General features: G+C 42.4%; 1 protein-coding gene and 2 long non-coding RNA genes across 4 annotated transcripts in view; 1 reads left to right on the top strand and 2 right to left on the bottom strand.

Annotated features, from left to right (window-relative positions):
- LOC146057439 (uncharacterized) overlaps nucleotides 1-1,445 on the bottom strand; it is an 8,757-nt gene extending 7,312 nt beyond the window's left edge. For both annotated transcript variants that reach the window (XR_014469721.1, XR_014469722.1), the window contains exon 1: nucleotides 1-1,445. This exon is cut by the window's left edge and continues 889 nt beyond it. This is a non-coding gene — a long non-coding RNA (uncharacterized LOC146057439).
- Nucleotides 1,446-26,370: 24,925 nt separating this feature from the next.
- LOC146057438 (uncharacterized) lies at nucleotides 26,371-31,622 on the bottom strand. Its single transcript, XR_014469720.1, has 2 exons — nucleotides 29,518-31,622; nucleotides 26,371-26,869 (listed from the first exon to the last, which is right to left on the bottom strand). It is a non-coding gene; the product is annotated as an uncharacterized LOC146057438 (long non-coding RNA).
- Nucleotides 29,829-59,820, top strand: IRS2 (insulin receptor substrate 2). Its single transcript, XM_083168670.1, has 2 exons — nucleotides 29,829-33,635; nucleotides 59,416-59,820. Exons 1-2 carry the CDS (start codon nucleotides 30,596-30,598, stop codon nucleotides 59,418-59,420), a joined length of 3,045 nt encoding a protein of 1,014 aa, XP_083024796.1. The 5' UTR covers nucleotides 29,829-30,595; the 3' UTR covers nucleotides 59,421-59,820.
- Nucleotides 59,821-72,089: the final 12,269 nt, after the last annotated feature.

Here is a 72,089-nt window from a genome sequence, read left to right as displayed (position 1 = left end):
TCTACCTATATATATATATCTTTTATTTTTTTCAGATGTTCTTAGTTTACTTACTTTCATCTTCTTTAACCAATTGAAGCTGAAAATGTCAGCAACTATGTCGTATGTTGTAATCTGAAAACAAATCTGAAATATGCTGATTGATTATTAGTTTCTATGCGTGCTATTTTCTGTCATTGAATTGTCTTTTTGCTGCACAATTAATAGACTTAAAAAAATATATCAAACTGCATGAAACAGACACCTTTTATTCTTAAACACACAGATATACTTGAAAAGTGATACAGTGATGAGTGATCAGGGCCGGTGCAAGGCTTCTCGGCACCCTAGGCAAATGTTAAACCTACCACCCCCCCCCCCCATTCATTGGGTGTGAGGTTTCCATTGGGTCTGTGTTTGCATTTATTTTGATGAAGTTTATCCAGATCCTGTGACACCATGTTAATGTAGATCTTAACTTCTGGACAGATGTTGGCACTTGGGAAGAAAGTGGATTTTTTCTTACAGATCCGTCTGTTCATATCGTTGTCCTGAGTAGAACCTTCCTGGGCTAATTCGTTTAGTGCCCTTAGGGCTTCTATTTCCTGTGTTGACAGATCAGTGATGTCGTCTGTTCCCTCTTTTTTGTGATCTGGTGGCAAAGAATTTCTTCAAGAGGATTTTTCGTCCAAATAGTTGTAAATTGGTTTGTAGTTGGAATCTATCAAAGTTATTGTTACTTGAGAAGGTTAGGCCTCTTGTCAATACTGCTTCCTGTGTCTCAGTGAGGGTGTGGTTTGACAGGTTGATTATTTTTAGGGTTGATGTTTCTCCTCCTAGGTCCGGTTCCCCCGTACTGGGTAGCGGTCCCGAAGTGGGGATCCCCATCTTTCTTTTCCCCTTCTTCTTCTTTGCCCTCCTGATTTTCCTCTTCCTCTTTGGCCGTAGGCCCCACCCACTTGTTCTAAAAAATGGGTGCGGGGTAGTGGGTTCTCGCTTAATAGGGATCCGTTTCTTGAATGTTGTTGGGCAAGTTGTTCTTCCCCACTTGATGATTCTGCTTCCGAGGAGGATGGTGTGGTGTACCGACCTTCTCTCCTATTTCCCTCTTTGTTTGTTGAGTCCAGCGGAAGATGTTGCCTGTGTTGTAGTCTTTTTTATCACTTGAAAATTTGTTTCTCTTGCGTGTTATGATTTCCTGTTCATATTCGTCCAGATCTTTTTTAATTTTTTCAAAGTTGTTTTGGAATACAGAGTTTTGTTCCCACTGTTCCAGATTTTTTCTAGAGAGTTCTATTTTTTGTGCACATTCATCCAGAATGAGGTGGTTATGTTTGATCAGGATGTCCATTAGATCATGCGAACATTTTAGTAGGCATTTTTCCCAATCTTGTTTTAGAGTCTCAGTGCTCAGTTCAAAAGAGGGAAAGAGTTTTTATTACCGTCAAGTAATATTTTCGCTAACTGGATAAACAATCTGGGAACACGAAGGGGAGATTGTACAAAACCCTTTGTCAAATATTGTGTACCAATAATCTAAGTATCCAAACTTGTTATTTGCTTGTGTTTACTCATTATTTTTCTAACACGCTATTTATATGTATTTACTTATCAGTTCTTGAATAACTGAACACTTACTTATTGGTGCACTTAGCTATACAAAAAAGCACAACTCGTTTTAAGGCATACCTATTAAAAGTTACTTTTTCACTAATAACAATTAACAACAATTAAACAATAAAGAGTGCCCCAGAAAAGACATAGTCAGTCTTTTTTTCTTCCCTGCACCCAGGTGCAGGAATCCCCCCAAAATAGAGTTTTCCTGAACTTATTCTGGGAGCACCACCAACCCTGCGATTGACACCATATATGTCCCTAATGAATGTTATGTTGGTTTATATGAAATGATCCGAGACCAATTTCTCTGATTAAGTGCGGACTCACACCCAGTCTTGTATAGCTGCCTAAAGCTGCCTAATGGTAGAGCCGGCCCTGTGAGTGATAAACTACCAACCAGTTCCTGCTATTTTCCAAACACAGCCTGTAACATGCAGGGCTGCCATCAGAAATTGTGGGGCCGGGGACTGACAAAATAGACAGGGCCCCTCTTCCCTTTCTCAAACACCTGGAATGCCTGGTGAGACCTGTGTCTGCAGCACTGGCCGAACTACTCAACCTCTACATTTCTTTAAGGGAAAAGTGAGTTTTGTTTATGACAAATTATACTTTATAAACTCCCGTCCTGGGCCCCCTTTCTGTCTGGGCCCGGGACGGGAGTCCCCGCAGTCAACCTCTGATGGCTGCCTTGGTAACATGGCAGTTATTAGGAGCGGATTGGTTGGTACTTTATTAATGTGGACTTTGATGATTTTGGTGGGCTCGCTAAGCAGCGTATATGGGCATAGTGAGCCAACTAACGCCACGAATGCCGCTCCCCACAGCCACCTTCCTGGAGCATTGTGAATAGATGCTTTGCATAAACATCCATTTGCAAGGGAGTGTACGGGAGCAAAATCATTCAATGGTTGCTGACCATCGAATGACTGTGCCACCCGTTTGCAAATATAAGTTAGCCCAGAGTGACTTATATTTCTGAGCATCCACTCTGAGAATAGGGCAGGCAGCTGACGTCTTATGACAGTGATGGCTAACCTCGGCACTCCAGCTGTTGAGCTACACATCCCAGCATGCCCTGCATCCGTTTTAGCATGGCCAAATGGTAAAACTGTAGCAGGGCATGCTGGGATGTGTAGTTCAACAACTGGAGTGTCAAGGTTAGCCATCACTGTCCTATGATGTCAATCTCCCGCCCCTGGAAGACAGCTGCCCATCTGCATTTGCATGGGGACACCCAGCGGTTTCCTGTTTCTTTGGGACCCCATATAGATTGAGTTGCCTCAAAGATATAGAACCAAAAAGATTGAGTTGCCTCGCTAATATGAAATTATAAATAAAGGCACATGGATAAATTCACTCACACAAATGGTTTTAATAATACCCAAGGGTATATCTAATTTATTTTATAGAATACTATAATAATATAAAAAGTGTATAAATTCTAGGTGGCCACCTATAAAACAAAATATAACAAGGGATACAATAACTCAATAAGCATTAAAAATAAACCATACATAATTTTTAATGCTTATTGAGTTATTGTATCCCTTGTTATATTTTGTTTTTTTAGGTGGCCACCTAGAATTTATACACTTTTTATATTATTATTCTATAAAAAGTGCATTTATCCATGGTGCCTTTATTTATAATTTAATATTAGCGCAGCGACTCAATCTTTTTGGTTCTATATCTTTGTTCTATCTTTTCACCCGGGCATAAACTTTTTATGCTCAGGTGTAAGGTAGTCTTGTGTGCACATACTTATATATATTTTTGATTAATTAATATTAGCGCCTAAATTAACAATAGAATATAGTTGTTCTGTAAAAAAATCTTTGGGACCCCATGCCAATGCCCCCCTGCCCGCCTCCACCCCCCCCCCTTGTGTGAACGCCTCGTGATTCTGCAAATCGCAGAACTCATCTGCACAGCAGCCCTGCACGTACCATATGCACATGCGCAAAGTGCTAACATCGGTTTCCTGTGCAAATACGAATGCAAATCAGATTAGAGTGACCCCCTTTATTACATTTCAAGGCTAAGTACATCTGCCCAATATACGTTGAAAGGCCATTATGGGAACATTTAATTTCAGAAGAACATAGAATATTAGACACTTTGAAGGCCAACTATACTATATTATAAAATACTACTGTATTAGAAAACTTACCTGTGCAAATAATACATCACATGTGTATTATATAAAGAGAGCGTTCAAATGATTTTGTATAAAGTATTTACAGTGTATTTATAACTTCTTACTTATACTCAGTTTACAATAGATTAAACCATTTAAACGCTGTATGGGTATAAATGAGCCTCCCCCTATAATATTTCCTCTGTCATTCAAATGATTTATTGTAAAAATAAATACATTGGGATGGAAGATGACCTGTTAAATATTCTCTTCTAGAATATAGTAGAGACATGTCACATATCAGGCTGCAGAAACTGTTCAAAGGTTTTTATCCCTGGTCAGAAAAGCATAACTCACTCTTATGTATGAAGGCTATGCAAATGTATTGGTCTTTTTCTATCCACTAGTGATCTGTTTGACCAGAAACTTATGAGGAATTCAATATTTCATTGTTTAACTGTTTTCCTTTCAAATGCCTTGAAGATAAGGAGAGAGAGAGAGAGAGAGAGAGAGAGAGATAGAGAGAGAGAGAGAGAGAGAGAGAGAGAGAGAGAGAGAGATCATATGAACTTCAGTGAGCCAATAACACTAACCTTAAAATTCTAGATTCTGTGCTTATACAGTATGTGTGCATTATTTTATGCTTTATTAACTGTCATTACAGAGATAGGATTCTATATAAAAGATGTATTAAGTTTGGGGAGAGATTAAGTGTTGTACTTGCTCAAAGCAACCATTCATTGAAGATTGTGCTAAAGAAATGATAGAAGCTGATTGGCTGCTTTAGGAAACATTTTCACTGTATCTCTCTCCAGGCTTGATAATGGGATCTGGTAAGAATACTGGGTGGTCCAGATGCTGGGAATCTGAAAACCAAGGCCAGAATTCCGACACTGGTCAGAACAACAACGTCAATCACAATGACAATGCCGGAATCCCAAGTGTTGGTAGACAGATATTTGTGATATGCACATTGACACAATACTTATGGAAAATATCCTTTGGGCAGATGAGTTAAAACTGGAAGTTTTTGGCAAGTCATATCAGCTCTATGTACACAAATGAAAAAAAAAAAAAAGCTTTTAAAGAAATGAACACCATACCTACTGTGAAACATGAATGAGGCTTGGTTATGTTATCGGGCTTCTTTGCTGTGTCTAGCACTGGGTTTCTAAAATCTGTTCAGGGTACAATGAAATGTAAAGGCTATCAAAGCATTATGAAGCAAAACATACTGCTCAGTGTCAGAAAGCTCTGACATGGTCCTCCAACCGGCTAATGACACAAAACATGCATCTAAACGCATACAAGAATGGATAAGGGCAAAACACTGGACTATTCTGAAGAGGCTTCTTTGAACACTGATCTAAATCCTATTGAACACCTATGAAAAGAGCTGAAACATGGAGTCTGGTGTCCTGAGACAGCTGGAGCAGTTTGGTCAGGAAGGGTGGACCAAATTGCCTGCTGGCAGGTGCAGAATTCTCAGTGAGACCTAGAGAACTCTAAAGGCACTGTTTAGCTTATCACTTTTGTCAATTCCCTGTTAATGCCATTACAATGTCCACTGTGTGTCCTACGGACTATAACTGTTCTATATGGCAATTACAATGAGTAAAATGCAATGGTAATTGTATAATCAGTTTTAAATAGGCTTATCTGTGCTTAATGAGAACGGAAACTCAGTGATAGATAGGAAGAAGTTTATGGTGAAAAAAAAAACACATTTTTGTGCCAGAGAACTATGCTCCATAGTAGGATCCATAAACTTGATTATCATGCTTGACTTTTAATAACAGCCAACCTTTAAAATTAAAATTAGGGTTGCTGACTATACTCTTCTTGCAATATGACATGCAATGACATGATTTGGTGCAAGACACAAGCACCTACACAGCTACCTCCTATATGGACCATGCTTGTACAGTCTACATTGCATATTTAATTACAATTATTAGGGGTATATTTACTGGCGTTCAAATTTAATTATTTGAAATCCATGTTGTGTTAAACATGCATTTAATAACAATAAATAAAATAAGTGTGTTTTAGCCCCAGAACCACAACATCTATTTAGACTTATTAAAATTGACCTTTAAGAAAATCTAACACTAGGGATGACATTTAATAGGATGCAAGTTTTAGTAACATTTCAAAATTGCACCTTATCGCACCGTATCGCACTTTTTCAAATCACATTTTTTTCTCCAAAACCGATTATTCAATGGGATGTGCTAATGTGCCCAAAAAGTGCGGTGAAGTGCGAGATGCCATGTGGTGCGAATTTATGACACAGTGCGATTTCCAGAGCTGGTCATGTGCGATTTTTCTGACCAACCGGAATGCGAATTACAACACTGCCTCCGCATGCCAAATAACCTATTGGCCCACCTAAGTCCCCTACTATATGCATCACACCCCCTATATAGAGGGGCAAAGGCACCATTTTGACCTTTGAAAGGTAGTAAGGTGAGGAGAATGGAGAGGAGGAGTGTCAGGGAGTGCAGGTGGCAGAGGCAGCAGTGGGCCAGTTACAGGCAGCAGCAGCGCCAGAGGAGCCAGGGGAGCCAGGGGGAGAGGCAGCAGGGGCACACTTAGAGCCAGCAGTGTGAGAGGGAGTGGCAGCAGTGTGCAAGCCAGCATGGCCACATCAAGGCCTGGGCCAGGGCGGACCCTGGAGGAGCAGGCACAGCAGGAGGAGGTGGAGGACCCTCTTGGATCCCCATCTCATCCACTCACACAGGAGTACCTGTTCAGCACACACAGTCCGAGGAGGAGCTGCAGGAGGGCCACATATCTGACGACGACTGGCCTGAGGTGGAGGAAGATGGAGGTGATGAGAAGGAAGAGGGTTATGCTGCCCTGGAGGAGGAGGGGGGCATGGCCGCAGAGGAGGTTGAGGAGGAGCCAGAAAGTGCCCGCACCCAAAGTGTCCATAGGGTGTGTTTCTCTTACGAGGAAAATGCGGCCCTCGTCTACGCCATAGTGCCCATATTTGACAGGCTTCTGGGGAAGCACAACAACAGGAGAACTGCACAGTGGAAGAGGGCCATGTGGGAATCTATCACTGGCGCAGTCAATGCCATTAGCAGCCACAAAAGCGTAAGAAATGTAAAAAAAACGCTTTAATGACATCAAAAGACTACTCAAAGCAAAGATGGCCACCGAAATGAAAGAGGCCAGTCACATGAGGAGGCACCACCCAACTGGTGACATATACGTCATATGACAAGCAATTAAAAAGATAATCCCACCAGAGGCCTTTCTGGGCTCCATGTTGCTGACACAGATAGGCCAGCAACGCCACCCCAAGCTGGTAAGTGTTCACACATTTTCATGTACTTCAACCACTGCAATGTTTTATAACTGTAATGTTCTCTTGTAATGTTTGCAGAACAATAGTGCTGCTGTGGAACCACATATCCCAGCAAGGTTAACTTATGTTAATGTAATGGTCATAGATTGCAATTGTTGGTGATGCTGGGTCATGTAGTTCCACACCAGGTTTGAATTGCTCAGGCCCCAAACATAGTTGTAATTTTGTAATAGCAAAAAAGCCTCCATACAGCATTATTGCAGGCATTTTCTTTAAATTATAATTTTTTTTTATTGTTTTTATCTTTTCCAAAACCATAAGATATTGGCCATAAATAATTGGTCAACATGAACCATGTGTGCCCCACGGGGGGAAAAAAAAAAACATGTTATGATGCATGCTGGAAAGAAATGCTTTCCATGCAATATTTGTAACGGCTGTCCACCATTTTGTTTGCAAATCATCATTCCCGAAGTGCTCACGCACCACACACAGGCCAACGCATATGTCTGGATGCAGAGGCTGCAGGTAAGCAAAATGAATGCAAAACCATTACACATACAGTGCACGCACCCATGTACCATGCACAATGGGCTACACTACAATCCACTCCTGCATCCTACTGTAAACCAAATATAGGTTCAATGTCAACTACATTGTTTAAAGAACTTTATGAAGCATGTTTAAATATTAATACATGCTCATTGAACCAATGTCATATTGGGTAATGGCAAACAAAATAGCACATTAAAGTGCTGCCAGATATGCTGGCCATAAGACACTAGATTTCTCTAGAGGGACAGGCGCTAATATATGGAGAATTATATTTTTATTTTTATTTCAATGTTTTTTCACAAAATATGGAATAATGTTAAACAAGCTGCAGAATTTATACAGAGGTGTAATCACCTCTAATAGGTCTAGGTCTGAACCATGTATATGATTCAGACTCTTAGAACTATACAGCACAATTTTGAAACAGGAGAAATTCTGCGCTGAGTTTTTTTCAATTAACCATTTGGCTGAATTCACAATACACAATACACAGATATCGATATTTTAAAATTATATTAATTTTTTTATTTGTGAATAGCTGTATTATATATATAAAATAAGATTAAGAAAATATACAATTAGGTGGCCACCTTAATTCAATACATTTACAAAAACATAATATAAAAAATACAAAGAAATGTTCAATACGTTAAAAATACTTTAGTGTATATTAATACTGGTAGACTGCTTTAGATTGTGCCATACAACCTGTGCCAGGATAGATCTCGTATACTTTCCAAATAGGGTCCCAATGAAGAGAGTGTTGTGATTTTGATATTCACAATATATTGTATGTGGTGGTCGACCCGGACACCACTAGCCGGTTTTAATTTGTATCCAGAGTCACAGTAATAAAGAATATATGATATGAGAGTATTGAGCAAACACCACGTCTCTCACCCGCGGTGTACTCACTCTCTTTTCTTTCGAAATGACGGTTGTACTGTCCGCCGCTGTAGACGAGCCGGGTCTATGGATGTTTAGACGGCAGATGGATAATGCGGCTCTCACCCGCAGTGCCGTCACACTCGATATCCCCCGATCGAAATACTTCCCACGCAAGGGGTGCTGTAGTCGACAGGCTGATGTGGACACAGTGGTAAATGTTACAGTAGCAAAGTAACAATTTGATTGTCCGTGGCTGTGGATGAGCTGGATCTGAGTAGTGCCGGGCAGCAGTTGGAATGTGCGGCTCTCACCCGCAATGCTGTACCCCGCTCTTACCTCTGACCTTGTACTTCCCACTCGTGGGGTGCTCTAATCGACAACTCTATAATGGACACAATGATGAATAATGCGGCAGCGGATTGAATTTGGCAGATCACGCCCGCAATGCCGTTGTGCTCGGTAGTCTGATGCTTGAGTGTTAGACGCTGTTGTCTCCTGCGTCTCTCACCTCAGTGTTGATAGACAGGTGTGTCTAATCTCCTCGTGGGGACCCGCCAGATGCAATAGCTGTGGATATAGGCAATCTGGTAAAATAGGATGGGTGCCTTGTATTCTTTAGGTATATGGCCGCAGTTTCCCAATATATAAATAAATAGTGCTGAGCAAGACCTCTAACGCGTTTCGCTCATCTGCTGAGCTTTTTCAAAGAGTGATTAAATGCAGGGCTACAAGCCCTATTTGTACCCAGCGTTAAATTCATTCTATTTTTCTATTGGACAAGACATTTCTACTTCATGTGTAATCACTAATTATTTCAATCAAACTGTTCGCATTGGAAACAGTTGGTTTTCCCGGAGAGAATTTCTACAACATAACACCTCCCAGGGATAAGTATATACATGTATATATATGAGAAATCCGTATATATATATATAAAAAGAATAAGTTTAAAGACCACCCTATCTTCATCTATAAAAGGAAACATATATACATATATAGATATATATATATATATATATATATATGTTTCTCTCTAATCACATACATATATAAAAAAAGAGAAAAAGAACCTCCTTCGAAAATATATAGAAAGCAATCATCCATCACTTGTATATAGGGAGTAATCTCTTACTCATATTTCCATATTGATTTATTTTAAACATATAATAGCTCCAGAACATGCACACATAATATTCAAATTCTGATTTATATATGATATATTTATTTTTATTTTTATTTTTATTTTTATTTTAATAGATGTCCATATCATATTAATTAATGTCTCATTTCACATATGTGTATATTATACATATGGAAGTGGACCATATATGGGGTGCTTCCTCCCGGTCTCCCAACCCGGACCGCAATATTCATTGGTCAGGGTCCTGCAGTGCCGGTCTGCAGGACTCCGGACCGCTGAACGGGATGGTCACAATGCCCCCCTATATTGGATTCCCGGTACCTGCGCTACCAAGGCGGTACCCCCCACATATCTCCTCCTCCCCAATTACTGGAAATTACTCTAATAATGGCAAGATTTTCTTCTTTATTCCTCCTAGGCTCTTAATGTTTACCCCTAAAATCTCCTAATTTTTATTTTAATTTTAATTTAATTGTACCACATCTACTATTACCACTACAATTCTATATTCTAATGACAAAATGATTCTAGATCGATATTAGCATTCAATCCCATCGGGGTTAAAGTTTGCATCTGAAAAATCCAGTATGCTTCCTTTTCTGCCAATTCTTTGAATCGGTCCCCTCCTCTTTTTGTTTGCTTCACATGGTGGACCCCATAAACTTTGAGACCCTCTATATTCCCCTGATGTACCTCGGATATATGTCTAGAGACACTGTGGAAGGCATTTTTCTTTATAATATTTAATCTATGTTCTCTGAATCTTTCTTTAAGAGTCCTTATTGTGCGGCCCACATATTGTAGACCGCACACACACTGCAACACATATATACAATATGTGGTACCGCAATTAATAAAATCATTAATTGGGAATGTTTTTTTATTTGTATATGACTGAACTTCCACTGTGCTTCTAGGCATAAATTTACAAGTAATGCAGTTGGTTTTATTGCAACGGTGACTTCCTCTTAGGGTCTTACTTTTAAGCCATGTTCCTTTCTCATTTACCATCTTTTCATTAGACTTGATTGTTTTTAGCATACTCGGGGCCAGAAGGGATTTTAGATTTTTATTTTTCTTAAATACCACTTTTAATTGTGGATTTAATATTTTTTGTAAAATTGGATCTTGTTCGATAATTCTAAAATTATTTTTCATAATTTTCTTTATCTGTTCTGACTGTGAGTTAAATTTGGATACAAAGACCATTGATTTTTTACTTTTCCCATCATTGGGTCTATAAGTTCTTTCCTCATTATGTTCTTTCTTTTTAGGGACTAATAATGTATTTCTGTCCAACCCCAGGCTTTTACTATAGGCTGTATCAATAATCTCCTCGGGATACCCCCTAGATTTGAAATCTTCACACATCGTGTCTGCTTGCATTTTAAATGTCTCAGTATCTGAGCAGTTTCTACGGATCCTGTTCAGTTGACTGAGCGGTATATTTTTCAGCCAAGGCTTATAGTGGCTGCTGGTATAATGCAAAAAGTTGTTAGTGTCAACCTTTTTTTTGTAATTTTTTGTGTAGATGGATGTTGACGGGTCCTCCGCGAGGATAGTCAAGTCAAGGAAATTAACAGTGTTGTGATCAAAACTATGAGTGAAAGTGAGATTATAATTATTAGAATTTAAATGTGAAACAAAATTTAGTGCTTGTTGTGCATCCCCATTCCAAATTATAATCAAATCGTCAATATAACGGCCATAGTATACCAGATTCGCGCTAAAGGGTCCATTCCACACAAACTCCTCCTCAAATTTTCCCATATATAAGTTGGCAAAACTTGGCGCGAATCTGGTACCCATGGCCGTTCCCACCACCTGGAGAAAAAAATGTTCATCAAACAAAAAATAATTATGCGATAGAATAAAGGAAATAGAATCTAGAAGAAAACTCCTCATTGCACATGTTATCAATGTGTCTTTGCTTAAGTATGATGATATTACTTCCACACCTTTTTTGTGTGGGATGTGAGTGTACAATGCACTCACATCTAAGGATATAAATGAATAATTTGAATTCCATTCTACTTCCTGTAACCTATTCAATAGGTGCATTGTGTCTCTTATATACGATTTTAACTCTAAAACATATTTTTGTAAAAAGTGATCAATAAACTGTGAAAGATTAGAAGTAAGGCCCCCTATTCCAGAAATAATAGGTCTCCCAGGGGGTGCATTAAGTGTCTTGTGAATTTTAGGGATGTGATAAAATATAGGGGTGATAGGGAATTTAATAAAAAGAAAATTATATTCGTCCTTGCTTATTATATCCTCACGGAGGGCCCCGTCAAACATCCCTTTAATTTCCTGTTGATATCCTAGGGTTGGATCAGATTTTAACTGTATATAAAATTTTTTATCGTGCAACTGTCTATATGCCTCATTAATGTAGTAGGTTCTATCGAGTAAGACCACTCCCCCCCCCTTATCCGCACTTTTTATAACTATAGAGGTATCTTTTTTCAAATTCATGAGTGCAGCTTGCTCTCTTTTTGTTAAATTACTCCATTTTGATTTCTTAGAACAAAGATTATTTAAATCTTCCAAAGTTTTTTTGTAGAAATATACAATTGTACTCGATTTGTGTTGGTCCGGATAGAAACTTGATTTGTTTTTAAAAATCTTTTGAGGGGAGAGGAGTGGAACTGTTCTTTCCTGTGTGTCAAAAATCTTTTTAAAATGTGCGTTTTCTGTGGTATTATTGTCTAACCACAGGTTTTCTAATATGGTCAGGGTATCCATATCTTTATTATCCAGTAATATTGGTGCCTCATCTGTATTTTTTAGTTTTTTTGTGGCAAAGAATCTTTGTCTACATAAGTTTCTAACAAAATCATTCAGCTCGATAAATAAATCAAACATGTTTGGTTCTTTCGTTGGGACAAAATTCAACCCCTTTTGGAGAATCTTAATTTTGTCTACTTTTAGTTGTTTCTCAGTTAGATTGAATATCCCTAATTTTTCTATCGGTATCGTTGTCTTCTTCCTTGATTTCCTTCCTCCTCTAACTCCTCTTGGTCTCGATATCTTTTTGGTGTCATAGGTCTCAGGGGTGCATATCGATTCGGGTGTACAAATGTGTCGCCCCTGGGTTGGATTTCTAAAAAATCCTTCTTAGGTGACTTTTGTTCTCTTTGGGGTTTCTTGGTATTATTCTCATTATACTCGTATTTATCAGTATGATTATTATAGGGTCTAGTTGGTGCATATTCTATTTGGTCTCTGTTATGCCATCTTTGTTTGGGTCTCACTACTTGAGTTAAATTTCTTTGTTGGTAAAAGGAAGGGGCATTTGTTCTTTTATCAAGTGATGGGGTATTGTGTTCTCTATATATAGAGTTAATTCTTTTCCTATATGTACGGACTCTATTTTCTTTGTAATCCATATTATCTCTATATAGTTTCCTTTTTTTGTTTTCAACTAATTCTTTTTCGAATATCTCTACTCTTTTGTTGGTTAGTGTGTCACGTTCTTTAAATAATGGGGATTCTTTATGTATCAGAAGGGATTTTTTAGTGTCTTCAATTTTAGTAACTATTTCATCTACCTTCTTTTCCCTGTACTTTATTAATAATTCCATCAATTGAAATGAGCAATTATCCAGTATTTTGTGCCAGCTGGCATCTAAATTAGGGTCATCTTGTATGGACAATGCTTTAAAAATCCTAAGACCTCTCGGTATCTGTTTGGTGGCAACATACTTTTTCAAAGTTACGCTGTCCCACCAATGTCGCATTTCATCTTTCAACAGATTTTCTAGTTTATTAAACCCTCTCATCAATTCCTCATCTGTAGGATTAGCATTGATTTCTATATCACTTTCATCAAATTGTACATATTGTTCTCTCCGGGAAAGTCTTTTATTAAAACATGTGAATTCAGCCATGGTTTTCAATGGAAAATAGAGAGATTTCTCAATATCTGTATATATATATATATATCAAAAAGTATATATATAGTGTTACAAGAGCAGCCTGCTCCCACACACTATACAATTTTTCCAAAAGACACTAGATTTCTCTAGAGGGACAGGCGCTAATATATGGAGAATTATATTTTTATTTTTATTTCAATGTTTTTTCACAAAATATGGAATAATGTTAAACAAGCTGCAGAATTTATACAGAGGTGTCAGTGTAATCACCTCTAATAGGTCTAGGTCTGAACCATGTATATGATTCAGACTTTTAGAACTATACAGCACAATTTTGAAACAGGAGAAATTCTGCGCTGAGTTTTTTTCAATTAACCATTTGGCTGAATTCACAATACACAATACACAGATATCGATATTTTAAAATTATATTAATTTTTTTATTTGTGAATAGCTGTATTATATATATAAAATAAGATTAAGAAAATATACAATTAGGTGGCCACCTTAATTCAATACATTTACAAAAACATAATATAAAAAATACAAAGAAATGTTCAATACGTTAAAAATACTTTAGTGTATATTAATACTGGTAGACTGCTTTAGATTGTGCCATACAACCTGTGCCAGGATAGATCTCGTATACTTTCCAAATAGGGTCCCAATGAAGAGAGTGTTGTGATTTTGATATTCACAATATATTGTATGTGGTGGTCGACCCGGACACCACTAGCCGGTTTTAATTTGTATCCAGAGTCACAGTAATAAAGAATATATGATATGAGAGTATTGAGCAAACACCACGTCTCTCACCCGCGGTGTACTCACTCTCTTTTCTGTCGAAATGACGGTTGTACTGTCCGCCGCTGTAGACGAGCCGGGTCTATGGATGTTTAGACGGCAGATGGATAATGCGGCTCTCACCCGCAGTGCCGTCACACTCGATATCCCCCGATCGAAATACTTCCCACGCAAGGGGTGCTGTAGTCGACAGGCTGATGTGGACACAGTGGTAAATGTTACAGTAGCAAAGTAACAATTTGATTGTCCGTGGCTGTGGATGAGCTGGATCTGAGTAGTGCCGGGCAGCAGTTGGAATGTGCGGCTCTCACCCGCAATGCTGTACCCCGCTCTTACCTCTGACCTTGTACTTCCCACTCGTGGGGTGCTCTAATCGACAACTCTATAATGGACACAATGATGAATAATGCGGCAGCGGATTGAATTTGGCAGATCACGCCCGCAATGCCGTTGTGCTCGGTAGTCTGATGCTTGAGTGTTAGACGCTGTTGTCTCCTGCGTCTCTCACCTCAGTGTTGATAGACAGGTGTGTCTAATCTCCTCGTGGGGACCCGCCAGATGCAATAGCTGTGGATATAGGCAATCTGGTAAAATAGGATGGGTGCCTTGTATTCTTTAGGTATATGGCCGCAGTTTCCCAATATATAAATAAATAGTGCTGAGCAAGACCTCTAACGCGTTTCGCTCATCTGCTGAGCTTTTTCAAAGAGTGATTAAATGCAGGGCTACAAGCCCTATTTGTACCCAGCGTTAAATTCATTCTATTTTTCTATTGGACAAGACATTTCTACTTCATGTGTAATCACTAATTATTTCAATCAAACTGTTCGCATTGGAAACAGTTGGTTTTCCCGGAGAGAATTTCTACAACATAACACCTCCCAGGGATAAGTATATACATGTATATATATGAGAAATCCGTATATATATATATATAAAAAGAATAAGTTTAAAGACCACCCTATCTTCATCTATAAAAGGAAACATATATACATATATAGATATATATATATATGTTTCTCTCTAATCACATACATATATAAAAAAAGAGAAAAAGAACCTCCTTCGAAAATATATAGAAAGCAATCATCCATCACTTGTATATAGGGAGTAATCTCTTACTCATATTTCCATATTGATTTATTTTAAACATATAATAGCTCCAGAACATGCACACATAATATTCAAATTCTGATTTATATATGATATATTTATTTTTATTTTTATTTTTATTTTAATAGATGTCCATATCATATTAATTAATGTCTCATTTCACATATGTGTATATTATACATATGGAAATGGACCATATATGGGGTGCTTCCTCCCGGTCTCACAACCCGGACCGCAATATTCATTGGTCAGGGTCCTGCAGTGCCGGTCTGCAGGACTCCGGACCGCTGAACGGGATGGTCACAATGCCCCCCTATATTGGATTCCCGGTACCTGCGCTACCAAGGCGGTACCCCCCACATATCTCCTCCTCCCCAATTACTGGAAATTACTCTAATAATGGCAAGATTTTCTTCTTTATTCCTCCTAGGCTCTTAATGTTTACCCCTAAAATCTCCTAATTTTTATTTTAATTTTAATTTAATTGTACCACATCTACTATTACCACTACAATTCTATATTCTAATGACAAAATGATTCTAGATCGATATTAGCATTCAATCCCATCGGGGTTAAAGTTTGCATCTGAAAAATCCAGTATGCTTCCTTTTCTGCCAATTCTTTGAATCGGTCCCCTCCTCTTTTTGTTTGCTTCACATGGTGGACCCCATAAACTTTGAGACCCTCTATATTCCCCTGATGTACCTCGGATATATGTCTAGAGACACTGTGGAAGGCATTTTTCTTTATAATATTTAAAGATATGCTGGCCATGCCATGGACTCATTGAGACCCACTACATAGCAACAGATATTAATTTAATGTGAAACACCCATCAGACAAATTAAAAATCATAGCATTAATTTTTATGCAGGGGTACATGTGTTACTGAACAGTACCCATTGTTATGTGGTGGAATACTTACCCATTTCTCAATTTCAACAGGATCATCACAAATAGTGGCGCAACCAACAGAAATGATGAAATAATTATTCAACCAGTTGAAGCCTTCTCACCTGAGGAAGAAAACATAGCAACAACTGTCACTCCAAGGCTGTCAACTGTGGTGACAGCCCAGCAAACCACACCCACCCAAGCATCCTACACACCATCTACAGCAGAAGAGGTAGCACGCTCAGTACATACATTTAAACACAAACAAAAAGTTCATGGAGATGCAAAGCCATCAAATGGGCAATATGCAAGGGTACCTAAGAAATATCTTTCAACAACTTTAAAAAAATGGCCACCAGTGTCCGTGTAAGTGTGGGCACACAAGTCAGAATGGCTACCACTCTGGACACACGTCTGGGCGAAATCAGCCAGGCCCTATGGGTCCAAAACAATAATGTAGCCATCCTAAATGAGAGTGTACATGGTCAAACACAAGCTCTATCAGCACAAACCAATGCATTGGTTGCCCTGCAGACACAATTAAATAAGCAAGAGTTACATTTATTAGGTGCAGCTACATCCACAATTAGCAGTGTGTCAAGTACCCCACTGAGTGGCTCACCAACTTCACCCCCATGTAGGAGTGTGCGAACCAGGGGTGGCCTGGGGTCAGGGGCAAAAGGGGGGATGTGTGCGTACACAGTTTTAAAAGGCATAATGTGTTCTTGAAAATTTATGGAGCAGTAATTGTTCAAAAGAAGCATTTTTACAATAGTAAAGATGTTCATTCACAGTAAAATGTGTCTTTGTGTCCATCGTACTGATTTGGGTCATTGATCTTAAATGGTGTAATCCACTATGCTACTGTGCAGTTAGGGTTTTAACATATATTGGTGTTTTAGGACATTTCTTAAATTACCATACACTATTGTATAAATAAAATTTACTACATAGCATTTTTTGGGTTCTTGACAAAACCCTGTGCCAGCTGCTATTAATTGTGCAACACACACCATTTGCTTTTTTTCACTATTGTATAAATGTACTTACCAGCATGTCATCACCAAGGGATACCTCAGGTTAAGCAGCTTCTTGCATTGGGCTCTGACTACTCACCTAAATATTGGTGATAATGTATGGCAAATGGTTTATGGTATGTAAACACACTTACACCAAAGGTACATGGTAGGATAGTTTAGAAATGCAATTACCTGAGAAATACCGCGTTATGATCTCCATACGCATCAGATCCCCCCTCCGCGTACTCCGAACTAATGTAGGTTAGGTAGTTTCAGCTTCCTGCACGACTGCTGCATTGCCATCCTCCACATAACGTGGTTGGGAAAGGGCAATGTTATGTAACATGCAGCAAGCCTGGACAATGATCACTACTTTTGCAGGGTGGTAAAGCAGTATACCTGATAATCTGTCCAAACGCCTGAAACGACTTTAGAAACATAGAAACCTAGAATTTGAAGGCAGATAAGAACCACTTGGCCCATCTAGTCTGCCCCTTTTTTAAACCTGTTGCCTCAAACCATATTTGATCCTTATTTTTTGGTAAGGATATCAATATGCTTATCCCAAGCATGTTTAAATTGTACTACTGTATTTGCTTCAACCACCTCTGATGGGAGGCTATTCCACTTATCTACTACTCTTTCTGTGAAGTAATTCTTCCTCAAATTTCCCCTGAATCTTCCTCCCTCTAGTTTCAGTGCATGTCCTCGTGTTATGTTGTTCCTCTTCCTGTGAAGAATGTCTCCCACCTGTACCTTGTTAAAACCCTTGATATATTTGAAAGTTCCTATCATGTCCTCCCTTTCCCTTCTCTGCTCTAAAGTATACATAATAAGATCTTTTAGTCTTTCCTGGTACGTTTTGTGGTGTAGGCCATGGACCATTTTATTGGGACAGCTGAGTGATGCTCACTTCGCCTGCTGCAGTAAGAATAGTCTCACAACTTGCCAGGCCAGTTAGGTACCACGGAGCGCAGGTGTACTGGAACAAGAAAGTGACTTGTGCTTTAGGTTCCAGAATAAAATATAAACAAGCTAAATTTGTACATTGACAAAAAATATTCATTATCTTAGCTTGTGGAGAATAGGGTTGTAACTGTCCATGATAACAATGCAAAATTTCTACGTTGAAGGCTATATTCTGCAATAGTATTCAGCAGTAGGGTTACATTTGATGAATAGGCAGAAGCATTAAATCCAGTGAAAATGTCACATTTTTGCAGAAAGGTTTTTTTTTTAGCCTATGATAAATATACATCATCGGCAAGATGAAAGTTAGGGAAGGGAGGAGCTGGTTAGAGTAATCAAAACAAAATTATAATATAGTCCACAGTGTGCTAGGAATGGTATACAATAGTAGAAGCTCTCACGTGGTGCTGCTCCCCAGAGAGACAGAAGGTTGCAAGAAAAGGAAAGAAAAGGCACTCAAATGAATCACAAATCATCAAATGGATCACTTATAGATTCAGTCAATATGTGCATCCAATACACCTGAAAGGTTGAAAAAGCCAGCGAAATATACAGTCTGATGGTGAGTACCAAATTAGTGTTGCTGTTGCATTTGTATAGCAGCAAACAATTCTTATAATTAACAGTCTTGAATATTAGAGATCAAATTCTCACTGTGACCTGATAATGCATGACATACTTTTTTTTTTTCCAAATAAATTTTATTGAATTATCAATGCAGACAGACATAGGGCCAGATGTATCAAGCTTCACAAAGTGATAAAGCTGAGAGTGATAAACAACCAGCCAATTAGCTCTTACCTGTTATTTTTCAAACCCAGCCTGTAACATGGCAGGTAGGAGCTGATTGGCTGGTTGTTTATCACTCTCCATTTTATCACTTTGTGAAGATTGATACATCTGTCCCTTAGTCACAAAGCAGATAAAATACTGCATTCACAAGATCAAAAGGATGAGAATGTGACTAATAGAGAAAATACAAATCACAAAGTAAAATCGAGCTAATACAATATAGAGTATGACACTAAGGGAATCCTATAGATATGACTTAAGGTGGCCATACACAAGCTGATTTATCTGCAGATCTGTCTGGTTGGAAGAAAAACATGGTTATGGATGAGAGCAAATGACAGTTGACCATTTGCTTGGAAATGATGGGAAATAGTCAAACTGTCATTAATCCATAACCATGTTTTTGTTCCAACCAGCCAGATCTGAAGATAAATCTTACTAGTGTATTGGCACCTTTACTCAAGTCAGTAGTTACAAGTTAGATGGGTTGAACTCGATGGACTAACGTCTTTTTTCAGCCTTAATTACTATGTTACACCAAGATGAATAAAGACATACAAACAAAGGGGGAAAACACTTGGGCAGGATAAAGGGAAGGGAACAGTAGAGCAAATCAACTAATATTGGACATGGTATACCAAGGAGGGGAGTACATGCAGTACGCATTATAATAATGGAAGTATAGGAGACGGAATAATATGTGGAACCACCATGCCTTAAATGCATGATATACTTTATAGACCCTGGGGGATACTGGAGGACCACTATAATAATTTGTCATAGTTTCAATTAGCACGAGTTCCGGCACTTGCAGAAATTAACATATGGCAGAAAAGTGTGTAGTAGTGTCCAAAGGTACGGTAAATCAGGCCATAACATGGTTTTAAATGATTAAGTGGTGATACACGTCAGGTGTGCCAAACAATGCCATTTTATTATTCCTTCCGGTATACAGTAAGTAAGTTGGTAGGTGGTCTACTATATTGGATATACAAAAGAGGGAAGTGCAAAAGTAACCCTGCCATGGGTATGGCTGCTGCTTCTTCCCCTTGTGCCTAAGTGGAATGCTGTCTATATCCAATATAGTAGCGTAGGCAGGGAAGTGAGCGAGTCAGGAACCACACTACTAGTGAGGGTAGCTATAAAGTGGATATCTGCTGTCCTAGCAATCTTGTGGATAGGTCCTGAGTACTTTATGCACCATAGCAGGATCCCATCTTCATGGTTTTACGGATGAGGTATCCAGAAATAAAACATTGGTGGGCTGTGGTGCCAGTAAAATATACATTGCTGGCCTGTGCCAGCAATGTATATATTACTGGCTTATAAATAAAACATTGGTGGGCAGTGGTGCCAGCAATGTATATATTACTGGCTGTAAACATTGATGGGCAGGAGACTAACTGCTGCTGCTGCTGTGCTGGGCCGGGTGGCATGTGTATGCTCCGTATGAAGCAGGACGGGGGAGCTCTCTGCCATCATCACCAGCGGCCGTACACACTGAGCAATGATGGTTGAATAATGAACCATCATCACACAACATGCTGCTAAAACCAGCAGATGGTCCACCTCACTAGCGATGATGCGGGAGCACGCATTATCGCTAGCAATTCATCGCTGGGGCATACACACTACGTGACTTTCAGCTCAAACTGGCAAAAATTAGAGATTTTGAGCTGAAAATCGCCTAGTGTGTATAGGCCTGATAGACCAATAAGTTTATCTGAAATGTATGCCCAGAGAGGGGAAGATACAATTAGTAAGTAGTGATCTGCACATTTGTAGTCAAATGCACTGTAGGTGTAAGGCAGGGTAAGCTCTGGAATACTCATGGTCAGACTTGCCGGGTCAGGAACTTGTAGACAGATACAGGTACTATAGGAGTAGGCTTGAGCAAGAGCCCAAGTACTAGCCGGGCCATACACTGGGAGTCACAGGATGCAGTACACAGAGAGAATGGTCACAGAACAAGCCAAGGTCATACACAGGATATCACGAATGCAGTACACAGGGAGCAGGCAGGAGAATGGTCACAGAGCAAGCCAAGGTCATACACTGGATGTCACGGATGTAGTACACAGGGAGAAGGCAGGAGAATAGTCAGGAGAATAGCCAGAATCATACACTGGTAACACTGGATATCAGACAAAGGACTGGGAACGCTGGAGCAGGTTAGTGAACCTATACTCTGGCCCCTTCTGTCTGCCAGAGACTGCCTTTTATAGGAAGCACAAGGAACTGGATAACCTGTGCCTCAATCAACGAGAGCTGAGCATGTCTTACTCAGGTGTTTAATCATTAGTAATTGTCAGGTTACACAGAGCTGTCTGGCAGCATGGACTCACCCAGGTGTTGTAATCAATTAGCAAAGCTCAGACCATCCTTGCAGCATGGAGCAGGGCTGAACTGACAGGAGAAGCCACAAACCAGGTAAGAACCAAACAATAACTGAATGTTGTGACAAGGTGCAAGTATTCTAGCTGCTGGACAGATGTCAATACAGCCAAGAAAGGTGCTGTGAGGAAAATAACTTAAGGAGCCCATACACGCTCCGATAGCGGCGGTGTGATGTGTGCTTTGAGGTGCGTTCTCCTGCGGCACCTCATTGCACAGTACAAAAAGTATGTGCTGCACATACTTTTTTGTACTTGCTTTTCGGCACATCGCATCGCATTGCATGAACAAGGCATGCAATGCGATGTGATGGATGCTATTTAAGCCCAGAACGCACGCCGGGATCGGAGTGTGTATGGGCTCCTTTACTGATGATTGAAGACAAAGGGGACAAAAGAAAGGAGAAAACTCTTTGTTTCTAGTCTTCTGCAAATAGCATGAGGTATTGCAACAATAAAGCATTGCAGAAATACTAAGATCAAGGTTACCCAAAACTGATCAAGGAAACACAAAACACAGAAAGACAAATTATGAATTGAATATGGAAAGGGGGAAGGAAGGATGATCTATTACTATGTCACTCTGCGTAGCCAATTCAGAGAATTTAAAACTATAGATATACATATAATGATACATCAATTATATTTATGATCCTATGTAAGTATTTAGCAAAGGTTGATATATTTGAAATGGCTGTTAGGAAGGAGGGATTTAGGCAGTTTACCGGTGGTGAGGGTATGTGTGCACTGAAGGGGTGGGTGTTATAATAGTTATATTGTTGAATAGCAAATAATGTGTGTGTGTGGGGGGGGGGGGGGGGTTAAGAATAAGGGGATGTACTAATATAGAAATACATTTTAGGTGACAAAGTAATGAGTTGGGTGTATCCTAGGTGCCTAAGATATATAAAGTTCTAAGACAAAAATCTGGGAGAAAAGTAAAGAGTAAAGGTGCCCATACATGTACCGATTACCCAGTACTTTTTGTGCTAAAATAGCATCGTTGTGCATGCGATGCAATGCTATTTTAGCACAAAAAGTACCGGGTAACTGGTACGTGTATGGGCACCTTAACAGTGTAATAGGGCCTAATCAGAAAATATATCAAGTGTTGTTGGTGGGAGATTCAGAAAAAAATTATAAACAATATTGTTATGAAAAAAGTGTGTATTGTAGTACATGTAGGAAAGGTGTCTGAAGAGAATTGGTGTTGAGGTACTGTAAGTAAAAATCATAAAATGTGGAGGTGTAGAAATGGATAGGAAATTGCATAGAAATTAACGATTTAAGAGGGACTCTTAATGGCTACAGAAAGGAGCCAAAGCTGTTATTTTGGTTGAGTCCGTGTGGTGTTACTGAGTTTACATCAAAAATCCACTTGCATTCTCTGCATAGTAGTAATTCCTGGGTTAAATTGCCTCCTCTTACACCTAGTCTAACACATTGGAATCCAAAGGCTTTTAAACCTTGAGGTTACCTGCTATGTTCGGCTAAGAAATGACGGGCTATGGAATTCAGTTTACTCATCTTGGTACGGTCATTCTCAGCATTTCTAATGTTCACGGTGTGTTCAAGAAGTCTGTCTTAGCTTGTAAGTGTCATGCCCACATATTTTAATCCACATTGACATACCAGACAGTATACAACTCCGGATGTGTCACAGGTAATGAACTGTTGAACCTAGTTGCCATAGCGATTGATAATCTTTAACAGTAATTAAGGCTGAAATAGGAGGTTGTCCATCAAGTTCAACCTATCTAACTTGTAACTACTGACTTGAGTAAGTCATATCTATAGGGTTCCCTTAGTGGCCAAAAATGCATCCAGTTTGGTTTAAATTCATTAACAGTAGTTGCTGTAACCACCCCCACCAGCAATGGTGAAGAATCCTCTTCTTAAGTCAGTACAGAATTTATTTTCCTTATCTTCTTTCTTAATATATTTGCATGGTTTGCAAGGCAAGGTACCCCGTAATTTGGGTGGGTGTATCGTATTCTTAACAAAATGACTCTGGACGAGTCTGTCTCTGATGCTGAATTGAGGTCCTCTGGTAAGTGTATTGTTCAGATCATCAGGTCTATTAGTATAGGGCAGTGTTTCTTAACAATATCCTGTAGTACTTTCCATTAATCGCAGAAGTCCGTTACAAGATGTATGGAAGGTTTTTTCTGATTTTATTTTTATTTTTTGTGGTAAATATAAGGTCTTCTCTTCTGGTTTTAAGGTAAAGTGTTTGGTAGATTTGAGACATTTTCTGCTATATCCTCTTTCTTGGAGCCTTCTAGTAAGATCTACACTCTAATGGGAAATGCGCACTCTCTTTGTGAAGAATGCTTTTAGTAGAGGTTACCTTTCTAAACAGCAGGATGTAGTGCAGTCCGAGTTCCCTCGAGTATGCGGGCAGATCGTGGCCATTTTTGAACCATGCCCTGTAAATGATTTCTGCTTTAAAAAACGTCCAGAGATTGTCCAGCACCCTGCACCACCTCTGGAGAACTCGGACTGCATTACATTCCACCAATAATATCTATTTGGCATTAATTTGTTATTGTGAGACTGTGCTATAGTAACAGAATATAACAATAGAAAGAATGGTGTATGGGCAACAATACTGATGAGCAATCTACCCCCCCCCCCCCCCCAGATATTTTGTAATGTTGTACAAAATGTACTCTTCCAATTTCCTTAAAATATCATAATAACAATGTTTTACACCTAAAAAATAATGCAGAAATTGATTATAACAATGTTTTACATAGACTTGTGTTTAATTGTTGACATATCACAAAGCATCATAACAATATATCAATGGTAATGTCCCAAAGCTTGGAGAGAAAATTGTGAGAGTGAAAGCAATAGCCAATCGGCGTCTACTTTACATTTTACAGGCTGTTTTTGAACAATTACAGGAATTTATTGGTTGGTTCTTTATTTCTCACAATTTTATGTCTCTCCAAGCTTTTAGAAATACCTCAGATAGATTTTGAACATTGCCCTCTAACAACATTGTCTGCATATTAATATGCTGTCTCATTTTATTAGTTTTGTTCACAATTGAGCAGCATAGCAGAATATATGGACATCAAGGCTGGATTACTGGGGGGGGGGGGCAAAGGGGGTCCTCTAGCTAGCGGTCCCCTGTGGTTGGCATGTATTTAAAAAATACATTTATATATATTTTTTTTTTAGCAAAAGGTTTTGTGCTTGGGAGTGGGGTTCACATTGGTAGCTTCAACTATCTGCCAATGTGACAATGACAAGGCACACTGACTACGCAAGCGTGCAGTGCATTACTGGGCGTTAACTAAGTCCCATGACACTTTGCACAAGAGGGCAGAGGCTGAGAGGTGCCGAGCTCTGATTGGTGTAGCTCATTAGATGCTTCTCAGGCCCATGGAGGACAGCAGCAGCAGCCTAGTCATGGGAGGGTTTTTAATCAGATGCAGCACTGAGCCTGTGAGGTCTTCTACAGTCCTACAGAGTAAGGTGTAGAGGGACAAACACAGGCTTGTCATGTGGTATACGTATATATATATATATATACACACACACACATATATATATATATACACACACACACACACACACACACACACATGCAGTTACCCATTAACCAAGTTTTTACTGCCTTTGCTCTGTGTTTTGACAGTGTAATATTCTCTCATGCAGTTTGTGGCCAGTAATGACAAGTGCAAGGGGGCCCCCTTGTCTAAAGTGCCCAGGGCCCCCCAAAGGCTTCTTCTGGCACTGATGGACATTCTAAAAGTACTTGTTAATAACATAAATTAATCCTATATTTTTTTTCTATTAACAGCATGGTTCCTTCCATACGGTATTTAGAGAGATCATCATTGCTGCCTCCAATTAGCCAATGCTGAGATTATAGAATGGTTGCAAGGACTGCTTTAGATCAGCACTTTAAGAAAATGTACCTCAATCTCCTCAAATACCTTGCCAAATGGAAAATGAGATGCACAAACTGCTTTAAAGATGCTGTAGACATAGAAATGGTTGACCCTGCATGCATCTGCTGTCCACAGGAATATAATCTGTAGGTCACAGCAAAATGCTAGAACATTGGCCCTTATTCTGATCGGTGCGGAAATTCCCGCATGCGGACGGACCGCCGATGTTGATCGTCTGCGCATGTGCAGAGGTCACTCTGCGCATGTGCAGGCGATTTCGCCGCACGGATTCTTTATACGCCGCACAGGGGGCGTAGAGGGGCGTGAGGGGCTACTTAGCCTCATTACCCTATGCATACGCCCCCCGTTTCATGGGCGTTCCCATGCAAACGCGGGGCGTATGCATGGTAATGAGGCCATGACGCGTGGGTACGGGGCGGGCATCTGACATCGCCGGATGTCAGCTGCCCGCCCCCATACATGATTTCACACGGACAAGTGTCCGTGTGGTCTTGTGTTGCGGGACCTGGTGGGGCGTGCGGCCCTGCATTCGATGTTCGGCGACCATCGAATGCAGGGGCTGCTCCCACCATGGAGGAGGCGTATCCCCGTCCAATTTCATGCGGATCGCCACATAACCGCATACGGACGGCAGGTGGCGATCCGTATGGAAGGCGGGGATTCGCCTGCACGGTTGCGGCCGCATATTCTGATCGGGCCGCACCGATCAGAATAAGGGCCATTGTGCTGATCAGCAGTTAAGGTGCCAAAATGAAGTCTCTAATTCCCGAGAAAACTCTCAATAATGGGAACATTGTGGTACCAGCTCACATATCAAATCATACATTAGTCATTACAATATCGAACTTTGGATGAATGTGGACTCTCTAACCCAGTAAAGATGTTTTGTCAAGATGAATTTAACTAATGGAAGGAACCTATAAAAAAACACACCGTTAAAAGAGAATTTACTGAACATTCTTTTATATAATGCTTAACATGAATGTGTTTTTATATTCTGAGTGACATATGCTGCATTCTCTGGTAATAACATTTTACTGTAAGCTCTTATGGATAGTCGTGTCATAGGCTGTAAAGAAAATACATTCATAATGCATAAGAGGGAGACGTGTGACTGTGGCCATATATGGTGTGGTTAGGAATTCTTTCCAGCCCACTGTTTTGTTTGTGGTCTTTTCAAGGGGGTGGAGAGATAGAAACACACACACACACACACACACACACACACACACACACACACACACACACACACGGTGATATTCTATCCTACGCTGAGCATAACACAGGTCTGCTGCTTGTTTGGATGATTAGGGCTGGTGCTTTCCTGAGACATCGCACAGGGAGCGGTGTGATTGTTTGCCTTGTGTGGCTGATGAAAGCAGATCCCGCCCCATGGATGCACTATGGAAACTACGCTCATTCAAAACAGATGACTTCAGGACTCCCTGCAAAACAGAGAACATAAACATGTGTCATAAGAACATACCATAAGCAACGTACTGTTAATGGTCTTGCTTATTGCTAGGTGTAGGAGACGGTGCTAAACATGGAATTGCGGGGGTGCAGTCGTCATTTCCACCTACTACTGGATACGAATGAGAAACAGACAATATGACGTGCTAAAATTAACCAATTTCTTTCTTTTTTGGATTATAGAATATATTTACATAAGTGTGTATATATATATATATATATATATATATATATATATATATATATATATATATTATAGTAAAGGATAGCTTTCTAATCTGTCACAGAGACTGGAGTGCTAGAACCTTACGTAAAGGGTCCATACAAAGGGTTACACTAGAGCCTCTGCAATGTGCAGCGTAGTACTAGAGATCTGCTGGGAGCAGGATGACTCATTTTGATCCTAGTAAACAAGGAGGGAACCTCCCGTCTACATTTGTTTAGAGACTGCAATTTTCAACATATTTATCATGGCACTAACAATTCCTCCAGTTTTAAAAACATCAGAGTTTAGCATAAGCCTGAATACCGGAGTACATGAAAAAGGAAGGGTTTTAGGTCACTGATGGAAATGGTTTAGTAATGCTCAGCTCTGCAATGCTCAAGACGCCAGTGCAGACACAGAATGCCATGGTGGCTACTATAGGGACATGTGCATGCATACATAACACAGCTGAGTGATGAAATATAGCAGCAGCCCTGCTACTCTCTGGGTGGTATTTTTAAGTAAGAGAAGCCACATGAATGATAATACAAAACAAGCGCTGATTAATGAGCAGCTCTAACGCAGCCTCGCTTTACCTCTCCTTATTCTGTGTGATGCTAGTAGTAGGGTGGAGGAGGGGAGTCATCAGTAGCAGCACTACACAGCATTAACCACTCACACTCCCTCAGAGTACTATTTTGCAGTATAAACATGAATCACTGCAGAAAGCCCAGGATGCCTGGAACATTTATATAGGCAAACACATACCTCCATAACATCAGGATGCAGACAGCTCACCCCCTCCTCCCCCATAGATGATACACCTCAGCTTTCTCCAACCCTTTTACAGTCCTGTAGGGACTCCTCCAAAATATACTTAATTTCAACTGCAGTACATTGCTGAGAAGGGTCAGTGCAGGGGTTACATAGTGAAGGGGTTATGCGGGAGGAGTAAAGCAGTGCAGCAGGGCTTAAGTGGGACTAGGGAGACAGAGCAAGGCAACATGGGGTTACGCGAGGAGGGAGTCAGCAATACAGCAGGGGTTACGCTGGAGGATGGAGACAAGCAATACAGCAAAGGTTATGCAGGATGAGTGAGTCAGAGCAATACTGCAGGGGTTACGCGGGAGGAAGGAGTCAGCAATACAGCAGGGTTTTACGCGGGAGGAGGGTGTAAGAGCAATACAGCAGGGGCTACCTGGGAGGAGGGAGCCAGAGCAATAACAGCAAGGGTTACCCGGGAGGAGGGAGTCAGAGCAATACAGCAGGGGTTACACAGGAGTAGGGAGTCAGAATAATACAGCAGGGGTTACGCGAAAGGAGGGAGTCAGAGCAATACAGCAGGGGTTACGCGAAAGGAGGGAGTCAGAGCAATACAGCAGGGGTTATGTGGGAGGAGGGAGTCAGAGCAATACAGCAGTGGTTACGCCGGAGGAGGGAGTCAGAACAATACAGGAGGGGCTACGTGGGAGGGAGACAAAGTAATGTAGGGCTTACCCAGTAGAGGAAAAAAGCAGTGGAGGACTTATGTGGGATAGGGAAGGAGTGGAAATAGATCATAGGGTCATCATATGGGGGAAAAGGTCAACACAACAAAAAGATTGACTTGGAAATTGTCAACACATTAATTTGTAGATTTGAGCACATGGACCCCCAATTATTATACTACTTCGCTAACCATGCTTTGGGCCATGTGCCTCGCTCCGCTACTGCTGTGCTTGCACATTTAACTTTTCCAGTCACAGGCTATGTGGATTGCAAAACATGAAAAAGTTTAGTAAATTTAAACAATTGTGAAAAAGTCACGACTTGAGGGGTGGGAGATAGAGATGCACTTGTTAACAGAGGAGGGAGTCGTGCAGGGGTCACACTTTGGTGTGTGTGTGTGGAGGGGGGTATATAGCAGTGCAGGGAAATACTAGGGGGCAGATAGCAATGAATTTGTCACCAGAGGTGGGAGCAGTGCAGGGCCACACTTCTGGGGTGTATGTAACAGTGCAGGTGATACAAGGCAATACATTTGTCATTAGAGGGAATAGTGCAGGGGTCACACTTATGTGTGTATATAACAATGCAGGTGATACAAGTGGGGGTTGCAATATCTGTTATCAGAGGAGGTAGCAGTACAGGGGTCACACTTGGCGGGCGGGGGGGGGGGGGGGGGTAGGTATATTGCAGTGCATGGAATACTTGGGCGAGATAGTGATACGTCCGTTACCAGAGGAAGAAGCGATGCAGGGGTGGCAGGCAGGGAGGGGAGAGCTTGCTGTCTGCACTATAAGGCGGTGTGACATTCCGGGAGCAGGGGCTGGGGATGCACACTGTCTGGCCGACCTTAGGCGTCACGCTAGAAAAGTGACATGTGTGTGCGCGCACTGTCTCCCACTATACACTGGTGACACATCTTCCACGCACCGTGCTGCTTTCCCAAGGGCAGATGCATCACCCGCGCTTCCCGAGTAAATGACTAGTCGTACACCGAGGGTGCTGATGCAGAGCGTGTGACAGGGCTGGGCAGGACACGACGCTCACATACCCGGCCCGCACCGGTCACTTTCATGCGCAGGAGCTTGACAGCTCTGCCGCTGCCCAGCTCGCCAGGGTGGGGGCAGTGGGAGGTGACGAGGGGCTGAAGGTAGACTGGGGGAGGGCTCCGGCTTTAGAAGATACCGTCTGCAATGGTAGCCCTGCCCCCGCTAGTCATACATGGCACGCAGTGGCCGCCCCTTACTCCTGCCCCGAGCAATGGCTGTGTGAGACGCGGCTGACGGACAGTCTTGCCTCCAGCGTCCCCCCGCCCCCTGTGTGTATGTGTGTGCGTGTGTGTGTGTGTATGTGTGTGTGCGTGTGTTATTACTGTCGGTAACTTGCTACGTCACATGTTGTTGTGCTTCTATAGCCCAGGCGCTGGATGAGATGTGCTATTTACTGTCACACGGCGACCGGCGGCGGCAGCAGCAGCAGCATCAGCCCGCAGCGAGCAGACCCATGCCCGGCCGGCGCAGCTGATGGGCGCAGGAGCATGGCCAGACGCCGAACACAGACTGCCCACCTATTTCTCTCCGTGCTGTGAGGAGGGGGACCCGCAGGAGCTGTCTATGGAGCTGATCCCGCGCCCTGCCTGCACCCTGAGCTCCGCCACCCGTGTATGTGCGTAGCTGCGGCGGCTACTACCGCTACATCCGCAGAGCTCCGCTGTACAGCAGCCCCGGGGCCGCCTACCTGTGCCCGGCACCGTCCTGTCCGGGAGCCTGATACGCGCTGCAGCAGGGGAGATACACCCAGAACTTCTCTACACCGCTGTCACTACTACGCTGCTGACTGGCACTGCTACCACCTGCACAGACGGGGTACCCGGGGAGGACACTCAGGTGCTGCCACCTGCCCCTACTACACCTGCCCCAGCCCTGTTGTGGAAAGCTAACACGTAGAGTACATCTCTGCTAGGATTGCCGGTGTGCCCGGGCAGCAGCAGGGTACCTGCGAGAGGAGGATGGCCAGCCCCCCCACCCCACCGGGGCAGTCACCTCTCCCTGCCGCTGGCTCTAATCTCAACCACAACAACAACAACAACAGCAGCAGTGTGAAGAAATGTGGCTACTTACGCAAGCAGAAGCACGGCCACAAGCGCTTCTTCGTGCTGAAGGAGCCCGGGGAGGGCTGCCCTGCTGCCAGGCTGGAGTACTACGAGAGTGAGAAGAAGTGGAGGAGCAAGTCTGCTGCAGCCAAGAGGGTGATATCTTTGGACAGCTGCCTTAACATTAACAAGCGGGCAGATGCTAAGAACAAGTACCTGATTGCCCTCTACACCCGGGATGAGTATTTTGCAGTGGCAGCAGAGAGTGAGCAGGAGCAGGAGAGCTGGTACCGGGCACTCACAGAGCTGCACAGTACTGGCAAAGGAGAAAGGGAAAAACCTCTGTGTGCAGGTACAGGGGGCTGCTGCTGTGCAGGAACTGCCACCTGCACCACTAACTGCACCAATCACCTGCCTCTGACCGAGGACCCAATTTATGGACTCATAACCCCAGCAAGTGCTGTCTACAGAGAGGTTTGGCAGGTAAACTTGAAACCCAAAGGTTTGGGCCAGATTAAAAGTATGATTGGTGTACACCGCTTGTGCTTGTCTGCACGAAGCATCAGTTTTGTACGTCTAAATAGCGAAACGCCGTCAGTGACCCTCCAGTTAATGAATATCCGACGTTGTGGTCACTCAGACAATTACTTTTTTGTAGAGGTTGGCCGCTCAGCTTCCACTGGACCAGGGGAGATCTGGATGCAGGTGGATGACAATGTTGTAGCCCAGAGCATTCATGAGACTATTCTGGAGGCTATGAAGGCCATGAAGGAGTTGGCTGAATTTAGACCCCGGAGTAAAAGCCAGTCATCTAGTTCTAACCCCATTACTGTCCCAGGCAGAAGACATCACAGCCAGCTGCCACCAAGCCAGACAGGGCTAGCCAGGAAAACCCGTACAGACTGTCCGCCCTCTTCTTCTGCCAGTGTTTCCATGAACCAATCTTCACGACTCCGGACTGCTAGTGAAGGAGATAATTTAAGCAGCAGGATAGTCTTAAATAGTCCCTTAAGTCCTAGTATTCTACGTGCACCACTAAGTCGTTCCCATACTTTGAGTTTGGGGGGTCGCAATGGAAAACTGTTTCCAGCTCCTGGTCCTCTTCAACATAGCAGGTCTATGTCCATGCCAGTTCCCCGATCTCCACCTTCAGCTGCGAGTCCAATTAGCTTATCTTCAGGCAGCAGTAGTCATGGCTCTGCCTCTGACCCTTTGATTCCGCTACATCCTTCTAGTTGCAATGCTTCAGCAACAGGGTCGCCAAGTGACCCAGGTTTTATTTCTTTGGATGAATATAGTTCCAGCCCAGGAGAGCTTGCACGGGCATATTTAAGTTGCCGAAGTGGCACCCCAGATTCTGTTTCTGGCACTCCGCCACATACAGGCGAAATGAATGGGTACATGTCAATGGATAGACCATTTCCAGGTGGCTGTCTATGTCTTGGTCGTCGATTGGAATGTTCGGGAATTGAAAAGTGCCCCAGGAAGAGAACGTACTCTTTAACTACTCCAGGAAGACAGAAAATTACAACTCCTCAACTTTCCTCTGCTTCCCTTGATGAGTCTACTCTGATGCGTGCCACATATAAGGGTAGTCCTGGTCTTCTGTCCTCCTCTCCTAAAGCATGCCATTTCTATCCAGAAGACTATGCGGATGTGGAGATTGGACGTCAGGAGGATGATGGATATATGCCCATGACTCATGGGACAGCTTCCTCTTCCAAAGATTATGTTCCAATGAGTCCAGCAAGTGTATCTGCTCCCCAACAAATTTTACAGCCACGTTCCTGCTGCAGTGAGTCCACTGGAGGTTCACAGGAGGATTCACCAGATGGTTATATGCATATGTGGTGTGGTCCAAAAGCACGCCCAATACCTGTGCATCAGAGACTTTCCCCTGCTGAGCAACAATCCTTTACTCCCCCTGATTATTTCTTCATGCAACCTAAAAATAACTGTTGCTGCCAGAATCATATAATGGCACCCCAGCCTGTTAACCAAGCAGATGCTGAACCCTATGTAATGATGAGGTCCCCTGCTTCCTCTTCTCCACATGGTAGAGCAACTCGACCATCCCGCCTTGCACTGCGGATTCTGCCTAGTATGAGTGAGCATCCTCCAGAACCACCTAGCCCACCTGGTGGGGAATATATTCACATATGTTTTGGAGAGACAAGGTCACAAGATTCCCTTCCTTTGCCTCCTCCACCTGCTCTATCGGTTAATCCACCACTGTTTTCTGATGGCAGTCCAACTTCCTCACTTTCTGGATCTGAGCCACAGCGCTCTCCAATTTCAGACTATATGAACATAGAATTTGAACCTCCTTCTCCAAAAGCAAACATCTCCCCAAACCTATGTCCTAATTCAGATTACACAGAAATGAGTCCAAGAAAGACACTACCACAACAATCTACTCCTGTGTCTTCTCCACCAAGAAGTGAAGCTTTACCTATAGAGAGTACAATTTCTGGTGTGCAGTGCCTCAGTTTGCTCATGGACCAGATGAAAGGGGAATTTAATCTACACAGTCCTCACCCAGACCCAGACAGGGGTGCTAAGGTCATTCGGGCAGACCCACAAGGGGGACGTCGTCGTCACAGTTCTGAGACTTTCTCATCCACTACTCAAGTGACTCCTGTGTCTCCCTCGTTTGCACACAGTCCCAAGAGACATAGCTCAGCCTCAGTGGAGAATGTGTCTCTGAGGCCTGGTGAGACTTTAGAGGGTGGTGAGTGTGGCAGTCCCATGTGCAGGGAAACCTCTGCTGGGTTCCAAAATGGACTTAACTACATTGCCATTGAGTTGTCACCTGAAGATCGAAACCTGTTGCTGCTAACACAAGCCTCTTCCAGGGGTCACTTGCCTGCTCTGGGACTTGCCAGTATGGACATTGGGTCTTATCCAAGCATTGATTTCCTTGGACATCGGATGAAGGGTGCCACCACTGTCAGAGGTGAGAAATTGCCTGTTCTGCACTTATACAAATTAGCAACAACAAATTACCAAGTATAATAATTAAATCTAGTTCAGTCACATTTGAGCTAGAATCAAAACAATATACAATTCAAGCATATTTGCTGAATATTGTGGCACAAGAGCTGGCACACTTTTTAAGTTTACAGTGAGGACATCGTCTTTATAACTTAGGTAAATATAGTCCTATGGCTAGGGAGGAAGGTAATGATTCCTTTATCCTCTTTTATGTGTAATAGTTAACTCTTTTTTTCTTAAATGTATTGATTCATTTGATTGATTCATTTGTGAAATCAATGACGTTTGAAGTTATAGAATTTCACATGTAATGTGATATTATGATGTCACAAGAAACTGACTGCAGCATTTTGTGGGGTTTGTGTGGGACCAGTAATGGTGGGATTTAGGTAGATGTTATCTATTGAGGGATGCATGCAGCTTATACTACAAAAAATGGAAATACACTGTTTACCTAAGAATTTAGTTCTTATATGAGTTTTAAAGAACTTCCTGAAGCACTGGCAGAAAACAGCCTTGAAATTACTTTTTGCATCTGTTCTCATTTCATTTCTGATGGTTTTTTTTCCCTTCAGAATACACATAACTGTTGATTCTCTTTTATTTCCATTGAAACAATAGTCAGCATCCATGTCTGTTTACAAAGGCATCAAAGCAGTGCATTCTTTTAACCTTTGACCTGGAAAGGACACATCATTCCCCCTTATTCTCTGTCTGCCACTGTCAGCGGTATAAAGAGGTCATTCACTTCTTTATCAGTCACCTTGCCATACATCATCAAAATTATTTGAACCTATGGCTTTTTGTGACTGTGTCCCTTGTACTTCAATATGTAAATCATCTAATTAGAAAAAAAAATTATGTTTCGTATGTCTGTTTATATCCGCTAACATTCAATTATTGTTACAATGCAAAAACAAAATGTATTTAGTCTTTTTATACACTGGAAAATACTTTCAATGCCACTTACTGTACACCCACCTTCTAAGACAGCTCAATTGGAAAGTATTTGCTGTTACTTGCAAAGGAAGGTGTATATTTTATTGGTGAAAGATGTAGTGTCATTCATGTATACAGTGTTTATTTATTGCAGTTCCCTTAAGTTCTATAGGGTGATTTTTCTATGAATGCTTCTTGTACATAATGATTTTCATGTGTCTGAAACCAGTTTCATAAACCATTTACATAACCTCCGGAAGTGCCATGTAATCCTCTTTTGTAAGGGGAAGGTTAAATAAGCAAAATATTTCCACTCGGATTGCACACAGCGTCTGCAGCTATTGAGGGGAAAGTGTAAATAGCTCTTAAGTTCAGTCTCCTACAATTACAGTGTAATCCTGGGGTTGTTTATTGTTACCATGTTTAAAAGGTTTATGAATGTGGTCTTTCTGGTGCAGAGAAATCTGTGTCTTATACTAGTGTATAAGCGTCGCTTCTAGTAGTTACGCATACTTTCCTTATTCAGCCATTGAAGAGCATCTTGTCAGAGATTAGCATTGAATGGGGGAGGAGCTCATTATTGTTTTGCTTTGAAGAAGGCTCTTGTAAATTCATACTACTCCTCTTCCAAAGGGACCTGCACAGCTGACGTGTGGTATAGTAATTAAAATCTCTAGCTTGCAATGTCTTGCTTAAGCTTGCAATATTTGAAGTGTCAATAAATTCTTATGTACTTAGACCTGATGGATATTTATGGGCTAGCACTGCTCAGTTAAATTTGTAGAACCATCAACCTAATATAACACCCCCCTCCCCCTAGCCTCCGTTGCCTAAAAGCCTCTCTACTCTTAAGCTGAAAGGTAAACCACACCACAGCTTGTCTATGTAGGGAAACAAGGACACTACTAGCCATTCATAATTCTTCTATTAAAAATCAGTGGATTGATTGAACTTAACACCAAGGGTTAAGGTATGGCCCATCTTTTACTTTTGGAAAATATAAGGGCTGGGCTGCTATATGCTAGATAGGGAGTGCTACAGCCCACATTTTTCCTATTTTCTGCACCGCACTGATCGCGGGTGTGCAGCGATGTGTGCTGTGTGATTCGTTCTTAGGCACATTGCTCAGCACCAGATCCCCCACCGCCCCATGGGCAGTAGGGTTTTTTTTTTTTAAACAGTGGACCAATTAGAAATAGAAAAGTAATAAAGCATAAAATACATAATATATTGTCCATCAACAAAAGAAGGGGGCATTCCATATTTGTTTCTCTCTAAATAATGTGTGGTCAAAACAATCCCATGCATTCATTATTCTCCACACTAAAGAAAGATGGTAACAAACAAGCATTATTCACTAGGTAACTGGTAGCGACATTATAAGTTACAATGCAAATGAAATACATGACAGCCTAATACACTAAAACTGCATTCAATATTTATTTATTTTTTTGCCATAAAATGTCTCGGTTGCATTTAAGTCTAGTATAGTCTAATACAAAATTCCAATGTGATCTTTCACTGTAACATTTTGTACTAGGTCACATAATCCAACATTTCGGCACTCTGATGTGATTGTTATCTTGATAGGATGTTAAACAGGCTAGGACAACAACATTCCCTTATATAGCACCTTTCTATTGAGACTAAATCCAGGCAGTGCATTCTTTATTTGTGGCCACGTCACAGAGGCTCTATCCTTGGAGTTTAGAGAAAGCATCTGTAAGCTAGAAAATGCAGGCACTGTGGAGATTGCATAGTGGAGATCTGCAGATACTACATGGAGTACATGATAAGGATTCGGCATGAAAAGCCGGTGGTCGGGATCCCGGCGTTCAAAATCCCGACGCTGGAATCCCGAACGCCGAAATCCCGACAAGGGGGGGACGTGGATCGCCCCCCCCCCCCTTGCGGGCTTGCTGCGCTTGCCACGCAGCGGGCCTGGTGCCTCGCTACGCTCGGCACACTAATTTATTCTCCCTCCGAGGGTGTCGTGGACACCACCCACGGGGGGAGAAAGTGTTGGGATTTCGGCGTTCGGGATTTCGGCGTTCGGGATTCCAGCGTCGGGATTTAAACTGCATCCCCATGATAATTTGCATATGTAACACAACTCTATCATCCTCCACCACGCATTGCCGGCATTCGCATTGTTAATAATTGCATATGTACGAACATATGAGATTATTAACTCTTGCGATAAGAGCTGTCCTTTGCGTTGTGGCCAGTGATGTGCAGCGGGTCCCTCCTCCCTCCCTGGACCCTTACCCGGCTGCCAGGGCTCCGCTTCCTCCTCCCTGCACCCGGAAGTGGTACAGGGAGGGAGGAGGTCACTGGTCTAGGCAGCACAGCAGGAGGCTGCCCAGACATAGGTGAGGGGGGGCACCGTGGATCGGCGGAGGCGCTCAGGGAGGCAGGGGACGCGAAGAGAAGCCCATAGGCTTCTATGGGGTTATGCATCTAGAACTGTCGCAACCTCTCCTCCCCCCCCCCCCCTCCCCTGGTGGTGGGGCTTTGCTGCATGTGAAAATGCGGTAAAAACCCTGAAAACTGGGATTTTGCAGCATTTTTTTGTTGTTGGAGCATCTCTTCCATTGAGAGCTCCCTCTATATAACCGAGGTGGTTCTCAATTTATCATAGATTTTAGTTCAGGTGAAAACTTTTTATTGATTTTTGCATGTAAAAATATATTAGAAAAATGGAGGTATGTTTTCCATTTGACAGCATTACTTAGGCACATATCCAATGAGTTGCATTGACCTTGCACCCATTTTTCCATATAGTGAATGGCTGTCAGCAATCTGATTGGTTGATAGCTACAGCCTTTCACTAATCAGTATGCTTACAGTGATTCACTCTCTGGCTGCTGGCTGAGAGGCAGGTAAAGAAAGATTATGTGGCACTGACTGCAAAATCATTCATTAGCTAAAGTTTTGAATACATTGCTTTTCATTTGTATTGATATATATATATACAATATTTTGTTATGTAGGTATTGAAAATTACTTGCTACAGATCTATATTGGTGCTTCAAGATAAGGAAAACATGTGACTGTGTAATTTGTACACACTTACACGAGTTAAGCGCATCAGTTATTTATCAGTAATGATAACTTACACATTCTGGTTTAGCTTGTACTCTCCTGTCACAACAGGATGGTTCTGGTGTGCCTGAGCTCCAGCTAGTATCATACACACTCTTCTGTTTCATCTTACACAACATTTTGCTTCCGTTTGTCTACTGACCTTTCTATTGAATATACTTTGGCAGAAATGTTATATAACACATTTTACATTTGCAATTTATTCTATCAAAGTGAAAATAATGGACTAGATCACTAAATCAAAGGCCCATACACATTGTGTAATTTTGTGCAGTTTTTCAGTTTTGAGCTGCTTTTTGCTCAAAAGCCACCCAGTGTGTACGGCCCGGCAATGAGCACTGATGCCCGCTCCCACATCATTGCCGGCCGCCCACCGCCGCTCATCTTTTGGTATAACTAGCAGGTGAGCAATGGGATCAATGGTTTTCTATAGCGTCCTGCTTTGGAAAGCCGTCTTTCCCAGGGAAAATCGTTTAGTTGGGCTAAAATCGCTCCGTGTGTATGCACTGAGCAATTTTCAGCCCAACAATTTTCCACATCATCGCTGTGCATACACATTGCTGTCTGCCAGCTGCCAGCATTTAGGGGGTTATTCAATGCGGCCAGCGAGGGGGAAAACATTATTTATGTAAACAAAATATTTTTTCTAATCAGAATTAAAGGAAATCTATACATTTTTAGTGATCCCACTAGGATCAGGGCACGGTGCAAGGTTAAGGGGGCAGCATTAATGCAGAGCTACATCAGTTATGTGGGCTGGATGGCCCCTACCAGCATCATTATGGGGCATGCCCTGCACCTAAGTACATGCTGAGCTATCTACATGCTCTCTGTATAATGTGAAGAGATGCGATGCACATGTAGTGTTCCCGCTAGGCTGTTTAAGCAGCGCCCCACCTGCCTGTCCCCGACTGTTTGGGGAAGCCCAGCGCTGCCATAGATGGCGATGCCCAGTACTTCCCCGGGAGCGCAGTGACTTCAGCGGGGCCAGGCCTGCCTCCTTTCGTGAAACTGCTGGCCCGCCCCTTTTCATGACGTCGCAGCCCAGGCACGCCCACAACAATGATGTCGACGGGCCCAGTCCCCCCCCTTATGTTGCCCCCATGCAGCAGCACCCCGCCCAATTCCTAGAAGGAACACTACGTATGCACACAGCACCTACTAAAGCAGGGTGGATACGGCACAGGCCAGCTGTGATAACAGGGCGCTGCTAAAGGGGCACATTTTGCCCTTTACAAACTGGGCAGGGTGTAGCTAAAACAGCCTAGCGTGAACACTACATTTTTATTTGTTGACCCAAAGTCAATGAGTATCGTTTGTGAGAAATGTTATTTGTAACTGATTTTCTTTATTTCATTGTGATAAGGTTTGATAGGAATTTTGTGTTCTTAGCATATATTAATAAAATTGGCCAAAATGTGAAAAGCATCAGTTAGTGGCTACCTACGTAGCAGAGTTGGAAATAGATTGTGGCAGAATTTGCTGAATGGAGTATGTGTTCTAAAATAAACCTAGAGCAGTTGTGGCTTCAGGCCGAGGAAGTGCTTAGTTTTGTGATTGCCTCTGATTACTATCAAGATAGCGAGACAGCTTGATCTATATGCATAAACAACATATAAAACGTTGATATATTTGATATGCGTCTACAGTTGTTATCAAAGGATATGCTTACGTCCACTAGTGTGTGATAGGATGTGTCACGCGCCGCCGCGGCGGTACACGGCGGGTCCTGTACTCACCCGTCCGTGTCCGCAGTCGGCTGGCGTGTGTCGGCCTCCATGTCAGGTGAGGCGGCAGGCAAAGGTCCGGCAGTGTTGGAGGGCAGCATGGAAGTCTGCAGCGTGGTCTCACTCTAGGCTATGGGTGCCGTGAGACCAGCGCCGCCATCTTGCTTAAGGGCAAACAGGGGATTGGGCCAGGTCAGAGCTGCACACCTGTTTCACTGTGATAGCCAATGGCAGCCGCCTTCTATGCATATAGAGGATCTGCCCAGGTAACTCAGTGTCAGTGCAAAGAGTCTTCTGTGCCGTGCACTTCCTGGAAGGCTCCTGACTCATTGTGTCCTTGCTATCCCAGCTGTGTCCGTCAGCTCGCTTTGGCTTCAGATCCAGTGCTCCTTTCCAGTCACGCTGGTCGCCAGCTTCTCTCTGGTACCCTTGTGTGCTTCCTCCTGGATTCCCCAAAGACCTCCTCTTCAGCTACCTCCAGCCGCAGTCACCTCCCATCTTCTTCCAGTTCCGGATCCTCTATTTGCCACCATCTTTTCATCTCTTCATCAGGATTTTCTTCATCATTGTCTTCTGGACATTCATCCTCATTGTCTTCTGGACATTCATCCTCATTGTCTTCTGGACATTTATCGTTTGCCATTTACTTTGATTCCTATTACAGTTGTTCTCAAAGAAGTATTTGAGTCCTGTATGACAGCCTTTATTAAACCTGCTCGTTTTAACCCTACTACTGCCTCCTCCTCAGTCCCTGAGCACCACACGACCTCATCAGAATCTTCGGCCGTGACAGTTTGCACTGACCCGATGGAGTCGGGTGAAAATCAGGGATCTCTGGCAAACGTATTGCAAGGCATTATGGGCCGCCTGGAAAAAGTGGAGTCTTCACAGCGGCAAGTGGCGCAATTTTTACAATCACTGACTTCCTCACAAACCACCCCTCCAGCGGCTACAGCAACCTCTTCAGTATCCTCGGGAGGAGTTTCCGCCACGCCACCAGTCGGGTCCATTATTCCCCCTCAGTTACATTTGCCGACCCCCAGCAAGTACGATGGGTCTCCTAAAGGATGTCGCGGGTTTTTGAATCAGTGCGATGTGCACTTCACTCTCCAAGCCTCCAACTTTCCAACTGACAAGGCGCGTGTAGCCTACATTGTCTCCCTCCTCTCGGGATCTGCCCTAGAGTGGGTTTCGCCTCTGTGGGAGAGAGCAGATCCTCTACTAAACAACTACGATGATTTCATTGCCTCCTTCCGACGAATCTTTGACGAACCAGGTCGAGTGTCATCAGCCGCTGCAGAGATTCTGAGAATTCGACAAGGTAGCAGATCGGTGGGCCAATATGTGGTGCAGTTCCAGACACTAGCATCGGAGTTGGAGTGGAATGAAGAGGCTCTCGTCGCCGCGTTCTGGAATGGTCTTTCCAGCCGTCTCAAGGACGAACTAGCTACCCGTGACACCCCTTCCACTCTGACAGCGCTAATCTCCTTGTGCAATAAAGTTGATCTGCGGCTTCACGAGCGACAACTGGAAAGGACTCGTTCTGAACGTTTTCGACCTCGTTCTTCTTCTGTGGTTACTTCTCCTGTAAAGATTGGATCATCTACTCCTTCTGCCACAGAAGAACCAATGCAAATAAATCGGTCCCGTCTCTCTCCCGAGGAAAAGAACCGACGTCGCAGAGATAATCTCTGTATGTACTGCGCTTCATCTTCTCATCTTCTGATCTCTTGTCCTCTTCGTCCGGGAAACGACCGCTCCTAATCTCCACGAGGGAGGCTAGATTAGGAGTGTTATCGCCTGCTCCCTCCACCATAGACTCTACCATCTCAGTCACCCTGAGTACTCCTCGGGGACAAACGTCCATGCAAGCTCTACTGGACTCAGGTGCGGCTGGGAACTTCATCTCGGCCGACATGGCTGCACAACTCTCCATACCTCTCCAACCACTGGAACAACCTCTGGTCCTGACAGCCGTCGATGGCAGCCACATCTCCAGTGGCCATGTCACCTCACAGACGGTACCGATCCATCTTCAAGTTGGAGCCCTGCACCAAGAGAGGTTAGAGTTTTTGGTTCTCCCTCAGTCCTCTCACCCTGTAGTCCTAGGGATGCCGTGGCTTACCAAGCATAACCCCCATGTCGACTGGCTAACTATGGAGATTAAGGCCTGGAGTAAGGACTGCTTTTCTTCTTGCTTATCTCCTGTTATTCCTATTCTTCTGAGCAAACCTCAAGCATTTTCTCCCCAGCTTCCTGCCTCCACCATACCCGCACCATACTCGTCTTTTTCAGATGTCTTTAGTAAAGGAGGTGCCGATACATTGCCGCCCCACCGGCCATGGGATTGTCCCATTGATCTCATTCCAGGCAAGACACCACCACGGGGAAGAACGTACCCTTTATCGTTGCCTGAGACCGAGGCCATGTCGGCATACATCCAGGAGAATCTGGAGAAGGGATTTATCCGGCCATCCACCTCTCCGGCAGGAGCAGGCTTCTTTTTCGTCAAGAAGAAAGATGGCAGCCTGAGACCGTGTATCGATTATCGGGGGTTGAATGACATCACCGTTAAAAATCGCTATCCGCTGCCCCTCATCACTGAATTGTTCGACCGAGTTAAGGGGGCCACGGTCTTCACCAAACTAGACTTGAGGGGAGCATACAACCTGATCCGTATCCGCCAGGGGGACGAATGGAAAACGGCCTTCAATACCCGAGATGGACATTATGAATACCTCGTTATGCCGTTTGGTCTGTGTAATGCTCCAGCCGTTTTCCAGCAATTCGTGAATGACATCTTTCGGGACTTGTTATATATTTCCATTGTTGTCTATTTAGATGACATCCTCATCTTCTCGTCCAATCTCAGCACTCACCGGCACACCGTTCGGGAGGTGTTAAGCCGTCTTCGCCAGAACCAGCTTTTCTGTAAGCTCGAAAAGTGTGCCTTCGAAGTCTCGTCAATTCCCTTCCTGGGTCATATTCTTTCAAGTACTGGGCTGGAGATGGATCCTGAAAAAGTCCGCGCTATTCAAGATTGGACACCCCCAACCACTCTCAAAGGTTTGCAAAGATTCCTCGGCTTTTCCAACTACTACCGCCGCTTCATCCGCAATTTCTCCTCCATAGCAGCACCTCTGACGGCTCTTACCCAAAAAGGGGCCAATCCTGCCCAATGGCCGTCCGCAGCTACCAAGGCTTTCCAACTACTGAAACAGGCGTTTATCACCGCTCCAATTCTTCTTCAACCTGATGTGAACCGACCCTTCATCCTGGAGGTTGACGCCTCTTCTGACGGAGTAGGAGCAGTTCTTTCGCAAAAAGGAGAGGATGCAGAGCTTCACCCTTGCGCATACTTTTCCAAGAAATTTCTCCCGGCAGAAAAGAACTACCCTATTGGAGAACAGGAGCTGCTCGCTGTTAAGTTAGCCTTCGAGGAGTGGCGGTATCTGTTAGAGGGGGCTCGTCACCAGATCACAGTTTTTTCCGACCACAAAAATCTTTCTTTCTTAAGACAAGCACAATGTCTCACTTCACGCCAGGCTCGTTGGGCTATGTTCTTCGAACGCTTCAATTTCCAAATCAAGTATCGTCCAGGTGTTTTAAACAATAAAGCTGATGCCTTGTCTCGGTCCTTCAATCCCAGCTCAGATTCTGAACCACTTAAACAGTCCATCCTGAACCCTGTCGTTTTTGCTCATGTCTCTCCTCACCCTACACCACCTGCAGGCAAGTCCTTTGTGCCGCCCAATTTACGCAAGAAGCTGTTGACGTGGGGCCACGCCTCCCGATTTGCTGGACATTCCGGGGTACAAAAAACTTTACAATTTCTCCTACGATCATATTGGTGGCCAACCATTCGACAGGATGTAAAACACTTTGTATCTTCATGTGTCAAGTGCGCCCAACACAAGACGTCTCGGACTCCCCCAGCTGGGGCTTTGCTACCACTGTCCATCCCAACGGAACCATGGACTCATCTGTCGATGGACTTCATTTCTGAATTACCCTCCTCTAGCGGTTACACTGTTATCTGGGTGATAGTCGACCGATTTTCCAAAATGGCCCACTTCGTGCCCCTAAAATCATTACCTTCGGCTCCAGTACTAGCCCAACTCTTCATATCCACCATCTTCAGGCTTCATGGGTTGCCCAAAGAGATCATATCCGATAGGGGTGTGCAGTTTGTCGCCAAGTTCTGGAGAGCTCTGTGTACTGCTGTTCAGGTGAAATTAAAATTCTCCACCGCCTTCCATCCTCAGACTAACGGGCAAACCGAACGTGTCAACCAAGACCTAGAGACATTTATTCGACTTTTTGTGTCCTCCTCTCAAGATGAATGGAAGGATCTATTACCCTGGGCGGAGTATGCACACAACAACTCTTATCACTCCTCTTCAGGTACTACACCCTTCTTCACAGTCTACGGCAAACATCCACGGTCCCCTGATTTCTCAAGTTTGCCGTCTCCGGAGGTTCCGGCAGCTTCCATGTCTCTTCATCGTTTCAAAAAGATATGGGCTGAAGTTCACAAAGCTCTTCTTCAAGCTTCTGCCAGATATAAGAAAGCAGCTGATAAGCGAAGAAAGGCAGTTCCACCATTTAAAGTAGGGGATCGAGTGTGGCTGTCTACCCGCAATCTTCGACTTCGCGTACCCTCGATGAAACTTGCCCCTCGTTTTATTGGTCCATTCCCCATCACCCAAGTCATCAACCCGGTGTCCTACAGATTGCAGCTTCCATCTTCTATGAAGGTATCTAATTCTTTTCATATATCTCTTCTCAAACCATTGAAATTAAGCATCTTCCAAAAGAAAGTACCCCGACCCTCAAAGGTCAATACCGAGAAGGATGCTGAGTTTGAGGTCAGACGAATCATAGACTCTCGTTATCGCAACTCTCGACATCAATTTCTGGTGGAGTGGGCTGGTTTCGGACCGGAGGAGAACTCCTGGGTGGATCAAGCTGATTTACATGCCCCAAGTCTCGTTAAGCGCTTTTTTCAGAAGAATCCTCACAAGAAGCGCAAATGTCCTGAGGTTACCCGAAAAGGGGGGGGTACTGTCACGCGCCGCCGCGGCGGTACACGGCGGGTCCTGTACTCACCCGTCCGTGTCCGCAGTCGGCTGGCGTGTGTCGGCCTCCATGTCAGGTGAGGCGGCAGGCAAAGGTCCGGCAGTGTTGGAGGGCAGCATGGAAGTCTGCAGCGTGGTCTCACTCTAGGCTATGGGTGCCGTGAGACCAGCGCCGCCATCTTGCTTAAGGGCAAACAGGGGATTGGGCCAGGTCAGAGCTGCACACCTGTTTCACTGTGATAGCCAATGGCAGCCGCCTTCTATGCATATAGAGGATCTGCCCAGGTAACTCAGTGTCAGTGCAAAGAGTCTTCTGTGCCGTGCACTTCCTGGAAGGCTCCTGACTCATTGTGTCCTTGCTATCCCAGCTGTGTCCGTCAGCTCGCTTTGGCTTCAGATCCAGTGCTCCTTTCCAGTCACGCTGGTCGCCAGCTTCTCTCTGGTACCCTTGTGTGCTTCCTCCTGGATTCCCCAAAGACCTCCTCTTCAGCTACCTCCAGCCGCAGTCACCTCCCATCTTCTTCCAGTTCCGGATCCTCTATTTGCCACCATCTTTTCATCTCTTCATCAGGATTTTCTTCATCATTGTCTTCTGGACATTCATCCTCATTGTCTTCTGGACATTCATCCTCATTGTCTTCTGGACATTTATCGTTTGCCATTTACTTTGATTCCTATTACAGTTGTTCTCAAAGAAGTATTTGAGTCCTGTATGACAGCCTTTATTAAACCTGCTCGTTTTAACCCTACTACTGCCTCCTCCTCAGTCCCTGAGCACCACACGACCTCATCAGAATCTTCGGCCGTGACAGGATGCCATTTGAATTACTATTTCAAGCAATACGAGCGCCAAGAAGGAGAAATTTCTTTAATTCGCCACTGTTTATTAAGTTGTTTTATATAGCAAATACATATTATTTAGTGCTTTATAAATATTAATGATTTAAATAATGATTAAATATTTAGTCATTCATATTAGTCCCTTACCCAGTGGAGAGTGGTCTAAATTCTATTGCACACACAAAGTCGGGTGATTTTTGATCAAAGCCAATTAATTTCCAGTATGCTTTTGGAGCTTACAAACTCCCCACATAATCCATTCCAGTTTTATATATTGCTATTATTATTTTTTTTTATGAAAATCTGCCATTTTGTCAAGGGCTAAATTTTTTTTTCTAGGTTTCTTTCTTTCTAGGTTTATTAGATTGCCTCTGTGTTTCTGTATGTGTGAAAGAGAAAGTTATGTAGTTTCACTCGCTGCAAGCAGATGGCAGTGTTTTGGTTACAAACGGACACTAGACACACACATATACAGTTTGTGTGTGTGTGTGTGTGTATATATGTATGTGTGTGTGTGTGTGTGTGTGTGTGTGTATGTGTATATATATATATATATATATATATATATATCTCCTGATGAAATTCTATACAGAATGAAACGTTGATTGGTGATACACACCGTCTCCAGAGTCTTTTTTCTCAAGTCGCCGCGAGTGCCACGTCTTCCGCACCCTATATATATATATATATATATATATATATATATATATATATATAGCGGTATTCAATGTGGATTTTGGCGATGTGCAGCGAATCCTGTTTAGGATTCGCCACTGGTCGCTGCGTTCCAGAGCCTCGCCGGCTCCGGTATTCAACGAGTAAGGGGCTCGCTGCCCCTGACCGGCGAATTTGAGCTCCTCCTATATATTTGCTGCACATAGAGTGCTTTTTTGATTATGTAATGTATATATCAAATATATACTTTTACAGTTTCACAAAATGCAGAGCTGTATTCAAATGAAATTATGCTGATCTTGATTCCAACAAAGAGAACTTGCAGTTGGAATTTATGATTCATAATTTTTCTCTTGAATTTGACAAACATATGCTGTAAATTTGCTTAAGGAATGCAGGCTGGCCCTAACATGAACAACGTTTTAAGCAGAGGTAATATATAAATAGAGGACTTCAAAGAGCAGTTAGAAAGAAGTAATATAACTCAGTTTTGAATATATTAGAAGCAGGTGTTCTAGATCGAATTGGATCTTGCAGCCGGGTGCACACTGAGCGATATGCCATCTGGACGGAGGGGTCAGACTGGCATATCACAAATATCACTCATTGCCCCTCATTATAATCGCCACGCTCCCCTGCACATTCACACAGGGGAGCAATGTTGGGCAACTTTGCATGCGCATAAACTTTTCTGCACATGTGCAGCCACTTTGTGTGAGTGGGCACAGCGAATTGCCTATTCGCCTGCCCGTTCGCACCTAGCAGTGAGGCAGTGGCGAGGGATAGCGCCCATGGGAAAGCCCAGCGTTTTGTGGGCATCCCCATGAAAATGCTTGGTGTTCCCATGCTAATGCACTTGTGACGCAGAGTTGAAATGCCTAGACAAAGTCCTGGGATTTTAATCCCAGGACTCATTCACAGCAGCACTAGACCCGGGTCGACCCAGTAATCTAGGCTGGTGTGAAAAGGGCCAACCCGGGAATGCCTGGCATGATCGCGAGACTGAAGTCCCGTGTATGTCCCTGCATTTTCTGGTGTGAAAGGGGTATTAATGTGTGTGCTTTGACTAATTAGCCATACCGCCATACATATCCCACAGCATACCCCATTAAATATAGTTGGTCACTTATTGTCAAGTGGCAGAGGTGAGATTCTGGGCTTAGTGCCGTTGAAACTGGTGATGCGGTGGGTGGAAGAATGAGTGAGGATGAATCTTCCTAAGAATTACATGTGGTCTTGGGTATAGCTAATATTGTATCAGTAAATTCCAAGAGTAATATTGCATATGGCTGCACGATAGTAACCTTTTTTTCATTGGGGTTTTGGGTTGAATAGAACATAATTTAGTAACGAAGACATTCGCATCTGATTACTACCTCTTCATAATGTAGTCCTTTATGATTATAAATAGCTTTAATAAAGATGAGGAAGGATGCTGCCCTTAACAGACCCCAGGCTTTGCCTGCGAGTTCAGGATTAGAGTGTGTTGAAGCTCAGCATGTGCACAGTGCCAAAATTGTATTCAAGGTCAGTGGATGTCTGAATGAAGTGAGCTAATCTGTTTTATTGGGAGAGCAAAGGTACTTGTTTGCAATGCATGTGATTATACATGAGCAGATGTACCAACTGCAGTTTGCGGGTCATTTATTTTTGGCTGTGTTAAGTATAAAAAACCCGAATAAGGTATCAGGTAGTCTGACAACACTATTTATATAAAATCACTCAAAGTATTTACCCTCAGTCTATTTGCAATAGCAAAATGCACTTGTATATCATTAATTACAGAACGCGATTCTGTTTGGAATGCAATATGTGCATTTTCTGTATTAATGTATACTTTTACCACAGTGCAACTGTACAATGATTCAATAGAAATATTAAATACATTTAGAAGCTCTCTTTTGGAGAATAAACTTTATGTTAACATGATACTTTATGGGGACCCGGGTGATTGGTCATATGGTTAACATGCACAAGGTCGACCGAGACGAAAGGTCAATAAAAGCTAGAGGTCGACAGGAGTTTTTCATGGGGTGTATTTCTATATTTCTTTTTAACTTTTTCATACACAAGGATTACCATTGGACACTAATTGGGGTCTGGGTGCTCAGGTGTCATCATTGCACCAAAAAGCGTGAAAAACTAATGACAGCATTCCATGTTGACCTTTTGGTTTGTGCAAACTTTTTCCAGTGTTGACCTTTTGACTGTCGGCCTAGACAATATGAACCCCATGATCCATATCCCACTGAATGTGAGCCATTCTTATGCAGTGTAAATGTTTACTCGTTAAGGTAAGTAATCATTTCAAGGAAAAAAGAATTGTCAATGAGCTAATTTAAGCAATGTGCACACACACAGCAAACTGACTGCGTGGAAGGAGCAATTAAAAAAGAATATCCGTGAGAATTATAGTTCCATGTGTGGCCAACATGCACTGCTTTCCTAGATATTGTGTACAAGAGTCGGATCATGGTACGAAGCCAACCTATCTGTTTCTGGCTGCAGTACCGTGTTAAACACTGACTCCGGGCAATTTTCTATGGATGTTCTCATTTAACCTGTTATTTTTTTATCCCACGCTAAATCCGGTAAGAACTAATTTTGACCTGAAGTGGGAAACCCACACAGCGTACAGTATTGTGTCAAACAGACCAATATCGTTCTAAGGCTTTCACATGACCTTGCTACTGCACCAGTGGGTGCAGATTTTTGTGAATGACTGGAATTCATTTGGAAACCATTCTTCTCCCAAATTGTGTTAGCCATCATATTACTATGACTATATTTAAAAGTTGTACTTAAAGGTATGTTTAAGAATGACGATAAGAATGTGTATGTCTTTATCTGCTCTCATCGGGTCCTTACTTGTAAACAGGATCAATGACTATCAGTGATTATTAGACTGTTGTGTTGGCATGACAGGGCAAAGAGCAACATACTGCCAATTACTATGTATACATTGGAAGGGAAGCTACGTTCAGCTGTACAGATATCCACAATTAACTAGTCTGTAATGTCGCTTAAATACTTGAGAGGTTGATAATTAGCCGCATTTTTTAATCACTTATTGAATTATGAATTCATGTTGATTATTTGCATGGTCCGCAATTCCTGTCGTATTTATGCGTAAATGACTAAAGGGGGAAATTATGCAGATATTGAAACCGCAATCAATCCAACGTGCAACCGCACATTGACGCTCGCTATGTCTACATATTATATTTGGTGAGGTGCTTTGCAGTGTTTAAGAGACACCTCTATGCAAATTACGCAGCGCAATAGAGCATTGTTTTGCTTCATACGGATAACAGATTTCTACCAATCAGTAGAGATTCATTGTTGTTGTTTACATTTGTCTGTAAGACCCATCCATATCTTGCAGGAGAACACTTCCTTCCTCAGCAGATGGCAGCCTCCGGGCCTTGCACCTGCCACTACAAGCAAGACACACTAGTAATCTACCCCAGCACTGCTGTTGACAATAGGCTAATGATTGCATGCCATCTGCCTTCCAGGCCTAGTACAAAATAGAGGAAAAGATTTCTTCAACAAGGGAACTGCAGATTTTTATAGAGTCAGTAGTGACAATGCAAGTGAGATTAGAGGATAGAGGGGACAGTACAGGACGTGTGTTGAAAGAGCTTAGTCCGATTTAAGAATTGAGAGCTGTCGCTTTCATCAGGCTACTATAAACCCATGGGAATTTGCTGGGAGTATAAACATATGATGCACAGGTACGTTTCGTGAACAGTTGTACCTGTTAGTTATGAATATGCACAAGTGCTTGGGTGCTATAGTTATGTGTACTATGATCTTTTGTAATCAACATGCGGCAAATTAAAAGGAGTACACAACCTTGCGTTATGTCTTCCTGACTGTTGCTGGACAAAGTGCAGTTCCAGAATATCTCTAGTAATGTGCTTGCAAACTGGAATGTGTGATCTTGTTGAGCAGGTTCAAAAGGTTTAGAAAAACAAGAAGGAATTCATTATCAGATCACAACCACACTCCTTGTAGTAAACAATTTTATAAGCAGTACACAGGGATCTATTTATCAAGATGCAGCAATATCAAAGTAATACTTGGCTCCCCTGTGATTCCAGTTAAGCAGAAGTAATTTGGGACTGGTTTTGCCCATTAACACATGCACAATGGACTGGAAATCAGTCCCAAACTCTGCTTCCAGTTCCACTTTGAAAAAAAACTAAAATAAAAATGTGTGTGAGATCGATACATACATACACATATATATATATATATATATATATATAATTAGGGTTCTAAGCAAACAGTGGCACGCCACCCTTCTTTAAGGTGTACAGACCGTTTATGCCCCCAAAACTTCTTTTTTTTTAAATAAATATTTTGCACGTTTGATAAATCCTGTGGAGTGCCGCTGTTTGCTTAGAACCCTATCCTGCATTACCGCTCCAGGAGGGCACCCAGGTTCTCATTTCCAATCAGGACGAGTGCCGGTCTGACTACCAGATATATATATATATATATATATATATATATATATATATATATATATATATATATATATATATATATATATATATATATATATATATATATATATATATATATATATATATATATTACACATATATATATATATATATATATTACACATATATATATATATATATATATTACACATATATTTATTTATTTGTTAACAGTTTCTTATATAGAGCATACATATTCCGCAGTGCTTTACAGAGAATATTTGAACACTCACATCAGTCCCTGCCCATTGGAGCTTACAATCTATATTGTACACGCACACACATTCATACTAGGGTTAACTTTGTTAGGAGCCAAATAACCTACCAGTATATTTTTGGAATGTGGGAGAAAACCGGAGTACCCAGAGGAAACCCACGCAAGTACGGGGAGCAAATACAAACTCTGCACAGTTAGAGCCATGGTGGGAATCAAACCCATGACCTCAATGCTGTGAGGCAGTAATGCTAACCATTACACCATCCGTACTGCCCCAATATATAATATAATATACACGGCAGTTGACATCCTGAGATACTTGTCCAATTTTGAAGCTCGGCTATCATCATACAAACCCAGAAAGTAGTTTCTCCCATGTATACAGCAGTAATGCCTTTGTAGGTAGTGAGAAGCCTAACATCAGCAAAACAACACAGTTATGGGGCTTATCTTAATGTAGTAAATTAACACCCCAATCTGAAAGGTACTTTATATGAAGTTGACCTTTTTGGCACTGACCCACATTTATTATGGAACATTAGTACATTTAGCCTCTAGGGCTGTAACAGAAAAGTTTGGTACAAGTGTTTTGCTCACATTGGGGGTAATGCAGACCTGTTCGCTAGGACCTATGCGAATAGGTCTGAATTGGGCCCCATTGTTTCACTTTCATGTTCTTTTTAGTTTAGAGTTTGTGTTGTACTACTACAAATAGGCCAAGATGTTCTTGCTAAATTAAATAATAAAAAAATGTCCAAACATCACCCAGAGTTTATACAGTATTAAAGGGGATTAATATGACGCATGGATTAGGCATTGTTGAGCAGCTTGGTTTAATGGAAAGGGTCAGAGATGGTGGCATTAGTGTAATGCCGAACTGGCTGATACCAGTATCAACAGGGAAAGTTAACGGCAAATCACAAGATACTGCACATATACAAGCAATATAGCACATTTTTGTAGGACTTCACAGTGCCTCTGATTACTTTCTTTGTAGTCACAATAGTAATTGTTGTTGGCACAATAGTTTAACATATAATACATGGATTGTTCCTTTTCATGTATATTGTTGATTTTTTGGAATGTTTTATGAGGGGGTGTTGAGGCTACAACCCATTATTTAAAAATAATATTACTCTCTTGTATTAGCAATGTTCTATATTGAACTGAATACGTTGTAAGTTTTGTTGAACTGCAAGTGACACGTAGCTTCAAGGTTACTATAGGGTAAGTGTCACATCCCTTCTGCGTATGTTTGCTGAGTAAATGAAATGCTGCCGTTTGAACTTCTCATGGTTCATGTTCTATGTGTGCCAAACGCAAACAACAATGAGCACTATGCTATTATTCTAGTTTCATTCATATTTTTTACAAAAGATATGCAGTCCAGACAACACCCACTGTTTAAATAATATTGCCCTTGCTTAGTGCTTCAGTGGGCACCCACCTCCTCGTTGGGACAGGGCCATCCTAACAGCATTGTAGGTCCTGGGAAAAGTAATGCACTAGTGCCCCTACCCACCCATTCATGGGAACTTACTCCTCCTGAGGTCCAACACTATCTTTCCTAATGCTTCCATACTATGAATGGCTGCTAGCGCTCTGATTGGTGTATATCTTCAACTATCTACCAATCAGCATGCTGATAGCCACTCAGTGTCTGGCTGCAGGCTCTAAGAAAGAAAGAGAATGATGCCCCACAGCCCCTGCTCACTTGTATCTGTATACCCACTCCTGTTTGAAGGCCAATAGATTTGTGGGGCCCTGGGCATCTTACCAGGTTAGCATTGTTACCGAATGATTGTAAACACAGGGGTAGATGTATGAAGCAGTTATAAGGGAGGAGAAGTGAGCCAGAGGAGAAGTGGCCCATGCCAACCAATCAGCACTGAAGTAACATCTAGAAATTGCATAATATAAAATTATACTGAGTAGCTGATGCCATGGGCCACTTCTCCTCCCTTATCACTGCTTCATACATCTGGGGGGGGGGGGGGGTAATCACGAGAAGAGGAACCCTCATAGCAGTTCATAGCAATGCATATGTGGTATTTTGCTGATGTGAGTAGACACAACTCCTGCTCAATTGCGTGACCGCACTAACACCTCCTTCTGTGAAGGTTTCAAATAGAGCCCAGATTAGTTCTGTAAAAAAAAGATTATTTTTCCTATATAAGGTAAACATTACAGGTCCTTATTATGAATAAAAATGTTTGCTTGGCAATTTTCACACCGATTTTGACAAATTCACTTGGCACTCAAAGGGTTAAAACATGGACCACATTAGTATTAAAGGGGCCACTAAACAAAAATTGGATATACAAATCATAAACTTCCATTGTCTGACCTATTCATATTCAAGTGCTCATTTTTCGACTGTTGAAAAATCTGTCAAAAACACTTGGATCGTCAAATTACTTGAAATTGCGGTGGTCCTAACTGTTTTTCTGTTTTTTTAGTCCTGTTTAGTCAATGCTGCTTCGATATAAAAAAAAAAAAGGGAAACTGTAGTGTTCATTCTAGCACCCGCCATCTTTGAAATCCCATGAAGTTCCTGTCCCCCATTTTCCATAAATCACATGAATTAAAGTTTTTACTACGGTTGTCGGACAAAAAAACTAAAATATAAATGGGTTTTAAGAAGATAAAGACTCAAGACATTGTTTTCCAACAGCTATTAATGAATTTTGTTATTGTATAATGTGTGATGTCTGTGAAAGCTCGAAATGAACACCTAATAAATATTAGTAACGAGATGTTTCAACAATCAATGGAAAATAATACATTTTAAAATGAATTATGTAAAATTTGATATACTGCACACAAGTGAGGCTTTTTCAGAATTAACGAGTACTAGTTAAAAAAATAGCCACACATCACAGACTAAAGTACAGTAACCATAAAAACATATTTACTATGCATTTTATTCACTGATTTGAATTGCTGAGTAAGAAAACGGATTGAATAACATTTTACCTCACTGTAGCAGGATTTGTGAATGGGAAACCTCTTTAAGCAGTTGCCTCAGCTAACAATTACATCAATAATCCCAATAGATTTATTTATTGTGTGTACAGTTGCAGCTTGACATATACATGAATACTCTTCTAAGTTGCTCACAGGTTCAAATGTTTTCACTAGAATGAGAAATGATTAGCATTTTTCCTACAAAAATGAAAAAAATGTATGTTTTCCTTGCTCCCGCTGATGTGCCTCTTCAGTCGGAGCCTTGAGGCTGACACAAAGCTAGACTGTCAAACCGAGATTGTGTTTGCATAGTAATGTAACCGGAGGCTAATTGCTAAACTCGCAGTGAAGGGCTTGGATATTGTAGTAGCCAACCCAGGACAGCCTTCCTTTTATACTTGGCTGAAATGTCTGTTATTTTAAGGAGTTTGAAGCATTTTATTTAACTTTTTTAACAAAACGGACATTATATAGCTAAAATGTCAATTTTGCCGTCTCTGTAATTGTAACTATTTCTACTCTAAAGAGGTGTTTCTTAAAGGCAACTCAGGTTTTCAGGATTTCTTCTATCATGCCACTTACTCTACTTGGCTGTTTCAATTATTATTCTCTGTGTTTAAAAAAAAAAAAAAACAGAAATTTCTAAAACGTGAGCTTTTGGGGAATGTGAGGACCGGAAACACTGTTATGGATTTATTAGATTACTTTTTTTATCTTGTACAGTCCCAAAACTCACCTCTGCATTGTCACCCAGACCTGGAACTACACTCTGGAATGAGGTGAACTACAGGGCCAAGAGTGGTGCCTTTGGTAGAGTGTGTCATTTAAATTGAACCATGTTCTTCCCCACATTACCCTTGACATCACAGGCTTCCAGTGAATTTTAGCGGTCTTTAAATTATACTCAGACCATGTTCTTTAAAAAAAATATTTAATTGCCTGATTTACTTGGATTAGCATAATTTTTGGGAATAGATTTCTATAAATTACTGTACAAACTTCATGGAACAGAACACTGTGGCTGGCAAATAAAAGATTCCTGTAAATATGCCAAAAAGCAGCCAATACATTTTTCCGTAAAGTTTTTTTTTTTTTTTGGCACCATCCCAAGTCCATGTTTATAATGTCGATAGTAATGCTAGGTGGAATGGTAGCACCATTGGTTTGCCGGAGTCACAGATATCCACTAACTGGCAAAATGGAGAACTTCTATCTTTGCATGCATTTATAATGTATCCTGTGTGTAAAGTACATACATTATGTAGCGGCACTTAATTGTCTTGCTTTTTTCTGCAGACCAAGGGTTTGTAGTTTCCTGTCCACACACATTGGCACACCATGCTCTCTGTTGTGATTAAACGCAAAAACAAAGAAGAAATTGTGCAAAAAAATCGGGCGCTTCGTCTGGTTGTATGCTACCCAAAGGGGGTCCTTTCCTTTGTGTCCCAAAAAAGGAAATTAGTTACAAAAATGTTAGGTAGAGAAGATGGCACTCAACCAGTGTGATCATAGACACTGTGGGAGTGATAACATACTAAAATATTGGAGGAAGAAACACCGAAAAAGATAAGTAAAGAAATATCTATGATCACACTGGTTGAGCACCACTTTCTCTACCTAATATTTTTTTAACACACTGCTGTGATTGGCCAGATGAAGAGGGAATGGTGTGGGGTCTGGCATAGGCACATGACTACATGCATTATTAAAGCTGCTACTACCTATTTTACTATACCAGCTCCATATCAACAGTAGGACAATAGTGCTAATGAATTAGGTAAATACTCATTTATACAGTATATGTTTTACAAATGTATTTATTTATTACCAGTTATTTATATAGCTCACACAAATTCCGCAGCGCTTTACAGAGAATATTTGAGCATTCAGTGGAGTGGATCTATATTCCCTACCACATGTACATGCACACACATTCATTCTCGGGTTCATTTTTGTTGGGAGACAGTTAGCCAGTATATATTTGGATTGTGGGAGGAAACAAGAGCACCCAGAGAAAACCCACGCAAGTACGGGAGAATAGAATATACAAACTCTGCACAGTTAGAGCCATGGTGGGAATAGAACCCATGCCGTCAATGCTGCGAGGTAGTAATGCTAACCATTATACCGTCCATGCTGCCCCAAATTGATGCTAGAGGTTCTCAAAGTACTTTGCTCTAGGAGCTCTTCTGACAAGAATTATTAGAGAACCCAGCAATTTTCCTCAGAAAAGCACCCCTACTTATAGGGTGGTAGGGAAACCAGCAGTCCGAATACTGATGCCGGAATCCGATAGAAGAAATCCTGAAAGGGATCTGATTAGTGTTCTTACTTTCACCCTGTCTACCCTCCAACCCTAACTCCCCCCCCCACAGCCTAACCCTAACCTTCCCACCACACTATCCCTAACCTCCCTTACAGCCAAACCCTACATCCCCCCACTAGTGCCTAAACCTAACCCTCCAGCCTAACGATAACCTGCTTGCTTGACCCTGGAGGCCAGGTAGTGCTGGCATACTACAATACTGGCCTCCCATCTTTAGCAGACTGGACCATGTGGGCATTACTCCTTCAGGGACTGCCACTTCAGTGTTTGACTTTCAGTGGAAAGCCAGCCAGCTACCAATGAATGGCCTGGGAAACTAGGGGCTGTGGTGAATTTTACTGGAGAGGCTTCTGGGGTAAAATCTGGCACTGGTTCCGATCCACTTTGGGGTCTGCCATGGAGTTGTAGACATTTACCTGCATTGAAATTAGATCTGGTTAATATGTCTCTGTTAAAAGTAAAGGATCTATGAATACATATTATAGGAATAGTTACATGACAGTATAATTTCTATCAGTGTACCTAGTTCAACTTTTGCTTGTCTTTGTGTGAAGGAATCTCCTTGTGTACACAAATTCAAGACGAGTTATTGACTTTTCCAAGACTTGTGCCAATGATGAGGTTACAGAATTTTCCACGTCATACGAGAGAGAAATGATGCAAAAATGTACGTACAGTACTGTTGACTGAAGGCATAATAGATAAACTTAATATTACTGCGTAGAATTACATTACATTTACTTCTGGTTTATAGTAAAGTAAACAGACAGGAGCAAACTCCTTTGGTAAACCTTTATCTCTGTGCGTTTTTGTGAGTGTAGGATACAGACAGGAAGCAGGAATTTCCCTATTTTCCCTTTGTGTGACAGATGGGCTACAGCAAAAGCAGAAGGCAGCTGTTCAGACCTGTGGCAGATCACAAGAACACAGGGAAACACCTTAACCCTTTCAGTGTCTGCTTGCTTTGATGACGGCTAGTCAGTTAAGCAGGGGAACTTGTGCTCTGTATTGTTATTGCACATCGCTCTATTGCTCAGCTATCCAAATATGATTCTGTGGTAGCTAAGGTCCGTCATTATATGTTGTAAACCTTCTATGGATACATGTTTTTGTTATCTGATGATGGTTGATTCTTCTGTAATAATGGTGATTTCTATTGACTGTTACCTGTTAAGTTTACTGCAACATGCCTTTGGCTGGTCATGTGTGGTCACAGTGTAGTTGTCAATGGATAATTCTGCTTTTATGGTTTCTTATTGGATTAGCAAGGAGAGTGGTGTAGGTGAGGCTTGTCACTGCTTTGCGTGCTGTAACGTGATCACAGGTGAATAATTCAAAAACACTTCTGGAAAGCACTTTAGGGAAACAAATATTTTCAGCGGTTCTAGTCAAGTGTAATTTACATGCTTACTTGATTTCAGAACAAACCAGTGTAACATGTTCCTTCTGCATTTTCAGTGAAAGGAAGAGGAAGGGGGGATTATGAAATAAACCTATGTTTTGTCTCGCCTTTACTTTAGTTTACAACTGGAAATAGTTGCAATATACATGTATAGTGTACTGGAATTTCTTTTCTCTTATGCTATACGTTAGATGCCTCAGGGTCTCATTCAGACTCGTTGGCTAGACTGCGTATACTTGCAGCCTAACGAACAGGTCAGCACCGACCTGCTGAATGCACAGCCCCCCCCCTGCCCCCATATCCCCTCGCCAGCATGTGAGGGGATGTGTACGAGAACACAGCCCCTCGCATGCGGCCGAAGGGGAGAGCAATCGTTTGATGACTGATGATGATTGATGATTTTTATCCCCTTCATAAATAAAAGTCAGTCTAAACTGACCTTTATTTCCGCCGCTGATCTACGAAGACGGAGCGGTCGCTGACGTCATGTGACCCGCACCAAGCAGGCATCACCATGCCTGTGTTCCCAGGGGAACGTCCAGCGTTTTCATCGGGATGCCCATAAAACGCTTGGAGTTCCCCTGATGCTGCCCCCTGTCTGCCCCCCTCCGCTACCCATATGAACGCCTTGACGAATGTGATACTCGCCAAAGGCGTTCGCACACGGGGTCTGCACATGTGCATTTACATGCATGCACAGACCCCCCACCATCAAACAAGGGTCTGAATCAGCCCCTTACACAAGACTGTTATCTGTTTTTAGAATATTTCTTGTTGGTTTCAGATTGTTGATGTACATAAATAGTTAAAAATGGAATCCCGTGACACTGTTTGCCATGATGGTGGCATTTATAAATCATACATGTCCTTTTTTGCTAAACAAACAAAATAGATTAGTCTTACATCACCTATATGTGCATTCTATTTACATGACAAAGTATCATTTTCCCTGTTCATTCACTTCTACAGATATGCCCTTATACACCATATACCGCGGGATGTTAGCGCAGGGATCTTATGTGACCCGGCTTACGACTAGCTTTTTTTCCCCTGAAATGTAATGGACTGATCCGAATAATTTTATATGGTGCACCTGTATATCTGTGTGTAACTGAGTCTGTTTATGAAGCAAAACGGATCCTGTTGTAGAGAGAAGCTGCATTGCAGAGATCCAGTCCCACACAAATATACAAGTATCACATCCCAAATGAATCAGCAGAGTTTTCCCAATCTGTCCTAGTCGCATCACATTGTATCCGTTTAATAAAAAATAAAAAATAAGGCAATAGCAGAGTCTTACTGGATCTGGCACGATGAGAAGGGCTGTTTGCCAGGAATGCAGGTACAATATATGGCATACTTGCCTACTTTTAGTTTACTTTTAGTTTACTTTTAGAGGCAACACGTCAGGGGGCAGGAGCAAGGCTGACATCACTTGGCCCCGCCCCCATGCAGGAAAACTCTGTGATTCGTGGGCCGCAGAGAGGGGCGGGACTTAAATGATGCAATTGAGCCATTTTAGCCCCGCCCCCTCTCAGCGGACCCGCAATTTGAATTAATTAAACCAGTGAGCAAGGGGGGAGCGGGTGCAATGCGAGAGACTTGCCCACCTTTCCGGGGGGCCGGGAGGCGGACCCGATTTCCGGAGGCTCCCGGCCATTCTGGGAGGGTAGGCAAGCCTGATATATGGGGACACATCTGTACATACAGGTCCAACACAACCATAACCTCTTAGTGGTTTTGCTAATAGTAATTCTTGCTGTAGACTTGGTGATGAGACAGTGAGGACCTGCTATTTTAAAAACATCAACAAATGCTATGATTGCTAGTTGCTAGTCATCAGGACAGAAAAAAACAACAACTTTGTGTCATCATGTAATCCTATTTATTGAATGCTGAAGGAAATATGATAACATTTCACATCTAACCATTTTTGTTTGCCTGCATTTCAGAGTGAAGACGTTGTCTCTAATCCTCACCACACTGCAGAAAATATCCACGGGCCTGCTACATTATTACCAGATGCTGCTACAGTCTCACTCTTTCCGCTAACGCGGTTTGAAATTTCTCCGCTCAGGTATATACTGCGGTGGACATGCTCCGGAGAGCTACCCTGGCAAAGAGACCTGACTCTATAAAACTGGATGGCATTATTTTCCTTCTGTCTTTTCCAACATAAAAACCTACCATATACTGTCAAGTCCACATTGAATGATGAGACCTTTATCAATCTTCCTTATTTATTCGTCGGTAAACTGGGACTATCAGCTAAGGCAGTAACATCGGACATATTGTAAATTAAGTGTACCATGTGCCCTACCTCAGTAAACAAAGAAAATAATAAATGAAGAGAAGATAACATTATGAATTGTGCAATGAAGTTTCTGGAGAAAGCGTCCAGTGTTGTTATACAGTAGAAGAACTGTCGGATCAAATTGACTGGCTACACAGTTTGCTTGGAAAACACACACACCATGGCACCTAGTGACATGGCATCTATTATAATAATATTAATGCATTGGTGCACAGTTGCTTTTATGTTTCCAAAAGTGGACCAAAAAATTGTGGCTAATGAACTAGTTATGCTAATAGCGGCCCGCATGCACAACACGGTTACATAGAGCTTCACTTGACTCCTTGTAGTTTGGTCTAGCCGATTACTATATGTACATTAGCAGCAGGCTAAGGATGGGGAATGATATCACTGACGTGCAAATAGTATGTACATTTTCAGCATCAAGAGATTTTATACATTGACCCGCATATTATTGACATACGAATAACTTCCTCATGGTTTTAGGCTTTCATTTTAGGTACAGTACTTTCATTTTAGTATTGATTGTAACACACACTTAGCGGCATTGCTCTTAACCAAAAAATTCCATGTTTCACATTATGGAGTATTTGTCCTAAGAAATGTGCTGTAACAACACTGAAATGAATGGGCTAGCCAGCTGACATGGCTCTTCCTGGTTGAACAAATCTCTCAGTAATGTCTCCCAGATGCCGGATATCTATATGAAATGCACTGTCTACCTATGGAAAGGAAAGAGAAAAAATGTGTGCGCACACATTGGTCAGTGTGTTTTTCATTATACTGGACGATGCAGTCCTAACACTACCCTAATTGCAAAGAGATGCATAATATATATATAATATATATATATTTATAATAATAATATATTGTGTTTACTGCCTTTCTATTTTTATGGGATATCATTTAATTAGATGGGCCGTAAACCATTATTTTCCGAAGGTACAAAGATAGATCATACACATATTATTGCAAGGTTTCTGTGTAAATTTCTTAATTTCATTGAATGTCTATGTGATTTTTCAGAGAGAGAACAGGCAAAATGGTGGTTGCAACTATTAAATGACAAAATCATTTTTTTTTTGGCTCTGAACAACGGTTTTTATAAATCTTGTTAATAAAAAATAAAAATAAAAAAACCCTGGTCTTCCTGCTTACACAAAGTCTTACTAATAAGGATTGTATTGCCAGACAAAAATGAATGTAAATTCATATCTCTTTTTCTATTGCTCCTTTTTCTAGTTTGATTGTTGTAGGCAGGGGAAAGTATCGCTTCATACAGCAATGTTCAGGTCACTAAAGAAATGGTCTGTTTATTGAAAGTTAGTATAATGTAGTTTTATATATAAATATGGTGTAAAGATGTAAAACTTTTGAAAATATTTTGTCTGTCTCCAAATGAAATATAATTAATATTTGCTACATAAGAACCATAATGGCACTGAACATTGTTACCTGCTGACATCAATATTTGATTGATACTGAAAATCTAAACTTCTGTACGTGGCTAAATGTCTCTGTAAGATTGATTACAGTCATACTAGTTTAGTTGGGCTAAGCATACTAAAATCTAGCTCAGCTCTGTAAATTTCACATAAGGTATATGCAATATTTAAATTTGAGATTTAGTTTACAGAATGCAACCAAAATGTACAGGTTTTGCAGAAACACCATAATGTATATTTAAATCTTTGTACATTTTTGCCCAATTACCTTTAAAATATTTTGCTATCGTAACTTAAAAGTTATCAAACAGTATTTTATTCTTTCTTTACTGGGTTCACATTGTTTCTGAATATTAAGATGTTAAATATATTTCTTACAATTGTGGTATAACAAGAGACCTAACTTATCTTGCAGTGTCTTCCGACATACATGGGAAAATGTAATGCGTGTTTATATATATATATATATATATATATATATATATATATATATAATTTATTATGATAAAAATGTGATGCTGCTGGAGACAAAAACTAGGATAGTGCATTGTATTTAGTCTTTATTGATCTTGAATGCTGTCTTAATAGCCATATGCAATAAATACATTATTTATGATAGGAAACTGTTTCGAGTGTGCTTTCTGTAGTTTTTTCAATAATTGCAATGTTCTATTGTTTTCCAAATTCTAATGGACTACTGTATAATACTTTAAAGTAAATGGTTACTATTATTTATTATATCCAGATATTAAAAAGTGACAAACACAGATCCTATGACAGATCTCAATAATTCATATTGCTCTGCAAGTCTGCCATCTCCCACGTGGTATTCATACAAAGCGCCATATGTACTAAGCATTGAAAAGTTCTATATTGGCGAGAAACAAACTACCAACCAACCAGCTTATAACTATCATTTTTCAGTGTCCGGACAATATGTCAACATTGTCTAGGGTTGGTGTGGCCAACCCTAGTCCTCGAGAGCTACCAACAGTGCATGTTTTGCAGGTCTCCTCACAAAATCACAAGTGAGCTAATTAGCTCCATCTGTGGATCTTTTAAAATGTGTCAGTGATTAATGAGTGCAGCTGTGCAGCAGCTAGGTTGTCTGGAAAATGTGAACTGTTGGTAGCTCTCGAGGGCTAGGGTTGGCTACCACTGCTCTAGGGTGACGTTCAACATTATATTGTCGACATGAGGTTTAAAAAAAAATGTCCTACTTTACCATCCACATGGATACTGACTACACTATTTTGGAGTGCATGTGATAAAATTTACAAATTGACACAAAGAAACATGACCAACTCCTGTCAGTCTTTTCATTTGTTGACCGATCCATGTCGACCTTTTGCTTCTGTCAAGTTTGTATGTAGATATTGTGTAAGTTGACCATTTGGCATCAACCTATGCACAGTTAACCTAGACACTGTCAACCCTTTACGCCTGGGGTAGCCAACCCTAGTCCTCAAGAGCTACCAACAGTGCATGTTTTGCAGGTCTAACAGAATCACAAGTGAGCTAATTAGCTCCATTTGTGGATCTTTAAAATGTGTCAGTGATTAATGAGTGCAGCTGTGCAGCAGCTAGGTTGTCTGGAAAATGTGAACTGTTGGTAGCTCTCGAGGGCTAGGGTTGGCTACCACTGCTTTACGCCATAACAAATTTTTTAAACACACAAGTAATATGGCAGGAGCTGTTTGGCTGATACTTATCACTCTCTACTGTATTACTTTTCACGGCTTAATACATATGCTCCATATTAAAGAGTTCTCCCCTTGCATAATTTAGTTAGACACAATAATTAGTACCTTGCGAGTAAGAAATCCTAAACTTCTTAAAATTTCCACCTAGTTTTTATAAATTCATCAGATATTTGGGAACAATGAAACTGTGTAATATCTGATGCAACGCATGGCCGTTCCCTGCTACAGGAATGCAGATGTTATAAATGGGAGCTCTGCAAATGTGCCTAAATATCTCCAGGAGCTTATAGATTAAGGGCTTTTTGTGGAAAAGCAGCATTTTTAGAGAAGGATGGGCTAGACATAATGAAGGCCTTACTAGCAAAGCGCAGAACATGGGTGCTAGTGCAGTTTGTTTTGAGGAGCAGTGCTAAAATGAGATTTTAGTACATAGAGCATAAATTATCATAGTCGGATAAAATGATGGAGTGCCCCATTTCCACTTCTAAAAAAAAAGACTTGAATTTTGGGTACTTATGTAGTATCTGGGCGTCCGATTTAGAAATCGGATCGGATCGCATCGCATCGCATGTGACCAAATCGTATGCGATGTGATGGTCAAGATTTTTCCATAGGATTCAATGTTGAAATGGTCTGAGTCCCTTTTAACATAGAATTCAATGGGAAAAAGGGGTCCTTTTCCTTTCCCCACTATCCAAGTGGGCATGGAGTTGGATATAAACCTGTGGCGAGCCCCGCGAGGGGACACAGAATACTTTTTAAGAAATATGCGTCCCCTCGCGGGGCTCGGTGGCTCGCTGCGCTCGCCACGCTATATAAAATCAACTCTATGCCCACTTGGATAGTGGGGAAATGAACAGGACCTTCTTAACATTGAATCCTATGCAAAATCGCATCGAATCGCATCGCATCGCATCTGATTGTATGCCTTAAGGTAAGGCATACAATCACAAAATCTGCAGCCCAGATACTACATAAGTACAGAATTTTGCATTGGCTCTACTTTCAAGATATTAGCACTCAGCGTCTATTCTTTCAGGCAGAGGGGCTGGGGGCATGCCTCCACAGCGGCAAAAATGGGGGCGTGGCCTCGCTGCAACACAGCGAGTATAGACCACACCCCCTTTTCGGCAGACCACACCCCTCAAAATTCCTGCGGCGCACGTCCTGTCCTGCCCCATTCTCCTACAATGCTGGCAGGTATGTAAGCAATGTATACAGTTATGTAGTTAGAACTCACATACATAACTGTATACAGGCCTATTAGGCAGAATTTGTTATCCAAACATGATTTCAGCATTATTGTCCATTTAGGATAAAAGCGGCTTATAGGAATTTTATATTCTCTGTGTGGCTTAGCGATATAGACTTATATATTTCTGCTTTATCACATTTGCACAATAATACTTGCTTAGTGAAATAAGCCTCATTAAAGTATACAGTAATACAGGAAGTCCCTGCACCCTCATTATAACTTCTAAAGTGGCCACCTCAGCCTCTGTGTTCTGAAATCTAGCTTAAAAATACAGCGGTAACTATTTTGTTTTTCACATTTTCTTATATAGCGCAAGGATACTGTATTTTGTTGCACTTTTCAATTGGGAACAGAACCCTAGGCATATGCCTTTAGAAGGAGTAAGCGAAGCACACAGCATGAAGGAAGAACATGTTTATTCTGAAACCAGTATGCTGATAAGGAGAATAGTGCTCTCTGCTATTCACCTGCTGAAGCCATGGGGATATTGACAGAGGGGACGCTCTTGTCTGTAAGGCCTCTTTGTCAGGACAGATATGTTGGACACTGAAGTTATAAAAGCTTATGAGCCCAAGAAAGGACGAATAAAAGCTCTCCAACTCCCTCAAACCAAGGCCCAAAATTTATAGATACCACCCAAAAATGGGCAGCGTGGTACACGTCACAGTAGTGCGCTTCCTTTCCACAAATGATGCATGCTGTGTTATCTAACAGCGAAGCAGTTAAGTGGCCAGGACATGAGAGATCTAGCGCTTTAGTTGAAAGTAACATGTCACTATGGGGGTTATTCTAGTCCATTCTTTCTTAGATGGACAAAACCATGTGCACTGCGGGTGGGGCAGATGTAACTTGTGCAGAGAGAATTAGATTTGGGTGGGGTTTCTCTTCAAAGTGAGATCTATATTGAAGTGTAAAATCATGCAGTCAATATTTTCCCTGCACAGAAACAAAATAACTCACCCAAATCTAATTCTCTCTGCACATGTTACATCTGCCCCCCTGCAGTGCACATGGTTTTGTCCATCTAAGAAGGATTTTGTCAGAAAGAATGAACTAGAATAAACCCCTATGAGAGCTTCTGACATCATCAAACTCTATACAAATGTGACATTGCAAAGTCAGCGTGACACCTGCCTTTGATAGGACTACACTCCAAGGTGCAAGTTATGCACTTTTTAATAAATGTGTCACTAGGAGATAGCAGTCATCAGTTGCTGCAGACACACTAGGATGGGATAATGCTTAGAACTGGTGAAAGAGCAGGTCAGCAGGAATTAAGCCAGTCACTCCCCTTCTGTTTTTGAAATGCTGAATCACTCTTATTTGCAGATTGATGATAAAGGCATGAGGCAGGAAATGACTGCAGGAAAGATAAGACACAAAATGTAAAGGTCTTGCTCACTATGGACAGTCAGTTCTCTATGATCTGTCCCTCATCCTGCAAATGAGTTTCCCTCCCCCATTACCTTAAGCAGTGTATTCATTGTGCTGTGAACTCCGATGCAGAAGGACTCAAAGCATTGTTTAAAAAAAAAAAGGTGCACTTGCTGTTTGCCTTTTCCAGTTTGAATATATGGTAATACTTTATCACATGTAAAGCAGACGTACACATTCCATAGGTCACCTGGTGAGTTAGGAACAATGTATGTTAAATTCTATTCCAGAGAAAATAAATGTTTACGTGTTAGTAGTAATATTAACTTAGCCTCTTAACTGACTTTAGAACTACACATGAACTACACATGGTTATCTCAATGTATTCTACTCAGTGAAACAAAATAAGTGAAGAGCAAAATTTAAAACATACTAATTACTAGTATTTTCGTTTAAAATGTCAAATGCCTATTACACTATATGGACGAAGTATGTACAACTACAGCCACCCACACACCATTTTGCAGTTGTTTGAGAACAATACACTTAGTTCATCAATCAAGCCTTCTTTCATCTTTACACATATATATTCCAACTTACAAAGGGACGGAGGAGGGACAGATGGATGTGCGCGCCGGGTGTGTGGCCTAATGAAAGGGTCTATACTCGCGGCTCCCCATGAGGCCACGCCCCTGTTTTGACGCTATGGGGGCATGACCCAGAGGCTCTGTGAGCCTCTAGCCAAGCCCCCAGCCCTCTGGCTGCAGGAATAGACGCTGTGCGCATGCGCACATCGTTTATTCCCCGCTGCTCAGCAGCCGACAGGGGGACTCCCATTAGCCCCCCCTCGCCGCGGGACACTGCCAGCCGCGGAAGGGACGTGGGAGAGTCCCCGAAAACCGGGACATTCCCGCGGTAATCGGGACATTCCCGCGGTAATCGGGACTGTTGGGACGTATGCTTACTGTATATGTAAGTTTGGTAACAAAAAGAGGTGTGTAAACCTAGCTGGATGGAGTACCTGCAGCAGATGAACTTAGGTGCCTACATAAGGCTTTAGTAACAAGTTGACATGGACATAAATAGGGGTATTCAATTAAGGGCATTTTTTTCCACTAGTCTAGAAATCTGCGCATTATGGCAGGTATTCAATGCATACGGCAAGCGCACAGCATTTTGTATTGACTGTGCGCTCGCTGTGATTCACCAGGGTCCCCGATTCGCCGCCAGCCACGCTACCGCTGTATTCTACTCGTCAGGGGCTTGTTGCCCTACCCAGGCGAAATTGCACCTATCCGGCGGACGCTGCACACATCAGGGAGGATGGAGGAAGGCAGGGGAATGGCAGCCTCCGCATGCAGCACACCACAGCAGGGGGGGGCGGTGGAGGTTAAGGAGGGCTGGCTGGGAGACAGGCACACAGTTTCGACCGTGGAGGAGACAGGGCAGGCGGGGAGGTGCTTGGAGGGCTGTGCTGGTCCCGCTCCATGCATATTTAATGAGTAGGACCAAGCGCAGTGATTATCTAATGAGCGGGTCCCCACCCCCGCATACATCATGATTTTTTTTTTATTTAAAATATATTTATGTGCTGCATATTTTTTTATAAAAATAGCAAGATTTTTGGATGCCATAAAAATGAATAGAAAACATTTATTTTAAAAGTACACATTCAGTTCACCTAAAAAAGATGTCAAATGCAAATGATGAATCTCGGGCAAAATCACGTTGAAAGCAGTTCTCCAATTTAGCATTGAATACACTTTTGGCGAATTAGAGTCAAAACCCCATTGACATACACCAGCGAATTGCAGCGACTATAAAACAGTGAATTGGCTGGCATTCACTGTTTGCTTTTGGTGAACAGTGATCATTGAATACAATAAATATAATTTTCGGTTAAAAAATTCACTGTTTCCCCGAAAAACAGCCCTGTTAACCGAAAAAAGAAGTGAATCAAGAGCATTGAATACTGGTCATAGATGTTTTTAGGTCAAACTATTCAAAGTGCCGTTTTTTTGACTAATCAAAAAATCTGGTACAATCAGAAAACAAGTGGATCAATGAATTACTCGCGATCCACGTGTCTGTGTGTAAATTGAGTCAGTTTTCGACTGTTTATTTTCGCCGATACAGTTTTGACCATTTCTAATACCACTTTCAGACCGCACTGTGATCACGGGTTATTGCCGTGTTCGCGGGGCTTAAACACGGGTGAAGGTGCGGTATGAAAGCGCCACACTCAGAAAACCCGTGTTGAGCAACACGGCTTTTCAACCCTGGTATTTACCAGGGTTGAACACGGCTCTAACACGTGTTTGCGTGCGGTCAGAAAGGCCCCGACACGTGTCATCCGACACTACTGTTTGTGAAATGCCGCTATTGGTGGATTCCTGTGAGGTCAGCAGTCTGACCCCGGAAACCAACAAGCAGCACGCTGGAGCTGCGGACCACGGGACACAGGCACCATCCCAGCCTGCGCCCCACACTTCTTCAGCCTGCAATCCACATTTTTGGAAGCCTATTGCTCCACGCTGGTACAGCCTGCAATACACACTTGTCCAGTGTGTATTCCACACTTCTACAGCCTGCAATTTAGTGTGTATTCCACACAGCCTGCTTTACAGCAATATGTCCTCTCTCTGGACAGATGAGGAGGTGAGGGAATTGCTCAACATTAGGGGTGACGAGGAGATCCGCAGACAGATCACCGAAACCGTAAAGGACGCTGTAGTCTACAAAAATATTGCGATGGTATTGGCATCCCGTGGCTACAAAAGGACACAGCAACAGGTGGTCAATAAGCTCAAGGCACTGCGGAAACAATTCATGAAGGTACACGACCACAACAGACACAAAAGTGGTGCGGCACGCCTAGATTGGAAACACTATGACCAGTGTGCAGGTGTTTTTGGATACACAGCATTAGCCACACCAGTCAGGCTGTCATCCAATTTATCTGCTTCAAGCAGCCAGGCTTCTGCGAGGGACCATGACAACAGCAGCGTTGCAGACTCTTGTCCACCGTCGCCACTGTTAATAGATGATGACCCGGCAGACACCATGGAGCAACATCCTGGGGGCCATGATGACAGTATCGGTGCGTCTGTTGAAGCGGCAGAAGGGACACAGGCCGTAGCCTGTACTTCATCTGGAGTCAATACATCGGCTGGAGCCACGCCATCTCCAAATAGCCAGACCCCACCGTTGCGCAGCAACAGTAAGTACAAATGTATTAAAAAATGTGTGATGCCACTATTTATTTTACAGTGAGTGAAGTGAGTGTGTGTGTGTGTGTGTGTGTGTGTATATATACATACACACACACACACACACACACACACACAGACAGACTCACACCCACAAGTACTCCAAAAGTTAGCGTAATATTTATTTTTTTGGGGGGGTGGGGGGGGGGGTATGTGTGTGCAATCGTTTGTGTGTGTGTGTATATATATATGAGATCTGGACAGGATCCAGTTCGAAACAGCTGTCGGGTCAGCTGTGATGTTATTTATCATCTATCATGTTGATAACCTTGCTGTAACTACGATGCTTTTGCTTATTTTGTAAATACACGTTTTTTCTTCATCAAATTGAGTGCTGGTCTATCTCCTTCCCGCTGCAAGGCTGGGTAAGTGCTATTTCTACATTTCTTCCATTGGACCCTGCACCTAAAGCAGTTCTAAGAGTTCTTGTGAGTGCCGTTTTGAAAACCAACCTATATATATATATATATATATATATATATATATATATATATACACACACACACACATACATATACACACACTGACAACCAAAGAATCTTCCAACTGAAAATTTTTCCAACATCATTTATTAAAAAAATATTTGTAATCTTTTGCAGTGTTGCTATTGTGGAGGTGGACGAATACCACAACCACGTGTTTGCTATCTCCACTGCTATGTTAATACAATATTAAGCTGATTGTAATGTTCCTTTTTTTTCTCCCTTTTCTAGTATATTTGGTTCCTCCGAGAAGAAAGCGAGTGAATAAAAACGAACAAATGGCCAGAGTCATGGCCAATGTCATTGGCGAAAAATTGCAGGAAATGGACGCAGCAATGTCCGCACAAGAAGATGCTCGCCTAGATAGATTTCTTAAGGCACAGGATGCTATGCAAAATGCGTTTTTGACACAGGTGATAGCCATACAGGAGCGTCAAAGCAGGGACGCAGAGTTACTGCAAAGAAATGCCCATCAGTTCCAGATGACATTCCTTGAGCGAATACTCGCCAGTCGCAATCAAGGGCATCCCTCCAGTGACGTGCGGTGAGGTTAGTGTCAGGTGAGGCAAGTGCTATTTGGGATAGTGACAGTGAGAAAGCGAGGACAGTGACAATGAGGAGAGTAACAGCAGGAGATGGGGAGAGTCACAGCGGGGGATTAGGGACAGTGACAGTGAGGAGAGTAACAGTGGGGGGTGGGGGAGAGTGACAGTGGGGGGTGGGGGATGGGGAGAGTGACAGTGGGGGATGTGGGGAGTGACAGTGGGGGATGGGGAGAGTAACAGTGGGGGATGGGGAAGAGTGATAGCGGGGAGGGTGACAGCGGGGGAAGGGGAGAGTGATATCGGGGAGAGTGACAGTGGGGGATGGGGGAGAGTGACAGTGAGGACAGTGATATCGGAGAGAGTGACCATGGGGGATGGGGGAGAGTAATAGCAGTGAGAGTGACAGTGGGGGATGGGGGAGAGTGACAGTGGGGGGATATGGGAGAGTGACAGCAGGGGATGGGGGAGAGTGATAGTGCTGAGAGTGACAGTGGGGGATGGGGGGGGAGTGACAGTGGGGAAATAGGGCTGAAGAATTACTTACTTTTTAAGCCTACCAGCAGTATTGGCAGCCCAGTGACCAGAGGAGGGGATACAGCTGGCCCAGGTTGCAGTGGAAGGTGGAGGAAAGCCAGGCCTCCCAGCGGGGTCCAGAAATACAGCCTCTGCACAGCACAGCACACTGAACTATAAACATACAGCGCTGAGCTGCCGCGCGCCCCCCACCCCCCTACAGAGACCTGAGCTGTTGAAGAATATGTCCAAGAATCAAACATGCAGTGGCACTAGTTGCGCTATACTAATGGAGATTAACTGACACATTGCCACCTACTATCCTTCTCAATTTTCCGCTGCACACTGAACTGTATACAGCGCTGAGCTGCGCGCGCGCCCCCCACCCCCCCTGAAAGTAGCTGACAGCTCATCTGACCACGGGTAACTGGAGAGGGGGAGTTCGGCGCCGGTCTGGGGGCGGTCAAGTCTGCGGCATGGTGAGCACTACCCGCCGCTACCACCCCCAGAATGATTACAGCTGCAGCCCCGGCGGTGGCTGGTAGTGGCAACGGCAGTAGCGGTACTCACTGCCTTTGCCCGCTACTCCTGCCAACGCCGCTGCTGCGGCTGCCCCTTCTCCCACTGCTACACCTGTCCGCCCCCTGCTTAAATTGAATTTGACATCAGTGTGAGTGTGTGGTGATATGGGAGCCCACACTGACACTACGCAGCGGGTACAGGCTGTCAGTGAATGACAGCCTGCTCCGCTGTCCTATCACATCTGTCTCAGTGACAGGGGCGTGCGTCCCTGTCACTGAGGCAGAGGAGTAGATGCCGCTTCCCCCTTCAATCTCAATGGGCTTCTCAGTCTATTTCCCCCATGCGGGTTATCCCCGCCCCCCGCTGCCCGACAGTCTTCAATTGTCAGCGGGAGGCACAGCTTCCGCTGCCGCCCAGCCTCCCACAGTGTCCCACCTCATAACTATTTAAAAAAAAAAAAAATCAAATAGGATATTTATAACACAGCATATGTGTTATAAATATCATCTTTGTATTTTTTTTTTTTTTATTAGTTATGACAGGGGAGGCTCTGCCTCCCCTGCCTCCCCTGACTGCACATCCCTGCATCCCTCAGTTCCACAAATACAACAGGCACCTCACTACCCAAATCAACCCTACCCCCAATATAACCCTGGCCCGTTGTATGACCATGCTCACCCTCCTGAAAGGGCAGAAAGGGTAGAAACTCCTCCTGAATACTCTGTGTACAGGAACTTATCCTAACTTGGCACTTTGTTTTTATATGCCTACAGTTTTTTACATATGTAAACAGCACTTTTTATAGTTGTAGTTTCACTTGCCAGAACAAGGAATGTTTGTTTTTAGGGGCAAAGATGCTCCTTACACTATAGTGTTTGTGTGTTTACCTGTAAATGGTAATATGTTTACAACAAAGTTTTTTACATGTTTTACCGTGTGTTGAAGTACACAATTTTAAACGGGTACACTGCTTGAACCAGAATAAACCTGTTTTAACCCCTTCCCGACATTTGACGTACATTTACGTCATGGTCGGGATGTACTTCCCGACACATGGCATAAATGTACGTCATGCCATTTAACTGTCACCGCGTCTATAGATGCGGTGACAGAGGGACGATGTCTGCTGTCCCTGACAGCAGACATCTTCCCTCATTGCCCAGGGGGGGCAGCGATGCCCCCGCCCATCGGCGATCGCTGTGAT

The sequence above is a fragment of the Crinia signifera genome, chromosome 2 (assembly GCF_055691185.1).
Source record: "Crinia signifera chromosome 2, ASM5569118v1, whole genome shotgun sequence".
NCBI classification, from domain to species: Eukaryota; Metazoa; Chordata; class Amphibia; order Anura; family Myobatrachidae; genus Crinia; species Crinia signifera.
The sequence above is the reverse complement of the archived record's forward strand: the minus strand, read 5'-3'. Positions and strand labels throughout refer to the sequence as shown.

Coding starts and splice junctions, on each gene's coding strand:
- IRS2 (XM_083168670.1), top strand. CDS start 30,596: ATGGCCAGCCCCCCCACCCCACCGGGGCAGTCACCTCTCCCTGCCGCT.